General features: G+C 39.8%; 3 protein-coding genes and 1 long non-coding RNA gene across 6 annotated transcripts; 2 read left to right on the top strand and 2 right to left on the bottom strand.

The window, feature by feature from the left end:
- Window positions 1-4,776: 4,776 nt before the first annotated feature.
- On the bottom strand, window positions 4,777-8,195 carry s1pr1 (sphingosine-1-phosphate receptor 1). The gene is made up of 2 exons (XM_040048399.1): window positions 7,898-8,195; window positions 4,777-6,383 (listed from the first exon to the last, which is right to left on the bottom strand). Exon 2 carries the CDS (start codon window positions 6,271-6,273, stop codon window positions 5,143-5,145), a length of 1,131 nt encoding a protein of 376 aa, XP_039904333.1. The 5' UTR covers window positions 6,274-6,383; window positions 7,898-8,195; the 3' UTR covers window positions 4,777-5,142.
- Window positions 8,196-22,026: 13,831 nt separating this feature from the next.
- On the top strand, window positions 22,027-26,222 carry LOC120744200. Its single transcript, XR_005698320.1, has 3 exons — window positions 22,027-22,350; window positions 22,436-22,531; window positions 26,064-26,222. It is a non-coding gene; the product is annotated as an uncharacterized LOC120744200 (long non-coding RNA).
- Window positions 26,223-29,699: 3,477 nt separating this feature from the next.
- On the top strand, window positions 29,700-43,127 carry dph5 (diphthamide biosynthesis 5). The gene is made up of 7 exons (XM_040048398.1): window positions 29,700-29,988; window positions 31,892-32,016; window positions 32,595-32,703; window positions 38,147-38,267; window positions 40,308-40,347; window positions 41,914-42,017; window positions 42,308-43,127. Exons 1-7 carry the CDS (start codon window positions 29,854-29,856, stop codon window positions 42,538-42,540), a joined length of 867 nt encoding a protein of 288 aa, XP_039904332.1. The 5' UTR covers window positions 29,700-29,853; the 3' UTR covers window positions 42,541-43,127.
- A 168-nt stretch (window positions 43,128-43,295) lies between these two features.
- Window positions 43,296-54,828, bottom strand: slc30a7 (solute carrier family 30 member 7). 3 transcript variants are annotated; one of them, XM_040048396.1, is made up of 12 exons: window positions 54,646-54,828; window positions 54,267-54,368; window positions 51,817-51,930; window positions 51,644-51,731; window positions 50,219-50,348; window positions 49,392-49,454; window positions 49,236-49,346; window positions 48,672-48,722; window positions 48,221-48,356; window positions 44,475-44,565; window positions 43,889-44,038; window positions 43,296-43,721 (listed from the first exon to the last, which is right to left on the bottom strand). In XM_040048396.1, the coding sequence occupies exons 1-12, from the start codon at window positions 54,723-54,725 to the stop codon at window positions 43,674-43,676; spliced, it is 1,164 nt and encodes a 387-aa protein (XP_039904330.1). In that variant the 5' UTR covers window positions 54,726-54,828; the 3' UTR covers window positions 43,296-43,673. The 3 variants fall into 3 exon arrangements, with proteins under 3 accessions (XP_039904330.1, XP_039904329.1, XP_039904331.1); XM_040048395.1 differs by having other exon boundaries at window positions 49,236-49,454; window positions 54,646-54,827; XM_040048397.1 differs by having other exon boundaries at window positions 49,236-49,454; window positions 51,817-51,925; window positions 54,646-54,782.
- Window positions 54,829-56,800: the final 1,972 nt, after the last annotated feature.

The following is a 56,800-nucleotide window of genomic DNA, read 5'->3' as shown; positions in this document are numbered from 1 at the left end:
ACAAAATCAAGACATTAGAACAGACGTTTTCGTCACTTAAACTGCATTTCTCATTCATAATATTAATTCAAACTATACTTTGATTATATCTTTTATTAAGAATAGAAATGATTTACCATTAGCAAAAGCACATTTAGATAAACTCTGTTTAGCACTCTGTATCGCTTTAAACATAAAAGGCTGGATGTTAAGTCTTTTTACCTTTTCTCAGATGTAATGAGAGGTAACCCACATAGCAGACAGGTCTGTGCCGATCTGGTGTCAAGCCGGCACTGCTGGCTGACTGCTGGCATGGTAAGTAGTATGTCATCCAGATATGGGTCAGGCCTGCCATAGATGGCAGTGTTTATGTGATGGCATGCCACATCTGGCCCGATTGTGGTTTGGTTTATGTGGCCCAGGCTCACAGAAAACAGGTCTGGCCCGGATCCGGCATCATACTGGCACTTCTCACTGACTGGTGTCATGGCAGGGTGTATGTCAGCCAGATGTGGGCCAGGTGTGGCAATGATGGCATTTATGTTCCTATTCTCCTATTTTAGTTAGAAGACCCAAATACCATGTGAGTGATTTTGTAATGAGGGTTACACTCAGAGAATTACTTACATTTGGATGTAGAAAAGATGAATGAAGTCACAATTTAGAATGAAAGGTTTTTCAGATAGTGGTTGTAATTTTTAATCAGTGTTAGTGTTATAAGGCCTACATCTGCTTTAAATAGTTTTAGACTTATTCTTGAAAGAATTAATGATAGCTTATCACTGAAATAGGTCTGGCTTCAAAAAGGGTTTTTCTGCTTAAGAAATATTAACATGTTTTAGTTTCTGGGCCATTAACCTTTTTAGGTTCAATAATACTGTCAAATTTCTATAGATGTGCTAACATGATGATGAAATGTGATGGTTTGTGGTTCCATGGTGGAGGTAAAACTTCTTTTTTAGAGACTAGCAAAGCACTTCCTCAATATCATTCCAGCCCATAATATACCCTAATCTTAGATGTTTGTGAAACCTTATTTGGCCCATTGATTGAGGTGATTGAGGAAATAAATGCTTTGTAATGTTCTGTGTCATGATTGCTTTTATGAATGAAAAATAACATTAAGTGTTGACCTAACAGACTTCCGATCAGTCTGGATTAGATGCAGGGCATCAGCTGACCATCGACTGGGCCTCATTCGGAGGAAAAGGTTTTAGTTATATTTATCTCTCCCTGTGGGCTCACAGAGACAACCCCCTTCTTAGAAGTCAGGGATCAGCAGCTGGGATAGTCAGTGAATCTCATTAACAATGACACTCTGAAGCAAAAGACAAGCTGAGAACCACACTATACATCAAGTGTAATTGATTTTTATCCGTCTCTCTACCTCCCTTTCTCTCTTTCTCTCTGTCTTTCTAGACAGAGAGAAAGGGATCGAAAATCTATCAATCCATCTTTTGTATATATATATATATGTATATGCATATATATATATATTTATGTATATACATACACACATATATAGCACTTCAGTTACCACTGGCACCCATGTTACCTGTTATCTTCTCGTCTCGAGCTCTTCTCTGAGGCCTTGGTACTTCTCCAGCTTCTCGTCTTCCTTCTTCCTGATGTTGCTGTCATTCGGTATCACTACGTCTACCACTACGGCTATCTTCCTCTGCTTGTCCGCCACTACGTGCATGTAGTAGTAATAGTAGTTGTTGTAGTTCTGCTTTTTCTTAAAGTGATATTACAAGATAAAGGCAGCAAATTTGTGGGATCTGTTTGTTCAGCTGGTTTGGTAAAGTGGTTAATTTATTTATTAGTGGAAGCTTGTTAGGGGCTGTCTGACATTATTATTTATGTGCTTTTTTCTCCTGTTTTGAGGCCACCCAAGGACCTCAGGCGATATATCTTTGGTTTCAATCTTGAGAATAGTGTTTGTGTACTTTCTATTAACAGTTGGAGGGTTTGTGGCCTAGGAGACCCTGGTGTTAATTTGCTTCCCTTTTCTTCTCCTATTCATTTTCATTGTGTAAGTTAATTTTAAATAGTTAATTGTAAAATTGAAAAAGTTTTTTAATAATAATAATAATAATAATAAAATTAAAAAAACTTTTGACACAATGGCTAGTTTGTTTGGAGGCTAAGTCTATGGTTTGGTCTGTTAACACTTACTGTTACTGTGTTACTGACACTGTTTTACACTCCACAGCTCCCCTAGACTTCTCAGGCAAGAGGACTGTAACAATCATGGATAAAACAACAATTCAAAGTTTAATTATAAATGGTTTACATGACTAAAACTGGTGCTTGGACAAAGGGTTGTAACTGTTTGCTAAAATAAGGATAGCTGTTAACTGGGAAAAACTAATTAACAACCTCAAATGAATGGCTCAAGAAAAGTGGAAATGTTGGTGTTTCATGATAAAAAAAGAAACTGATAAGTTAGGAATACCCTTTTCATTCTAAAATGAATGATTCAAAAAAAGAGAGAGCAGTGGCTACACTGACAACACGTGAAATACGTAGTTTAAAGCATAGTACAGCTGTAAGCTATCACTGAACATCTGGTTAAAATTTCAATCACTTTCGTGTAAATAATTCTTCCTTCTCCTTTCTTTCATTGTTCTCATCACATAAACGGTCTTGAATAATCAGGCCCCATCTCATCTGAAAGACCTCATAGTACCATATCACCCCAATTAACCCTCAGACTGCTGGCTTACTTGTGGTTCCCAGGATGTTTAAAAGTAGAATGGGAGTTAAGCTGCTGGGGGGCTTCCCTTGTTGCAGTGAGCATTCCTTCTTCTCTCACCTCTTTTCACTCACTGCATTTAATTATTAGTTATTGATAATCTCTGGCTTTCTTCTACATCATATTTTTGTCCTGTCTTCCTCCCCTAACCCCTAATCTTTGTATTGTCTGTATATGAATTTCTTTTGGAAATTGTAACATCAGTTTGCAGCCTTTCAGATGTTATTTGTGAAGAACAAAAACAGCGTGTTTCTATTTCTGTCTTTATTAATTGCTAAAAAACAAAACAAAACCAAAAAAACCCATCAACCGAACATTTGGGAGTTAAAGAATGCACAGGTCAGCTTGGACTGTGTCAATGTTCTTGATAAAACACAATTTAATTAATTAATTAATTGATCTGCTCCTGATAAAGGATGAGAGAAGTTGAAAGGGACCGTTGATCTTGGTAACAGAGAACAACTGGCATGAACGCCCTTTCCTGTCAATTACTAAAGACAATCATTATGATAAAAATGGCACATTTCTCTGTAAGCATTTCAGCAGCAAATTTAAAAGAAAAATCCTAAAATTGCAAAAATCGTCTCATCACAGAGACCAGTTTGCATCCTACTCATAGCTTTCAATAAGATTATTTGTTCTTTTGAAGATAGTTACCCAAATTAACAAATTTACAGGAAATGTGGAAATTACATTTTTTCCTTTCGGCTTTAAAATAATTAAAATACACTGACATCACTACTAATAACAATGGGAACACTGACGGAAAGCAGAAAATACATTCTGACCCAAACTTTTCTACAACTTTTGCACAGTTAATTCTTGTCACATCAAAAACATTCATGAATTCAGAGTTCAGTTGCTTCTTGGACAAAAAATAGTTTTTTTTATCTTATTTGGGTTTTTTTAATAGATAGTGTTTATTGAAGGGTTTTAGATGAGGCTAGTATTTTGAATATAATTTTTTATATCAATATTTTGTCAAATATTTAATGTTCCAAATGTTTTGTTTGTTTTATACTACAATAAACTCAATAGTCTAAATAACAATATTGGTGATGGTTTAAAGAAACATTTTTTATGATGACCAAGACAAAACAAGACAAAAAAAGTTTAACGTTTCTGTGCTTTGTCTTTATTATTTATTATTATTGTTATTATAGATTGAACAAATTTGGACTTCTGACTCCTTTATTTGATTATTTGTTTATTTAGTTATTTATTTTTCAAGCCATTTTTGGTAAGACTCTATTGTGGTTTTAAGACCATTTCATTTCTCTAAACAATATTAAAATTAAACAAAATTCTAAAAATAGAAACAAAATTCTGACAGAATCGCATCATTTTGGGAAAAGAAAATTTGACAAGATCAAAAATGATCAAAATGTTTTTTAAAAAATAGTAAATAAATACAAAGAGTTGACAAATGAATTATATTTGACCCTTTATCTGAACATTTCCACCTTATTGAGGTTTTTAAAATTTAATTTAAAATACATGGAAGGCAAGTTACTTATGATTAACAGGAAAATACAATTACAGTTTAATTGAAAATTGGGGTTAAAAATAGTTTGTTTAAATAACAAACTGATTTTATTTATAATCATGATTTATGTGATTTTTTTAATAGGTAAGTAAAGTTTGCCTCAATATTATTTTTCTTTTTGAGCAGAGTAGACTTCATATGTAGAACAATAATAAAGCATTGGTAAAAGATTTATTCATGACGATTAAAGAAAAATGAACTGTTGTTTCAAGCAGCTGAGCTCTGCATTCATAAGTGCGTCCCTGTATGGGAAGGTAAAAGGGGATAGAGGACAGTTTTCTTTAATTCATTTTCATATTTTAAACATCTGATAGTAAGTGCTACATGTTCTAGTTGTTCTTAGAGGGTGAGTATAAAGTCTGATTCCTCTATGTGGATCACTTTCTATGTATGTCGTAAGTGTTATTCAGTAAAATTAACCTTGATGCATCAAAACACATCAATAAGTCACTATTTTATCATGCTTTGACTGTCTGGTAAAGTGTATTTTGCAGAGAAATGCTGTGTATCAGCATGTTTGGATATCTGTATAAAATCTGAAGAAGCACTTTATGTTCTGACCAGGTCTTGAATGACGCAGGACCACAATGATCCACATTAAGCAGATGAGATGAAACACAATCCATCCCAGCATACAGGAGTTACAGCCACTGACTCTCCAGTAGGTGCTGCGACATGACGGTTTGGAACTACAAACAGTGTCTGGACCTCTTTTACTTTCCAATCAGTTTGAAAGTCTGTGAGTCCTGGTCAGCTGGAGGTTTCGTGACTTGGCTACATGGCAGAGTTCACATGTATTTTGTGTACAAACACGTACTCCTCATCTGACCCTGTACATCTGCTTGTTTGTCCTGCATGTTTAAGATGATGAGGTGACATTCCCCGAGGACACTACGGTTGTCTCCCTCGGTGAGTACTCCACTTCCTCCTTGTTGGGATGAGAGGAGTTATCAGACTTGCTGCGGCTAAACTCCGCCCCCATTATTGGTCCTGTGAGCTTGGTGCGTGGTCGAATGAAGGCAGTACAGCACAACAGTGTCTTTAGGAATGCACGCCGCATCTCGTTGCTGGTCAGCGTGTAGATGAGTGGGTTCATGGCAGAGTTCAGGACTGCAAGTGCCAGGAACCACTCTGCCTTGTAGAGGATTGGGCAGCTTAGCGTCTCACAGGCCACATCTAGCAGCAGCAGGATAAAGAGTGGTGCCCAGCAGGCAATGAAGCAGCTGAGAACGATGATGACTGTCTTCAGGAGTGCCATTGACTTCTCTGAACTCTTACTGTTTGCACTGGCATTGCTGCGACCATTGGACACTTTGCGGAAGACCAGTTTGCGGCTACGAGTGCGCACCAATGCATAGATCCTGGCATAGAGCACCACAATGGCCATAAGAATGATACTGAAGACAGTGGTGCAGAACAGGATGTAGGCTTTGTGGTAGAGTGGTAGCACGGTGGAGCACTGTGTCATACTCTGGATGCAGTTCCAGCCCATCACCGGCAGACCGCCTAGAACGGCTGCGATCATCCACACAGTGCTGATGAGTAGAAAGACGCGGAAGGTGTTCCCATTGTTGTGCAGCTTCATCTTCAGCATGGTGAGGTGGCGCTCAATGGCAATGGCAAGTAGGCTGAAGACAGAGGCCGCCAGCGCCACAAACATGCTGCCTTCCCTGAAGAACCACTGGGTGGGTGTCAACTTGTAGGTATTGGCACCTGACAGTAGGATGTTGGCAGTGTAGACGACACCAGCCAGAAGATCAGACAGTGCGAGGTTCCCAATGAAGTAATACATGGGCTTGTGGAACTTCTTGGTCCTCCAGATTGTAGTCAGGACCAGGATGTTCTCTAGGATGATGAAGCAGCACACAATGATGAAGATCACAGAATCAGCCTTCAGACCTGAGTCCTGCTCCGTCTTGCGGAACTTGCCGGTGTAATTGTAGTGTTTGGCAATCAGATCAGAGTAGCTGGGCTCAGCCATGGCCTCCATCTGCAGCACTAGTCCAGCAGGGGGCACCGTGTCCTCAGACTTCAGTCCTTCATGTTTGGTAGTAACTGTGAAGAACAGCAGAGAGAGTCCAGCTGAATGGTGACATGGCCCTAGAGAGAGAAACAAAAGAACATTAATAACTGGTCTCACATCAGCATATTAGACAACAAATAGTCTTAAATCAGAGTCTACACTACAAAAATATTCTTCTACAGAACCCTTCTCATGCACTTTGATTATAAACTGTTCGCTGAGAGCCAGAACAAACAAAAAATGTCACTTCAATTTGTGATGAAACAATGATCCAGCAAAAAAGAGACTAATCTTTAGTAAGCAACTTAAATTCAAGTCATTTAAACTGTAAGTCCATACGAATACTCAACTAAAAGTATCCTTTAGAATCATAAGCTAATGAAACCTCAGATGACATTCAAAGCTTGCTTCATCAACCTAGCTGCTCCTAATCAGCTGGTTTGAAAGCAAAGATCAGAAAAAAACTAAACTACTTTTAATCTATATTGTAAGAAAATCTTTCATTTTAGAGTTAAAAAAAATGCAACAAATGAAAACAAAAATGAAAAGCAAATCTCAAGTCTTTCTTCAGCCTGATGTATTAAGAGAAGGATAGAAGCTTTAGAATGCCTAAAACACAGTACAACACAACATTGCAGTATATTTTGTTATATTTACCTTTTAATCATTAAATAAAAAAGAAATGTTGAATTGTGCAGCTGTATAAACTTTGCTTTCTTGAGTCTGGGATTTGATTTAATTTAACCAAAAATATATGGAACACCAAATAAAAGAAACCACCAAATGATTAATCTGTCATTCCTGATGTGTCAAAAGAATCTTTTTTGTTTACAACTTACTTTATAACTAATCCTTTACCTATTTGTCATCACCCCCCCCCCCCAAAATAAGCTTAAAAACAAACAAACAAACAAACAAACAAACAAACAAACAAACAAACAAACAAACAGCAGCATATCACAACATATGACTATATATATATATATATATATATATTATAGGTCACATGTTGTTTAATTATTGGAATTATAAGTGTAACCTAACTAGCATTCTGGTGATTTGAACGCTCTAAATGCACTGAGGCATGGTGATATCTTTTTCCTATTTTTTGTTCAGAATCATAAACTAACTGAGGATTTTTACATTCGTCCGGATTTGTGTTTAGACGGATAATTTATTTGCAAACGGTGATTTTGTTTGCAAACTGAACGCATAGCTTTTATAAAGGAAATGGAAAAAATGTTGGTGTCTTGTAGCTCAAAAGCGAACAAACATCCTTTAAAAAAAACTTTAAAGCCCAGAAATTGATTTGGGTTCAGAAACTCGTCTCTCAGATGTGTTTTATCAGTCTTAAAGAGAAGTCCTCGCATTTCTAACGGTCGCGCCTTACAAGACTACTTATAGAAAAGGTTTCAGATTATTAATGAAATATTTTCTCGGTGATTCCCTGTTCGGTGAAATCGGTTGGTTAGTCCTTGTTCATATTATAAAGTACTTAAGTTACTGCACGACTGCCTTTTGAGGATTTTTATCAAAACTGTCTGCGATTTTTTTTAAATCTCTAAAATTCCATTTATTTGATCAAACTGACCTGAGTTCAGATGAACGCGGAGTTTTCCTCTTCACACCAAATGAACGCAAAACGACTTCACGACGATCCGCTTCGGTTTAATTTCAGCTAAAACAGCTAAACAAAGTTTCTATTGCTTGAAGACAAGGTTCATAACACAGACACTTTTTCCCCTTTTTCTTTTTACATCTTCAGTCAGGGTCCCAAGGAAAACAGCCCGCATCGGAGTGAAAGACACCAGAGACGCACAAACACAATGAAACACACGCACACTCTATCCGAAACACACACTGAAGATGAGGATGGTATGATGACGATACTTCCCTCCTTCGGATCCACGCGTCTTTTTTTGTCGTTTTTCTGCCTTCTTATTATTATTAATCAAACAAATAAATGAATAAAACTCTTATAAAGATTATTATTAACAGAGACCTGAGAGTAAAAAACATTAGAGTGAACACAAAACAAAAATTGACCTGAGATGTAATTTAAGTAAACAAAGTTTAGATTAAATAAAAGAGAAAAAATTAATTAGATGCAGAAACAACATTCTAAAAAATATAATAGCATTTTAGTTATCATACAGTATGTCATTTAGTTTGTTTGTGGGAATCCCTATACCATGCCCCCCCTCAATCCAGACTTGGTTTGCCCCATAATGAGTCTGTAGACTCTGTGACCTACATCATATCTTTCATGTCATGGTGTGTGTGGGGGGTGGGGGGCTGTCATGGATTCATCATGGATTCATACACTTTCAGCTAACTGTCAAATTATTATTAATTATGTTTCCTACATCTAACAATGAAGACACTTTTTTAGCACTTAGCGCTAGCATAGCACTTTTAGGAGTTTTCTTAACATAGTAACGGGTTGTGGGTGTAAGATCTCTTATTGACGCCTTATTTTGATATTGTGCTTGTATTGTGTCATACTTTAAAATTTTTATATAGCAGATACTGTATGACACACTGACACACTTAACTGAGTGAGTAGATTTTATATCTGTCTAACCAATTGTATTAAACATTTTGTTGTTAGATATTTCCTGAGACATTATGTATATCTTGTCTTCTGTCTGTCGCTGGGTTTGTGGAAAGATCTCTCTTCATCATCCTAATTTGTTTTCCTTTTATTTCAAAAATTCTTAGTGTAGTTGTCAAGCAGTTATATGATCACTTGCAAAAGAATGGTTTATTTGAAGAGTTTTAGTCAGGATTTAAAGTGAATCATAGCACATAATACAGAATTACAATAGTCCATCCTAGAAATAATAAATGCATGAACAGGATGTTTCTAGTTTTAGAGATTTGTTTAAAACGATCACCGAACATATCTTGGGGAGATGGGTAATGCCATCTAAAGTAAGCATCTGGTTGGACACTATATTTTTACATTATTTTGTTCCGAGTACAATAATCTCAGTTTGGGAGTAAGAGTAAGACAGCTGGGTCAAGTGACGGCTTCTTACATTTTTTTTCTTCCTATCTTTCTCCATTCAGCCATTTGATCCTTATACAACCGTTGTAAGAGCTTGGTCCGGACTCATTCCTGGTCAGTGTTGGACTCTGCCAGACTTGCCCTTTGTCATTGATTCTGTTCAGTATTTTCATGGACATAATTTCTAGGTGTAGCCAGCTGGCAGAAGTGTCATTGTACTGGGTTCATGGCTCAGTGTTTCTATGTTTCTTATTCTCATGTGGCATTTAGTTTCAGTTTAGTTTCTAGTTCTTAGGCTTTTGTTCATTTTAGTCTGTTCCCATTTCTGCTTCCCTGTGTAGTCTGTCATGTCTATCATGTGTGCCAAGTCTCCATGTTTATTCATCTGTTTCCTAGTTGTGTCTCTCTTGTGTCTTACTGTGTGTTTCATGTTTCCTGTTTTATTTTGAAAATCTCCTGGCCTGTGTGCATTATGTTCAGTTTTGTTTCCCTTTCTTGTTAGTCTGATTGATTCCAGCTGTGTTTCCCTCCTGTTTCCCATCCCTTCGTTTTCCTGGGTGTATTTAGTCCTCTGTCTTCCTCTGCTTGATGTCGTGTCGTCCCATGTTGCTGTGTGTTTCCTTGTGCCCCTCGGTTTCTTTGTTATTTCTAGTCTGTTCTAAGTTTCTAGTTTCAGGTTGTGTTTTTCTGTATCTAGTGTTTCAGTTTTTGCACAGCCAATGAAACACCTTGGTGTTTCCCTGGATAAGCTGGAGATGGCCGAGAGAGAGAGGTCTGGGCTTCTCTGCTTAGGCTGCTGCCCCATGGCCCTGGATAAGCAGGAAGGAAGGAAGGAAGGATGGATGGATGGATGGATGGATGGGTGGTCTGTCTTTTTCCAGTCCCCAATGAGTCACACCAAATGACTTCCCCTTCCTGATCCTGGTTCTATTGGAGGTTTTTTTCTTTTTAAAAGGGATTTTTTCCTTCTCACCATGACTAAGTACTTGGTCATAGGGGGATTATCTGATTGTTCATGTTTCTTGGGACTATAGATATTTTTAAGAAACCTTGATGATTCAGAACACAAAGTTACATCACAAAAGGACACGATGACATCAAAAACATTACCCCTCTTAAGAATAGTGAAGATTTTATCTTTTTTACCAAGAAAGACACTGACAATAGCTCTGAAAGGCGCCATCATTGGGATCATTTCTGTGAGATGCCTGTATGATGACCTTACTTCCTGTCCAGGCACTGCCATTGTTTGAGATCTGCAGGTCAACCGGTTATACAGAAACTGTTGATAAGAATATTGAGATAATGACAAATTATATAAAATGCATGAAACCTTGGGACTCTCCAGTAGGTCTATCTAGTGGCTGTTATGCTGAATGATGCATTTTGCTAGCATGCTTTGGTTCCAGGTGCCCCCTTAAAGGGACAGCAGTGGTACCGTGTTAACTCCAGGTAGACGGCAGGCTGTCTGTCTCCCTGCAGAGAACATCTCTTTTCAGACAGTGTCTAAAATATGTGGTACAGGCAGACTGTGCTCTTGTTTGTGCTGTTATTGGAACGTCAGTCAGCTGTGGGGAAACATAAAGTACTTATGAAGAGCAGACATGAAAAATGAGTGTTAAAAACAATGACCACTGCAGAGATTATCTGTGCTTTTCATGCCATATTTTTTTATTTTTGACATTATATCCCGGTGACCTGCACTGTTGCTTCCCTTGACCAATGCACAGTGTCTTACACATTAAGCAATTTACAGTTAGGATTTTGGAGTACTGCATGGGAGCAGCATGGCTGAAAACCCTCTCCATAGATAAACTCACAAAATCTTGATAGCATACATTTTGTACTAGAATGAAGGAGCACAGCATGTTGAAACAGAATTTAGACTTTATCATATGATAAAGAATTTCTATCTTGAGGCAGTGTGTAGTGCACTTCTCACTGAACTGAAAATGATGTGAATGAAATGGTGTTGCCTTCACAGGTACCAGATCTCGACCCAACTTAGCACTTTTGTAAGATGCTTGATTGATGTCCTAGAAAACTGAGTACATGTAAAGGATGAGCTTCTGAGAATTCACAGTAAATCCAGCATTCTGGCTTTAAAATTAGATTGGACTCCTTTCTAATGACTGTTTTTACAAATTAAATTCCAGTATGGCTTCAGCACATTAAAAAATGTACAGAAAAACCAGAATACAATAATTTGGAAATAATTTAAAGCCTTCATTTCATTTAATACAAAATAGTCCAAAAACATCAAATTGAATGTTGAACCTAAGAAATTATACTACATATCTCATGAAAAGAGAAATGTTACTGCATATATGTTTTTGGACCATACTGGGGCTATAGTGGTGTATTTGGTAAATGCTGCTGCTGGGCATATGACCGAGGTTCGATTTTATTTTGCTGAAGACGAAGCTGACATTAACAGAAAGTGTTCAAGGGTGAGAAAAGGGGAGGACAGAATAGGAGGTAATGGGGGTTGAGGGTAACAAAGGCCTCTTTCCTCAAAGCTGCTAACTGTATTCAGGCTCTGCATAGCTGAGCATCACCATGGCGACAGCTAGAGGGGAACTGAGAAGGAGCACTCTGAAACTGTGGAAGAGAAATCACCAACAAGCCCACAGACAAATTAAAATGAAATACAGTCCAAACAAAATGAATTAATTTCAAATGCAGTGGATCAAAGGGGCTGAACATGAAATGTGAGATTTTACAGCAAATCATGATCCTTTTGTTGGATATGGACATTTTCTTTTAAACGGATTTCAAATTTTTGATGAGTAATGAAAAACTGAGTGCTCTTACCAGTGTGCCGGCCCTGTTAGGGCTCTAACATTCTGCTCCAGTGAAATCTTAACTGGTCTTCATCTACAGCCTGTAATTATGGTTTTGACAGACTGACCTTCTGGTGTGTGTGTGTGTGTGTGTGTGTGTGTGTGTGTGTGTGTGTGTGTGTGTGTGTGTGTGTGTGTGTGTGTGTGCGTGCGTGCATGCGTGTCTGTCTGCCTGCCTGCCTGTTTAACAGAGAGCGTTAGCCAGCTTCTTTCTCTCTGATGGAGAGACCACACTACCTCTTGTAAGGACAATTAGAGCTAGATTGAAGAATTGAGTTAACATTAGGTTAGCCAATTTGGTATCTGTGAGTGGGCTTAGTTCTGAAACATTAACAGCAAAATACTCCTCCTGATTTTGGTTGTGGTCTTGGGCCCCTTTAGGTCCCTTTTACACCTTGTTCTACTGGTTCTCTTGTTTGTGTTTTTCTCTATTTTCTCTATTGTGTAAGCCCTGCACCTTGTCCTTTTTTGTCCCGCTGTTTCTTCAGTACTGCTTGTCCATCTTTTCTTTTCTTTTCTTCGCTATGGTCCAACATGATCTTATTCTGCCTGTTGGTATTTAAGGAATTTTAATAGTCAGTAGTCAGTGTTGCATTTTCTGTAGGTTCTCAGTCCTCCAGGTCATAGTAGTCTAAAAGCCCATTTCCATTTCTGCCTTCTTGGCTGGACTTGGTTTTAGAGTTTTGGGGGTAGTGTGTATGCTGCTTAGCTTGCTGAATTCTGTGGTTTTCTCTGGTCACCTCCCCAAACTGACCAGGAGTGACATGTTTAGCTGCATGTTCACCTTAAATTGCTGGCTGTTTGAGTGGTGTCCAAAAAAAGACTTTGAATGGTACAGAATTCTGTGAAAATGTGAGCATTCTGAGAAAAAAACAGAATTCTGAGAAAAAAGACAGAATTCTGACTTTAATCTCAGAATTCTGAGGGGAAAAGTCAGAATTTTGAGAAAAAAGGCTTCTTTCAAAATGTAAAAGAACCCACCCACCACTTTAATGTTGGGTGGGATCTTTCTCTAGGCCCAGGATCCTCCAGCAGACACCACGACCAGGCTCCAACGGCCACCAACAACTAAAAAGGTTAACTCTTTTACATGTTAATCGGGCTACATACAAAATGCCACCAAAGTCTCTAAGGAGACTGAGAAACCTCTAAATTAAATGTCAGGAGAGCTTTCTAATATCTCCAAACAACAGAAGTTGCTATTGGATATGATGGGACAAATTAAAGAACTGCAAAATGTAAATGAGGAAAAGGACAAAAAAATTGCTCTACTTGAGTCATGAGTGTCAGAGCTAGAGCAGTATATGGACTCTTTGGAGCAACAAATTGTAAATTTCTTCAGTGGCAAGGGAATTACTATTAATAGTAAAGATGTTAAGGCTTGCCATTCTCTGCCTCGAAAAAATAATAATGGAAAACCATCTACAATCATACGCTTTGTGAATAGAAAATCAATGGATGTAGGGCTAAAACCCTTTGAGTATACGGACAGACCCTGGGGCTTGGAAAACGATATAGACCCTGAAAATAATTTTTATACCCATAAACATGATCAAATGAGCAGTTTAATCAAAATATAAAAATGGATAATGTAATATCAATCATACATTTTAATAGTAGAAACCTCAATTGAAATCATTTAAAAATCCTAGGCTATCTAGCACAGCTTTCAAAGAAATTCACTGTCATTGCAGTTTCAGAGACTGGTTAGATGGGGATCAAAAAAAATTGTAAAGCTTGATGGCTATGACACATTTTGCATTAACAGAAATAAAAAAAGGAGGGGTTGACTTGTATACTGACAATAATTAAAAAAGTAGAATCGTCAGTGAACTGTCACTAGCAGAGGATAATATAATGGAGTGCATAACTATTGAAACAGAAGCTGAAAAGTCAAAGAATCTGCAAATCAGCTGCATTTATCGGAGCCCTGGATCATGTATAAAAATGTTCACTGAGGAAATGCTGAAGATGTATAATCCTGTTAACAACAAGAAAATGACATTTATTTGTGGTGATTTCAAAATAGATTTGTTTAACCTAACTGTGACAAAAAAGAAAACATGGCTAACAAGGGGGATGCTGAACGTATGTAAGAAAAAGAATCTGTTGTATATATATGTTTTTAAGAACAGAACACAGAATAAGAATAAATTGATAAGAATTATAAGATCAGAAAAAGAAATTACTACAGTAAACTTTTAGATGACAATAAAAATAATATTTAAAAAAACCACATGGACAATACTAAATAATATTGTAAATTAAGGAACTAAAGGATTGGAATATGCAAATAATTTCCACATACAAAATACAACGATCAGTGACATAAAACAAATTGCAAATAGTTTTAATGATTTTTTTCTCTATGTTGGTCCTGGCTTGGCTGAAGAAATTGTCAAGGCAGGACACGCCGGTGATAAGGAAGTGGACACAAATGCAGGACACGGAGGAAGACAAAACTGTGGTAAACTAAAAGCGAGCCATTTATTGTAGCTGATGAAAAACAGAACATACAACCAGGCAAAATCAACAGTGGCGAGAACTAAAACTAAACCTTAACTGGGCAAGACTAGACTATAGCAACCATGAATTAACTATGCCAAAACTGTGACAACAATGATACCTGACCTGAACATGGTAGTGAGCAGGAGCGTGATAGAAACTGTGAGGAAAAACCAAAACTTAAGACATGAACGTGCCCTGAACACAATCATGTGAAAAATGCTAGAAACACTGACATGACATAGGGGAAGTACAACGGATGACCTGAGGATGACCAAATGGAAACACGCAGAGTAAATTCACACAAGGAGTGATCAGGAGAACTGGAAACACATGAGGGAACAGCTGACTAGAATGAACATAATGAAGCCACAGTGAAAGTGGAACTAAAACAATGAACATGGAACCCCTTCAAAGTAAAACTGGAACCATAATAAGACACAGACATGACATGAGCTAGACAACATGAAACACAAGACAGGCAATGACGTGGACTTAACGTGGTGATCTGACGAGGAGCATGAACACTGCTCAGACACACATACAGAGGGAAAAGGGAAACTGAAAATCAGGCAAGGACATAACTAAGCACCTGAAGGGTGAGGGACACTTAACACAAGGGTGAAAACACAAGGGGAACCTCATCAACAAAAGAACTAACATGGAAACCTAGAATGCACTTTGGACAACTAAATGACAGTGAAACATAAACAAAGAATATCAAAATACCAGAAAACTCAAAAGACTGTGTCACGAGACCCAGGACCCTGAAAGAAATTGTAAAAACTGCACACCCTCCTAAAACTAAAAATATTAATGTAGCAAACTCAGTGTTTATGATGGGAGTAGATGAAGAGGAAAATATTGTTGTAGTTACATCCTTTAACTCCAAAGAATCTACCTACTGTAATGGCATTGATATGGATTTAATTTAAAATATTATTGGATGTGTTGTGAAACCATTTACCTAGATGTGGAATCTGTCATTACAAAATGGTTTAGTCCCTGACAAGATGAAAATTGCAAAGGTAGTTCCAATATATAACACTGGAGATAAACATCTTCCCACAAACTATCTGCCCATCTCTTTACTGCAGTTCTCTAAGATACTGGAAAAAAATTGTTATAAAAGATTGTATGACTTTATCACAAAAAATAATGTACTATATGGACATCAGTATGGATTTAGGCCCAAAAAGAACAACCACACATGGATGTCAAAGTTTTTTTTAGATTTAAAAAAAAAGCATTAAATACAATCAAGCACAACCTTTTACTTAACAAACCATACACATATGGGGTCAGAGGGGTGGAGTTATTACTGGTTAACAGTTACCTTGAAAACCAGAAACAATTTATCAAAATAAATGCCATGAAGTCACAATTGAAACCTGTTGTTTGTGGGGTTCCCCAAGGATCCGTTTTGGGACCAGTGTTTTTCATATTGTACATTAATGACATACGGTATGTGCAATTTCAAGTCTTTGAAAATAATATTATTTGCAGACGATACAAACTTACTGTGCTGTGGAAGTAACTTGGAATAACTTCTGAATGAACCAGAAAATGAATTAAATAAATAGCAAAATAGCAAATTCTCTGTATTGTTCTATTATACTCCCTTACATGATATATTGTGTGGAAGTGTGGGGAAACATGTAGACACACCTATCAATTATACATACTGCAAAAAAAAAAAAAAAAAGCAATAAGGATCATAAATAAAACCACTTCAGGAGAATCCACTTTTTATTAAATTTATCCATCCATTCATGCATCTTCTTCCACTTATCCAGGGCCGGGTCACTGGGGCAGCAGCCTAAGCAGAGAAGCCCAGACCTCCCTCTCCTCAGCCAGCTCCTCCAGCTTGTCAGGGTGAACACCAAGACGATCCCAGGCAAGCTGAGAAATATAATCTCTCTAGCATGTCCTGGCTCTGCCCCGGGCCTCCTCCCCATGGGATATGCCCGGAGCACCTCAATCAGGAGGCGCCCAACAGGCATCCTTATCAGATGCCTGAACTACCTCAACTGGTTCCTTTCGATGTGGAGGAGCAGCGGCTCTACTCTGAGCCCCTCCCAGATGGCGGAACTTTTCCCCCTATCTCTAAGGGAGAGATAAGCCATCCTTCTGACGAAGCTCATTTCTTCCGCTTGAATCCGCGATCTTGTTCTTTCGGTCACTACCCACAGCTCATGACCATAGGTGAGGGTAGAGACGTAGCTTGACCGGTAAATTGAGAGCTTCGCTTTTACACTCAGCTCTCTCTTCACCATGATGGACCGGTACAGCATCCGCATCACTGCAGCGGCAGCACCAATCCGTCTGTCAATCTGATGCTCCCTTCTCCCATCACTAGTGAACAAGACCCCAAGATACTTAAACCCCTCCACTCGTCCCTGACCATGGGTGAGCACTCCACCCTTTTCCAGCTGAGGACCATGGCCTCAGATTTGGAGGTGCTGATTCTCATTCCCACTGCTTCACACTCGGCTCCGAACCATTCCAGTGCAAGCTGGAGGCCATCACCCGATGAATCTAACATAACCACGTCATCTGCGAAAAGCAGAGATGAGATTCTGAGACTACCCAAGTGAAAGCCCTCCGCCACATGGTCATGCCTAGAAATTCTGTCCATAAAGATTACGAACAGAATCTGTGACAAAGGGCAGCTCTGGTGGAGTCTATTACCCACTGAAAATGAGTCTGACTTCTTGCAGGCCAAGCTCATGCGACGGTTGTATATGGATCAAATGGCCTGTAGCAATGGGCTGGACACCCCATACTCCCTATGCACCTCCGACAGGACACGGTTGAATGCCTTCTCCAAGGCCACAAGACACATATAGACCGGTTGGGCAAACTGCCATGCACCCTCAAGTATCCTTGAGAGGATAAAGACCTGGCCCAGTGTTTCACGACCAGGACGAAAACCACATTGTTCCTCCTGTATCCGGGGTTCAAATAACGGATGGACCCTCCTTTCCAGCCTCCCTGGTATAGACTTTCCCAGGGAGGCTGAGGAGTTAATATTCTTAAATTTAAGGATTTGGTTGACCTCAGAACTGCAAATAAATCTTTACCCCACAAGACACAGGCATTCTCACACTCAAACTCACTCTCTCTCTGTGTCTCTCACACACACTATAGGAAGTTGATTTATACATCTGTGTATTTTCTCATTTTTTGCGTTCCAGGTGCGATATGTTTGTTTTGCTTTGTTTTTGTGTTTTTTGTCTCTTACAGATGCAGGACTTGGTGATACATTGTGTATTTCTGTTTGTTTCTATCACCCCATTTCTACCCACCTGCTCTTTTTTTTTCTCTTGTCTGTCTTACCTTAGACATCATCGTGTAATATGATGTCTAAGCAAGCAAGTTATTTCAGATATGACATATAATGTCATATCTGAAATAACACAAAAGAAATTAATAAGTCAACAGATAAAAGATTGACATATACAAGATGAGCCTGTAGAAACTTTACATAGCAGTTGTTGCAAAGCACAATGTGTTCGGCACCACCTTGCATTCAGATCACAATTCTGATTGCAAAAGTTTCCAGGAAGGACAAGATTACAAAAAAGGGACATCTCTTCCTGTGAGAGAAAGGTTTTCTTTAAAACCATTGCAAAGTGCTTGCCCATAGAGTGTTGTATAGTTGTTGCTGTTCTTTCAGACTCCCATGTCCTTCAACACGAAATAAAATCTATGTGGTTGATCTGTGTGATCTTTTCAAAAAATCTTGTGTTCACAACAAACACCACAGAGGAAATGCTCCAAAACCATCTGCCATTCGGGATCTTTTGATCCTATCATCAGTTTCTAATGCTGACAATAAACAGAGTTTGCTTCCATACACACTAATATCCTGCTGTAAAACCATGTCCTGCTTTCATAATAAAGAAATTAAAAACAAAAAAAAACACAGTTTATATGACTAATGATATTAAATCTAACTTTTTTTCCATTGCGTCAGTCATGATTTCATCGTTTAGATATTCATGTAATGACCACAGCAGGGTGATGAGATACAGCTATAAAAAATTAAGACAAAAGGAGTTAATTAAACGCAGTGCTCAAGAGTCAAATAAGTACGTACAAAAAACAGGAAGAAATAACAATAACTGAAAACAGGGAAACAGACACACAAAAAAGATGGGGGTGGGACCAAGACTTAAACAATGAGTGTACATAGATAAGAAATGTAGGGCTATACTCATATGCACACTGTGGAGGAGAATTAAGGAACATGTTGACACCAGGAGGACAGGGTGTGTGGACTAAGACCATCTTTTTCTAACTTCAGCCAAGTAGTTTCTATGCCATGATGTGTTATATGTAACTTCTTGCTGCCAACTGGCCAGTCACTGGTGTTAATTTAATTGATGAATAATAATTACAGCAGCTCCTTCACAAAAGTCTAACACATATTTGAAACCTGGCAACAACCGAAAGAGCTGTACACAAACCAACACCTTGGTCCAACAGTGAGGTGCAGACCCATCACTTTAGCAGCCGGTATACTGTACCATTGCCTTGATGTCATCCATTGTTGTGTTGTTTGTGTGGCATACAAATGATCTCATGGGGCTTTTTAATCAATTTGCCATAATAACCCCAAGCACAATGAGGTGGTACTCAAACCTGAACTCGATACAATGTAAAAATAGATTTCCGAATCTCTCTCTGCAGACATCATTCGTCCATCCTCCTCTCCTCTGGGTGCAGGGTTCTTTTCTGGTTGAGAAGAAGGACGAGTCCCTTCATCCGTGCATTAATTTCAGAGTGTCATTAAACATACATCTTTTGTATAAGCTGCAAATTTTTCAACTATTTCACAGGCTTAGTCAAAACCTCTGCAACCATATCTGCTGTTAGACAATATTCAATGGCTACCTTTTTGTCACTGACAGCAGAGCTTATATAATGATATCTGATGTTGACATGTTTACATGTCTGACAACAACTTCTTTGACAAAGCAATTGCATTTTGCTTGTCTTCAAAGACTGACTGTACATCTCAGTCAGTAACTGTGAAAGATATACATTTTCTCGTGTATTGGCAGCCAATGCCATATACTCTGCTTCATATGTAGATAAAGCTACGGTTGGCTGCTTTTCAAACATCCATGAAATGATAGGACCACTTTCAGTCAGACTAAAACAGTATCCTGTTGTGCTTCAGCTGTCATTTAGGTCTGTGGCCAGATCAGCATCACTATATGCACATTTTTCTTCCCTTTTCTTATGACACAACTCTTGTTTCATATTTCCGTTTAAGTACCTTGGTCCTGATAGGTATTGTGATAGTTTCCTGACAACCCAACTGAAATCAGGTCTTGTACATGTCATTGCATAAATCAAGCTGCCTATCATCTCCCAATATTTCTTTGGGTTAGCAGGTTCTCAATCACCATCACAGTTTGGTATTTGTTCACATGGAGTTGATCTACCCTTGCAGTCAGACATTTCAAACCTCTCCAGTATCTTGGTTCATTCTCACTTCTCGTTCTCTGTCTAAAGTCAATGGCTAGGAAATGTTTAAGTCTTCCAAAGCCTTTCATCTTAAAATTTGCCCTGTAGCTGTGGTCAGCGTATATTGCTGTATCATCCCCACAAGTCACTTTGCACTCATAGTCCTTCAGCTACTGTGGGCTTTTTCGGTCTCTCTGGGGATGGCGTATGCTTTGACAGTTTTCTTCCTGTCCTGCCAGAATGTCACTCACTGGTGTCTCAATTTGAAGCCCTTTTATCTTCCCTGGATTTTCATCAACCTGATCAGTCTTTACCATAAAGGATTCTAATCTTTTCCCATGTGTATCGACATCACATGTTTCCAGATCTATCTTGGTTTGTCATTCAACTACATCTCTTGTAACAAACTGCACTAGTCTGTGTTTAAGGAGTTTGCATGCATAGCAAACTCATCATCAACTCATCAAATTGTTGACTTCAGTCTCAATTGTTTGTTTTTGCACTGTTCTTTTTTTCATCTTCCAGCATTGGAAGGTGAGATTTCTGTTCCATTTGTCTGCCGTTGTCGCAGGATCTGGAGGGTCACCCAGGCAGCCTTTTTATGGATAAAGGAACAAAATAAGCACCTCGCTGACCTTTGTTGTACCTCTGTGCCCTGCTATTACCCTGGCCAGAAGGTCTGGCTGTCCACAAAGCACATTCCTCTCAAGTCAGAACCTAAAAAACTCATCCCCAGCTATATCAGTCTTTTTGAATTCGACTGATATTCAAGTCTCTAGTCCATCTTGTTTCTGTCCAGTTAAAATTAGCAAGCAACATTAGCATCCACTATTCCTTAGTCTTTGTACTGCAACCCTATTTTGCATCTCATAGTTTTGTTTGCCTGTGTTTTGACTCTGTTATGGAAAGGACTGGGACTGTTGTCTTCAGAGAGAGGAGGTGAAGCTGAGATGTCCCGATGCAGAGCGGTACAGGAGCAACTTTGTGATGTAGGTGCTGCATGGGGGAGGGAGGGTGAGGCCTCTGCAGCACCCAGGGGTCCGCTTAGTATTCAGCAAAACACTCATTAGACATGCAAAGCTGCAGAGTTGGCGCTTGAAGCCTGAATGAGTTGCCTTTGTCCTGTAATTGGAGATGGTTCTGTGGGAGCCACAAAGAGAGCAGGGCCTCCTCACCCTCCTCACCCGTTCCACTTTTCTCTGATCCATCCTGTCCTTCCTCCTCACTTTGTTGTGTAACTTGTGGCACAAAGATTCAGTTTCCAGGAAATGATCCAAGTAAAATCTCAAAAGTAGAGAAGCAACCAAGCATCACAGGTCAAGTCTGTGATATTTAAAGTAACTCTGACGTTCTCACCTGTTAACCTGCAGATGGCAGACACCACATCTTTTTAACAGCACAAATGAGCATTCATTTTGAACAAAATTCATTCATTCTGATATTAATTCCTATGCAATGTACATGTATGGACAAACGCTGCTAAGTGGAAGTGAGATTCGTATTGTTATATTTGATAAGATCACCTTTGTCTGAGGATCAAAGCATGAAACTGAAAATATTTTACATATTAATTTCATTAAAAATGTGTCAAATTCTTGAAAACAGTGTGGTTATATACTTAAACTCTGAACTTCTTTATTTGAAGTTCATAGTTTTTGCCGACAGCAGCATAGTAAAAAACAGCAATAAGAGGCTTCAGAGCATATAAGACCACTCTGCTTTATGGATTATTTTTGTGGGTACAAAACCAGAACAAAACACACACCAGGAGGTTTTTGCTGGGCCACAAGCCCATCTATTCCTAGTGCCAAGAAGATCTTTACTAAATCAAACGTAAATCATCAAGATTTCCACACGGAGCTGGTTGGGGCCTAGGTTAACTGGTCAACATGGTTCCAGTGGAAAGTGTGCTACTGCTGGGCAAAGACAAAAGTTTGCAGGCAGTGAGAGAGAAGGAAAGGCAGTGTGTGTAGTGTGGAGGTGGAGTAGTGTAGGGACTTTGAAAGTAGAAACTATGACTGGTAAAGAGAGACAGCTGGTTGATGGAGAGAAAGAAGGTAGGAATATTGTATGTGCAAGAGACAAGATGTAATGAAAGCAGGGCCAGGAGTATTGAATGTTGATTCAAATTATTCTATCATGGTGTAGATAGGAAAAAAATAGATTAGGGGTCATCTTTAAGAAGAGGATGTGAACAGTATTGTGGAGGTAAAGCAAGTGTCAGACAGGATCATGAGTTTGAAGCTGAAAATTGAATATGTGATGAAATGTGGTCAGTGTGTATGCCCCACAGGTTGGATATCCATCAGAAGAGAGAGAGAGGAATTCTGGGGAAACTCGAACCAAGCTCTCACTACAATAGAGACTTGATACCGGGCCCAATCCACAGGTTCGTTTCTAGTTTACCTTTATTTGCACCTGGCCAAATTTTGATTGCGCATCCAGTCTCCTTCATTGCAGCTACACTATTGTTTTTTCCAGTCTTCTTATGTGCTATTGCATCTGCTTTACCAACCACTGGCATTAGATCAAAACTACAACACTATACAAATTTATTATCCATCCAGATACATGGAAAGGCCTTAAGATTTATGTATAGTAATATGTTCCCATCCCATTTTGGTCCAGACACGTGGCTCTCAAAGACTGTTTTATGCAGACAGTCTTTGACATCCACACATTTCTCCCAAACAGCATTCACAAATGGCATGTTTTCAAAATTCCAACAAGTAGTCAGTGGCCAGTGTATTTGCTGATCTGAGTATCTGCTAATGCTTTCGTTCTTTTGGGTCAATGGATGAAAAAAGTTGCAAAAGCAGATAATTTTGCAATAAACACTTTCAGATCAGTTTCTTGCAGAACACCCGTGCTACAGGATTAGGTTTAACTGGGGTCTATATAGCAGTGTATATAACAATGGTGACACAGTGATTAACGCTGTTGTTTCACAGGACGAAGGTCTTCAGTTTGACCCCATCATCTGGCCAGGGCCTTTCTGTTTGCGTGGGTTCTCTCCAGCTACTCTGATTTGAGGGTTATGAGTTGTTTGCACCTTACAGTGAACTTTCTGTATTTACTTTCATGCAGTCTTCTCTTTATGGTAGATTTGGATATGGATACACATACTCCCTGGGGAGTGTTGTTCACTTGGATGGTTGTTGTGACGGGGTTTCTCTTCATCATGAAAATGATTCTGCGATCATCCACCTCTGTAGTTTTCCATGGTCGTCCAGGTCTTTTTGTGTTACTGAGTTCACCAGGGCTTTCTTTGTTTCTCAGGATGTACCAAACTGTAGTTTTTGCCACCTGTAATATTGTAGCAATAGGTAGGTTAGGTTATAACAAAGTTAAAATGGCTAAAAAGCAAGGCCCACTTTGCTTGCAGCGCTCTGTTAGTATGATAATGTACTATGAGACCTTTAAGATTTGATAGTGCCCATTCAAGATTTTATTTGTGCAGAAAAGTTATTTAAATTTAATTCTGGATTTAACAAGGAGCCAATGAAAAGATGTCATTATAGGGGATATGTCTCTTTTTCTAGTCACAGTTAGGTTTGCGGGTTCCCTTCCTTCACCTTAGTCTTTCTATGGCGTTAATAACCTTGTTTTGAATCTTCATCTTCATAATAACGGTACATCTTCAGTTTATTCTCTTTGCCTCAGGAGTCTGCACTTGTGGTTCTTGACACAGTGAAATGATCTAAGGTATGATTGACCTTCACCAAACATTAAACAGCTTTAATCCTGCCCTAAGTCTTTATCTGTTTGAGCCTGTTTCTGTCAAACAGAGACAGTCTGACATCAGATTGCATCGCTGGTAGTTTCTGAAGCTGTGAGCACTTTACAAACATAGAGCACAACTGTCACTTACATTTTTAGAATTGCAACTAAGCTCATGATCTAAGACTAAGATAAATATTATACTAATATAGGTCTAAAGTATTATTAGTAAAACTTAAATGCTCCATCTTCATAATGTGTTTTATGAAAAAAGGTTAAAATATTTTGCACAGGCCACAAGTTTTCCCAATGTTAACGAGAACTTGCAGAAAATCTTCAGACCAAGACATTAAAATAAAATTCAGATTACTTCTTATTTGTCAGCCAATTTAAAAACTGGAAGAAAAAATTGGACTTTATGGATCATTTTGCAAACGTTTTAATACTTTGAGCAGCGCGGAGCTCTATGCCCTATGATAAACAGACTCTCTGGGCCCTCGTTCTTTCTTAATCCATATCTCTTATGTTTTAATTGTTTTTCAACAAATAATTGAGCCATGTACGGTACATTACAATCTAAATAACTAACAAATACTAGAAGCAGAGTAAAGGGAGAAAATAAACAAGAAAACATGAAGACATTTAGTACACAAACAGAAACCTAAATACAAGGTAACAAAAAAAGCTAATTACTCAAATACAGAAACACAGGAATACTAAGAAATATTTCTGATATAGGCCACATACGCTGATAAAAGCTTTCAATATCCCAGGTGAGAGCACCCACCCTGCAGGTGGCAGGTAGAATGGGAGCTGGGAAGGATTGTTCATTATCTGAGGAATACTGGTGGGAAAGTGCTTCTGGCTTGGTATTCTGAGAGCCTGGGTGGCAGGAGAGAGAGAGAGATTAACTTGGATGAAAGACAGAGACCAGCGAGCTTGCTGGAAATTAAGTCCTTTAGCATTTCGGAGATATGGGCAATCGTGGCTCAGGAGTTGGCAGCTCGTCTTGTAATTGGAAGGTTGCCGGTTCGAGCCCTGGCTCTGACAGTCTTGGTCGTTGTTTCCTTGGGTAAGACACTTCACCCGTTGCCTACTGGTGGTGGTCAGAGGGCCCGGTGGCGCCTGTGTCCGGCAGCCTCGCCTCTGTCAGTGCGGCCCCAGGGCAGCTGTGGCTACAATGTAGCTTGCCATCACCAGTGTGTGAATGGGTGGATGACTGAGTGTGTAAAGCGCTTTAGGTTCCTTAGGGACTAGTAAAGCGCTATACAAATACAGGCCATTTACCATAAGTTTGATTTTTTTTAATCTGTCCATATGAGAAGCAGCTCTATGGCTCCCTCCAGCCAGGGATGCCATCATTCCAGGGTTAATTTATAATTTCCAGAAGCTCTCTATCCCCCACGTTATAGTTTTGCTTGGTGGGGGTGAGGTGACATAAATAGAGCTGGCGTTTACCTTGAGGTTCGTATCTGTGGGATAGCACTGCCCCTACTGCTACGTCTGATGCATCAACGTCCACGATGAACTGCTTATTAGTACCTGGGTGAATTAGAATGGGGGCAGAGGCAAATAGCTGCTTTCATTTAGTGAAGACAGTGTGGGCCTCCCAGGGCCAGGTGGATGGTATCTTAGAGGAGGTGAGACGAGTGAAGGGAGCAGCAACTTGACTGTAGTTTCTGATGAAGTGTCTGTAAAAGTTAGCAAACCCAAGGAAGCAGGGGAGTTCCCTTCATGGCTTAGGAACGGGCCATCCCTGCACTGCTTTGACCTTTGCTGGATCTGTCTTCACCTGTCCACCCCATGTTAGAGGACACCTAAATGATTGTCTCACATGATTTCAAGTTCAGCTGATGATTGGCTGTTTGTGGGCAATAGTTAAACAACTCACATGTCTTAACGAAAAGGACATCCCATAGAGTTTCACTCTGTGTTTCTGTCTTGCGCTTTGGTTTACTGTGTTGTTAATGTACCACAGGACATAGTTTGATGTTTTTCTGAGCTTTTATAAACTGCACAAATTAAAATCGAATGGGGCAAAAACACCTGAGCTACTGACTCATAAAATCTACTTTGATCTTTAAAAGAAGGAGATGATAAATGAAATCTGCTAAATTGAATTATGAATCACAGGGCTGGAAATTATTTTAATTGTTTGTAACTGTAAATTTGTTTGCTTTGCCTTTTCCTTTGAGGGGCAGATCCAGATGAGAGTTTGTCAGGATTTGAACCTGAAGAGAAACAGTTAACAGAGACAGAGTGTCAATTCTCTGGATGACTGGACTCCAACAAACCCTAAAACACAGCAACAAAAGACCACAATCTGCCTCTCCAACCACCCTCCTCTTCACCCCATCGCAGAAAAAAAAAAGGATCCCATTATGTAACCCACCAACCATCTCACTCATTAACTGGTTCCCAGTTAAAAGAGTGAAGGGGATGGGAAAGATCACGTGGTGCAGGGGCTTGTTTACCAAAACAAGGGTTGAACGAGGGAGAAACAGACTGTGAAGAAAAAAAGTAAGAAAGGGAGTTAAAAAAGAAGAGGCGAAGCAGCTTTTCCCACCAACTCATTCACAACTCAAATGCTTTCAGTCGCTGTGCTGCTGACCGCCGTCACCATGGAAACGACTGCTCAAGCAAAAGCAGCAAGGGGTGGGAGGGTGAAGGAATGGGAGTGGGAGCAGAAACAGTTTCACATCTGTCCATCTGTTTGTCCACTTCATGAAAACTACACGATTAAAACTCTAAAGACACCTGAACTTCCTTTCTGTGCACGACAGTGTAGCCCGGGGGGGATCTCAGTCCACAAGGGCCGGTGTCCCTGCAGGTTTTAGATCTCACCTTGGGTCAACACACCTGAATCACGTGATTAGTTCGTTACCAGGCCTCTGGAGAACTTCAGGACATGTTGAGGAGCTAATTTAGCCATTTAAATCAGCTGTGTTGGTTCGAGGACACATCTAAAACCTGCAGGGACACCGGCCCTCGTGGACTGAGATTGCCCACCCCTGAAGTAGCCACTGTGTGGATGGAAAGGGGAAATGAAATTCAATTCAGTTCTGTTTAATTTTCTGTAATCTGTTTTATTCTGTTTGCTATTCATAGTCTCTCTTCTCTTGCCTCTCAACTGTGACAGACTTATTTTAGGATAAAGTTCATAGACTTTCTGAATGCTTTCTGTTTTATTTCAATTTTTTGTATGTTTGTTTGGCTTTAATCAGATATGAATGGTAATTATATGCATGCAGTTTTTATGTGACCATTAAAGTTCATTTAAATAGTATGTCTGCTGAGTGGAAAGCCCAAAAAGGATCTTGCTGTTACCATAATATCAAAATATTTCCCATGTGTGGGACTAATAAAGGTTTGTATCTTATTTTTAGTTCATTCAACTGAAGGACAGATGCATTTTTCAGTAGCCAGTCATCTGTTGTCCACCCATCCCTCACACACCATGGTCGTCCAGGTCTTTTTGTATTATTGAGTTCACCAGGGCAGTTCTTTGTTTCTCAGGATGTACCAAACTGTAGTTTTTGGCACTTGTAATATCGTAGCAATAGGTAGGTTAGGTTATAACAAAGTTAAAATGGCTAAAAAGCAAGGCCCACTTTGCTTGCAGCTGGCCCTGCCCAGTCTGCAAGCAAAGTGCTCTGTTAGTATGATAATGTACTATGAGACCTTTAAGATTTGATGGTGCCAATTCAAGATTTTCTTTGTGCAGAAAAGTTATTTAAAATTAAAAAGCAGCAAGGGGTGGGAAGGTGAAGGAATGGGAGTGGGAGCAGAAACAGTTTCACATCTGTCCATCTGTTTGTCCACTTCATGAAAACTACACGATTAAAACTCTAAAGACACCTGAACGTCCTTTCTGTGCACGACAGTGTAGCCCGGGGGGGGATCTCAGTCCACAAGGGCCGGTGTCCCTGCAGGTTTTAGATCTCACCTTGGGTCAACACACCTGAATCACGTGATTAGTTCGTTACCAGGCCTCTGGAGAACTTCAGGACATGTTGAGGAGCTAATTTAGCCATTTAAATCAGCTGTGTTGGTTCGAGGACACATCTAAAACCTGCAGGGACACCAGCCCTCGTGGACTGAGATTGCCCACCCCTGGTGTAGCTACTCTGTGGATGGAAAGGGGAAATGAAATTCAATTCAGTTCTGTGTAATTTTCTGTAATCTGTTTTATTCTGTTTGCTATTCATAGTCTCTCTTCTCTTGCCTCTCAACTGTGACAGACTTATTTTAGGATAAAGTTCATAGACTTTCTGAATGCTTTCTGTTTTATTTCAATTTTTTGTATGTTTGTTTGGCTTTAATCAGATATGAATGGTAATTATATGCATGCAGTTTTTATGTGACCATTAAAGTTCATTTAAATAGTATGTCTGCTGGGTGGAAAGCCCAAAAAGGATCTTGCTGTTACCATAATATCAAAATATTTCCCATGTGTGGGACTAATAAAGGTTTGTATCTTATTTTTTAGTTCATTCAACTGAAGGACAGATGCATTTTTCAGTAGCCAGTCATCTGTTGTCCACCCATCCCTCGCAGTTCGCAGAAAACCTCCAGATTTTAGTGAAATACGACTAATTTGTCTGTTATACAACTCTTTGTTACTCTCCTTGACATCTCGGAGGGGTGGTGGGATTACTGTTCTATATATTTAAAAAAAAGTTTAGTAATAACTCTGTATTTCTGCCTGTATTAGTCCTCACTATATATCATCCTCCTAGACTGAGACATGGCTTCTTGGAAAAATTGGTCAACTTTTTTTTTCAAACTTAGAATAGAATAGCCCTTTATTGTCACTGTACATGTACAACGATAGGTATGCTATAAAACTTCTTTTTTTTAAAGCGACATGGGACATCAATGTCGTAATTCGGACAGCTTGTGATCTAATGATAAATAATGTTTTGTGTTCTTTTACTAAAACTTAGAGACCAGCCGTTCCAAACAGATTCCAGTTTGTAATAATGTAGCTCTCCACTGGAGAAATCCTGCACTCCACCCGAGCTGCACTCACCCCAAGCTACTTAGGAGTTGCTTGGGAGGTAGAGAAGGAGGTACAGCAGGTCATCTACTAATTGGAAGGTCGATGGTTTGATCTCTGGCTGCTTCCAGTCTGCATGCAAACATGTTTGTGGACAAGATACTAACCACAAGTTGTTCTCTGATGTATTCATCAGAGTATGGATGTGAGTGTTGTATAAAAAGAACTTGAATAGAAAAAGTGCTGGTGTGAATGAGGTGCTTTGAGCGCGCAGGGAGATTAGAAAACTGCTATGTTGGACTGTTTTCTCTCGGGTCCCCTCCCCAATCACATCATTTTGTACTGCTGTGTACAAAACGATGTGAGTTTTTACAGATAATTAGGAGATTTTCTGGATCAAAAACAACGGCATCCATCCCACTTTGGATGGATGGAGCAACTGTCATTTGTGGAAATCTGAAAAGCCCCCCCTCCAAACCGGAATAATCATAATAATGCAGTCTTACATGCCTCTCTGCTGCTCTGTCTCCTTGAAGGAGGAAGTTCATTGTCACACTGATACTTTCTACTTTTAGCCATTTCTGCTTCTCCTGACACAAAAATGAAGTTCATTGGGCTGCTTGTAATTCAGAAGTAAGATATACACAAGTTTTACGGTTATTTCCAACAGAAAGACTGCTGCCATGATGGACACATGCAGACCCGCTTGTAAATCAAGCTCTAGTAAAACTACTCAAAGCTCCCGCTTAACGAGAAACTACATATGCGAGCCATGTATCAGGGCTTGCCGTCGGCTGAAGACTTAACCGTATCGCGGCTGTAGCTGTCGCAACTGTAAACAGTTCACGACAAGCCGTATTCCAAGTAGCGCAGCGAGTCCCCACGTGAATACGGGAAAGTTTCACGCCTGGGTGCTTCTTTTTAAGAAGTTTTAGCTCCGTTAAGTGCTGCGGCAGTAACACTGACCCTGTACGGAAGGCGGGACCGGCAGGATGCTGTATCTGATCGGTCTGGGGCTCGGAGACGCCACAGACATTACAGTGAAGGGTTTACAGGCGGTGAAGAGCTGCTCCAGAGTTTACCTGGAGGCCTACACATCCATTCTCACCGTGGGCAAAGAGGCGCTGGTGAGTCCGGAGCATTACGACCCGGAGGATTTGGACCAGAGCTGAAATGAAAGCTCGTCCCAGGAGAGGAGCTGCTTGTTTTGGCTGTAGGACTGATTCAGAACTAGGAAGAAATGTGTTACTTTTTACATAAGAACTGGGTTTCAGTACGTGTTACTCGAAGACATCATATTATTTACAATGAGTAATTATAGTAAATCAAAAGGATGAATCCCGTCGGGTTTTTTTAACTGCATATTCAGACCTGGGTCCTGAATTGGATAATTCAATGAATTAATTTCAACAAATAAATGTAATTTCTTGCTTTCTTCAGACGATCGGTGTACGATTAGAGATTTCTAATGTCTCTCATATTAATTTATCTAGGACTTCCTCACATTTTGATCAAATTAATACCACAAGCTCAATGTCCTCATTCTCACCTGTAAATGCTAACAATCTGGAAGAAATTATTCATCAGTTAAATCTTGCATCTCTTTACTTGATCCCATCCACAACAAATTGTTCAAATCTGTATCTCACTGTTTTACAAATGATGTAGTACGTATTATAAGCAGTTCTCTACAGACTAGCATTTTCATTGTTTCTATTAAATATACTTTAATTACTCCGATTCTCAAGAATAATAACTTAGACCCACTGGTTATTAATATTTATAGACATAATATTTTCTAATCTAAGAAATTATTTGGAAAACTGTGTTTTTTTGCTGGAACATGTCGGTCCTGCTGACTCAGAAAGTCCCTGCTGAATTGTGCTGCAGGAGAGCTGCCAAAAGTGTCCCTACATGATCTGCATGCTGGAGGAAGTGCAGAGTGTAGTCGTGGAGACCAAATTCAGGGTCTGATTCGTCCACGGGGGGGCGGGTCCAAAGATCCGGAGTATGGGCAGACTGGAGATCCCAGCAGAATCTTCTCCACCAGCCTGTGGAAGTGCAGGAAGTGCCTGATCTGTCTGTCTTTGCCGATGAACTTCTATGGATGAGTCTGCATATATAGGTTTAAAATGCTAGAGCGCCAGGCCAGCTTCTTGGCTGACTCCGTGCTGCTGATGTGATGGTAGGACGGGAAGCACCCTGCGCTCCAGCGGACGATCGCGGAGGACTCTAAGAAGTAGGCTCGGCTCTGCTCCAGCACGACCTTCTGACCCCAATGAGTGTGCAGCGTCAGCTCCCAGCTCACATTCAGGTTCCTGAGCACCCACTCATGCTGCCAGGGCAGCACGGTGTATGGGCTGATGTCTCTCTATGCAGATGACACCCAACTTTATCAGTCCTTAAAGCCAGATAACACACACCAGTTAGTTAAGCTGCAGGAATGTCTTCAAGACATAAAGACCTGGATGACCTCTAATTTCCTGTTCTGAATTCAGATAAAGTGATTGTATGCGGCCCTAAAACCTTCGAAATATGTAACCATATGCTTACTCTGGATGTCATTACCTTAGCCTCCAGTAACACTGTGAGGAATCTTGGAGTTGTATTTGACAACGACATGTCCTTCAGAGCACAGCCCAAGGTGCAGTCAGCAGGTTACTGAATTGATCCCCAGCTGCTCCAGTCCACATGTCAAAGTATTCTTGGGCATGATACTAAAGAGCGAGTTGCCCTCCAATTATCATCGGAGTGTGAGTGGGTGCATATGACTAAAAGAAAGTGTTTAGGTATAGACTAAAGTTGAGTATGAATGTGGGCCTGTGTGATTGGGTAAATGAGACTTGTAGAAAGTGATCTGAACGCTTCAATTAGTACTTTGTAATCACCAGTCCATCCATCTTTTGCTTATTCAATGCAGGGTCTCAGGAGAGTGAGAACTAAATAGAAAATGAACATCTACCTGAATAGTACGTGTCTGCTCTGAGTATTCTTGTTAAAATATCCTAACAGTATATTCCTTTGCTTCAGGAGGAGTACTATGGGAAGCAGCTGATCCTGGCAGACAGAGATCTAGTTGAACAAGGAGCTGATCAAATCCTGGAGGATGCAGATGTCACTGATGTGGCATTTCTGGTGGTGGGCGACCCATTTGGGTGAGTCACAGTGTTTCTGGACTGTGTAAGCAACAGCTCCAATTGATCCCACAGATCTGAAGTATGCTCTGTCAGCACATGCACTGTAGTGGGGAGCAGCAGAGGAAGATAAAACCACAGAGTTTGTGTCAGAGCAGAGTTTTTACATTTCAGCAGATTTCTGCCCAAAGCCACAGTATTCCTCTCAGACATAATAACAGAGTGCTGAGCAGCTCGCCTGCTGAATGGAATATACAAGCTCTATAGTCTTGTCCGTGGGAATTTCAGACTCGGTTTTTCATCAAAAAAACACGGGTTCTTTTTTGGCCCACTGAAAACTATAATGAAGCTTTTTTTCATCACACTGAGGTTTGACCTGTCCGTGACCTCAGCATCTATACATTACTCTGTCATTCAGTCTGTCCAACACAACACTGGGGAAAACCTGTTATCTTCATAGGTTAGTTTACTGTAATAATAATGAGGCAACTCATTGTCAGCTAGTTTGCTGTTACATAGGCACCAGGCATATAGCAGCTGAATTGATTTTGTGTATTTTATAAGAAAAGGCTGCCCTTGTTTTCTGTGTCTCTCTGCAGAGCCACCACACACAGTGACCTAGTGCTGAGAGCAGTGAATGCTGGGATACCATACAAAGTCATTCACAATGCCTCCGTCATGAATGCAGTGGGCTGCTGTGGTTTGCAGGTAATTATTTCCTGAACTGAGTCTGTGAAGCAGAACTTCCAAACACAGGCTCAAACACATCCAATTTCTTTTTCTGCATTTTTTTTAAACTTCTTTATATTTTTCCACCTAGTGGCAAGCAACAACAATAATGTAATGATTCCATGGGGGACTAAAGTCCAGAGATGAAACTGGTTTGAAAATGCAGGAAGAAAAGCTGCTGTTTATGTGTGTAGCCTGATGGTTTCTACTCTGTTCACTGCATAGGAGTCAGTGCTGATAATAGAAGGAATAGAGTCACTGTGACTCCAGACTCAAGCACTCAGTGTTGGGAGTCCTCAGTGGCTTTTGGCTGCTTTCGTTTTTTGGGGGGGGGGGGTGCAGAAGTGACCATATTTGGATGCAAGGGTGGAGCGTTGTTAGCTAATGTTTTCACAGTTGTCAATCAAAACACCTTTCCCTAACTTGAAGACATAATGAAAATGAAAAGGCGGGTTTAAAAAATAAATGAACTGTATTCTCTTCACTCTCGCTCCTCTGTGCATGTCCAAACCTTCTTAGCCATGTTGCTCAAACCTTCTGTCTAAACTGCTCAACCAGAGCTGGCCAGAGAGTGCCTGGTGGCCAGGCCTTAGCCTCTGGGGCCCGGCCAGGTAAAGCAACCGAAAAAGACTTTGAGTCTGCTTCAAAGTGATTCTAGCAAACTGTCAGCCCAACTCAGAAAGGGAAGGTGGTGCTCCACTTACATTCTGTTTAGTGGGGGTGGGGTGTAGCTGACTTCAACTGTGGACATAGTATTCTGTATTGGAAGCAGAGTCTGGGAATGAGAGAGATGACCTGGTCATCACTAGCAGCAAGGTTAATGAGACAGTTAAATAGTCCTTGGTGGCAGCTCCCCTGTAGTGGAGGGCCTTCCTGGTCTTTTCCTGTGTGTTATGAATAAATCTTCTTTTTTGGGGGGTACCGGTACTGGTTTTATTTTGTTGTATTTATCCGCGAAACCTTAAAGGCCAGTCCGTGAAAATATTGTCGGGACATAAACCGGTCCGTGGCACAAAAGAGACCTGGTGTGGGTGACCGGTCTGGTAGCTGTGCTGCTCCTGGGTGAGTGCGGGGTGGGCTTGGTGACTTGGAGTTCTGGGGGTGTACCACCTCCATGCTCTGGTTCTGGCTAGGCCTCGGGGGCTTGGATCCTAGCTGGTGTTTTGACGGGGTTTTGGGTTGCTGCATGCACTGGGGCCTGGCCGTGGCCCTTTGGTGCATTGGTGGAACTGGGGCCTCTTTAGCTGGCAGGGAGTGTTTTTGCCATCTTTTTGAAGGTGCTCTCTACTTTTGAGGAGACCACGCTGCAGGCAGAGAGAGAGGGGGGGGAGAATCTACCAGAGGTGCAGGATGGACTCAACCTGGGTGTCTAGATTAGAGATTAGATTAGATGAAACTTTAAAAATCCCTCGGGTGGGTTCCTCCGGGAAATTCAGTTTCCAGTAACACAGCACCGACAGAAGTTGCATGTTACAGATACATTGTCAGCTGTCTTATGTAGTCTGGTGTAGTGTCCGAGCCTGGTAGCTCGGGTGTGTACTGGCTTGCTCCTGGCACCTGCTTGCAGGGCTTGGGCCCCTGGCTCTGTCTGGCCCCCGCTGGGGGGTGGGATGTCCTTGGGTCTCAAGTCTCTGGGCCCAGAGCTCGGTCTGCTCTGGCGTAGCTGGCTGCTTGTGGAGGGTGCGGGCTCATCGTGGCAGCCCCCATGGTGCTTCCCCTGGAGGAGTTGTTCATGATTGACAAGCAAAGCATGGATTTGACTGTAAAGTCAAGAATCTGTCATCCTTTCTAAGCCTACTAATGACCATCATTTCCAAAAGGGATTAAGCCCATTGAGTCACCAGAATAGTGGTTACTGAGGTGACAGATCAGGAGAGCTGGTTTTTATGCAACTGAAGGAGTTGGAAACCACTTCCATTTTTTATGCACAATCTGTGTTTGTATTTGTGTCATGAGTGCAGCTGCAGCTCATGACGAACCTTTTTGTCACAGTAAACACCTCTCAATAATTCCATCTCATCAATAACTGAACTGTCAGAGCAGCCAATCATAGAGCAGAACCCAGCTGCAGCTCCTCCTCCTGCAAACATGCAAAGATTAGCATTAATGTAAAGACAGCATTTCCAGTGGGAGTAGTTAATATGCTAATGAGAAAGGACACATGCAAATGAGCTCTATTCCTTCCTCTAGGTGCTATGCGCTCACACTCACAACTGGAGTCCTTCAGGGCTTTTCTCTATAAAGCAAACAGTACATTAATTTTCTTGATGGTGTTTTATTTATAGATAAAACTAATAATAATCAGCAAAAAACATTTATCCAAGAACAGCTTGTCAGAATTTCACTGTTCAGCACCTTTCAGACATGAGCTCCTTTTTGTTAATTTGCATTCAGTCACATTAGCACATGCACATTAGGACTCTGTCTCTTTTTTGCATCTTGAGTTGCTAGTGGCAGATGGTGCCCCCTGCTGATTGGTTCTGCTGGAGTTCTCTTCTCGATTTAAAAAAAAAAAAAAAAAAAAGAGTTCTTCTTTCCCACCTCTGCCAAGTGCTGTTCATAGGACATCGTTTGACTGTTGGGTATTCTATCTATGTAAAACTGATTAACAACGCCCTCTGTTATTAAGCATTGGCTAGTATCTTGATGTGTGTTCAGTCAGGTCCAGGCACGTTTATAGAAAGGTAAAAAAAGAATTGCAATTTTGCTTCTGTAACCCACCACGGAGGATTGTAAACCAAGTTTTCCAGTCTTTCTAAAGGTCATTCAGAGTGTTTCTTTGGGCATTAGCTGCTTCTTTTTATTATTATTATTATTATTATTATTAATTTTCAGTCCAGTTCTTGTACCTAAACCATTTTCAAATGGGTTTTTTTGTTGTTACGCCACCCAATCATTCAAAAATGTAAAGCACTCATGAGCCAGTGTTATGTCTACACATAAGAAACAACTTCCCAAAGAACCACTTTTTAATTGCATCTTTAGGAACTTTGTTACTAGCAGCATGTCGCAAAAGCACATCATTTGCTCTCATTTCTCGAATCTAGTTGAATCTACAAAGGAAAAAAAAGACTTGACAGAACCAAAAAAAGCACTGTCGTATAGATGTCATATGTAATATCCTTGGAAGGGCTGCCATCTTGATGAGGCTTATTTTCCCAAAAGTCTTGGGGCTCTTCAAGATGTTTTTGGCAAACACAAGCCTTTGTGTGCTTTTTGGTCAGCAGTGGTTTTCTTCTTGGAACTCTCCCATGAATGCCATTCTTGCCCAGTCTCATTCTTATTGTTAAATCATGAACTCTAACCTTAACTGAGAGGAGTGAGGCCTGCAGTTCTTTAGATGTTGTTCTGGGTTTTTTATGAAGGTTTACCACTTTTCTCCATTTGTAGATAATAATTCTCACTTTGGTTCTCTGGAGTCCACAAGCCTTATGAATGGCTTTATAATCCTTTCCATACTGATAGATGTCAATGATTTTATTTGTCCTATTCTTATGTTCCCTTTTGTATGATGTTTTACCTTTTGAGACCATCAAGCCTATTTCACTTTGTTAGACATTTAAATGATTTCCATATTCAACAAGTCTGGCAGTATTTCAGAATGGGTGAAGTTGAGCTCAACTTTCCGAAAAATGTAGCTAATTGCAGTTAATTCATGATTTAACAAAGGGGCCATATAAATGGGAAGTATCTCACATTAAACTTAGTTTGGAGTTCCACACTTAAGAGCCAGTGTTGTGTCTACACATAAGAGACAACTTGGCAAAGAACCACTTTTTAATTGCATCTTTAGGAACTTTGTTACTAGCAGCATGTCGCAAAAGTGCTAGAACCAATTCTATTTACATTTTACATGTAAGGCAGTATTAGAAGAAGGCAGCACAACATGCTTTATCTGTCCATAAAACCAGGTGGCACACAGTAATTAGTTAAACTGCATTAATATCTTAAAGATATAAAGACATGGATGGCTTCCAATTTCCTGCTTCTAAAACCAGACAAATAAGAGGTTATTGTACTCGGCCCTAAAAATCCAAAAACGTGATGTCTAACCAGACACCTGCTCTGGATGGCATTACTTTGGCCTGCATGTAACAATGTGAGGACTCATGGAGTCATTTTTGACCAGCCGGTCATGGCAGATGGGTCCTCTCCCTGAACCTGGAGCTGTTCGAGTCTATCCCAGCTACCATAGGGCGAGAGGCAGGGTACACCCTAGACAGGTTGCCTGTCTGACACAGGGCTATAAATAACTGAATTAAATTTTATTTATTTATCATCAACAATTTTTGAGCAGTGCAGGATTATCTTGACCAAGAATTGAACGAAAAGTCGGCCAACATCCAAAGAACTATGGTGAACTATTGATGAAGACTACTTAACAAAATTAGAAGAAATGTTGTCTAACAGTTCAGTCTGTTGAAGAATAAAGGTGGTCATACCAAATATTGACTTTCAAGCTTGGAGACTTGAAACAAAACGTTAGCGTATATACTATATTTCTACTTATGTTTGCACCTTTGAAGAAACAACTGCACTTGTTTCCCGGTGTCCTAGCACAGTATAAGTGTGTTGAGGATAATTTAATTATAAAGAAATAACTCAAGACTTCGGCGCATGACTGCATAGTGCCCCATTTTTCAGTCTCAAAAGTATTTGGACAAACTAACACAATTTTAAATGGTAAAAATGGTAAATGGCCTGTATTTGTATAGCGCTTTACTTAGTCGTTAAGGACCCCAAAGCGCTTCACACAACCAGTCATCCACCCATTCACGCACACATTCACACACTGGTGATGGCAAGCTACATTGTAGCCACAGCCACCCTGGGGCGCACTGACAGAGGCATCCAGTTTCTTTGGCTCTTGTTACTTTTGCAGTTTACTTTGGTTCATTGTCCATTTGTTATGTGAAGTTCTGTGCAATCAGTTTGTAGTTTTAGTTGTATCCAAGCCGATCGTACAGAAAGTCCTGTACACTTCACAATTCATCCTACCACTTCTAAAACAGTTAACTGGTTCCACTGGTAGCTGTACATGCCCATTAAATAACACTGCCACCTCCATGCTTTTCTGTTCCCGTCCTTCTGGTATGAGTTCATCTTGGTTTCATTTTTTCTGAACTTCACTGTCTCTTTTAGATGTTTTCTGCAAAGTCTAATCTGTTTCTCTGTATTTCCATTCAAGACATTGATATCGCTACCTCCAGGAGTATGTTTATGTTTTTTAACCAGCGAAATACAAAAATGTCAATCAACCATTTTACAGTCTCATATTTGACTATACACTTGCTTACATTATCACATTGTGAGGGCTCGCTTCCTTTTGAGGGACAAGAAACTGTGATTCTCCTGGAAATGGCTGTTGGGAAAAAAGCCCTTTGATGTGATGGAAACATGTGTTTGTCTGTGTGTGTTTCAGTTGTATAATTTTGGAGAAACGGTGTCTGTAGTGTTTTGGACAGAGACGTGGAGACCAGAGAGCTTCTACGACAAAATTTGTAAAAACCGAACAGCTGGACTGCACACACTCTGTCTGCTGGGTGAGGCTTGCACACAAACACAGACAAATCTCCTAAAATAAAATCCACAATATCCAAGAAAAAATTATAATGTAAAACAAAAAAATAGGATAATAGAATACAATTATATATATTTGAAACAAAAACCGATACCACTGAAATTTTCATGTTAAGTGGCCAAAGAGCAAACAATGAAACATTATTTTCTAAACTGAATTGAAATCATTTCATTAACAAAGTAGAAAAATATATATATCCAAGAAAAGTAGTACAATTTAGTAAAAAATAATGATGAAAGAAGGCATTTTAACATAAAAAACGTATTAAAAATGTAAAACATTATTGAAAATATGCAAACAAAAGGTCTGAATCAAAACACAGTCATTGTGAATTAATCTGAAATAATGCTGATGGCCATCTGAGGCTCTTTTATTTTTTTCTGTAATGAATATTTAAAACACACCCACTCACCAGCAGGTCATCCACCTCCCACTGGACTCCTAATTTATGGGCGTTTGGGGCATTTGGGGTCCCTGGGATGATTGATGCTGGTGTCCGTACCTCATCTATTACTTCTCCACACACACATTTACAAAAGAGCACGGCCATGTTTTTTGACTTCACAAACACGGCAGGACACCCAGATGAGCCATTTATTTATTTCAAGAATTCAGTATGATTTTGGACATTTTTAACATAATAGGGAATTATTCATAAGTAAGTAAAACAACAACAGTGATAAAAAAAAAAAAGCTGCGTCATAATTAAAAGAGATTATTTACAGACACTGCACAGCTTAAAATAGAGCATTAAATAAAATATTACGAAAATAACAGCCATACTGTTACATGATCGGTGAGATCTCTCTTTAGCTGACAGAAAATAATAACATTTTGCTGAAATGTTTCACCCTACTTTAGATTTTTAGTTGGTCAGAAGGGCAAGTTTCATGGAAACCCAAGTTTGTGAATGCGATAAATCAAGAATAGGGCGACACAGGAGCTTCAAATTGATACCATAGGTGTATTTATTTAAATAATCAGTGACCTTGACCTCAAGGTCAGAGGTTTTCTTAAAATTGTGTGAGTGAGATAACTCGGGAACTAGGTGACATATTTTAGAAATTTGTACTATGGGTGTGTGAGGGATGGCACTGGCGGTCGACAGTATTTTTTTATATAATGTTTTTTTGTAATGTTATGTGGTTTGTTGTCGAAACCTCAAGAACCTTCAGTCTGCAATATGACAGAAATTGTTTATTTGTAAATTGGTAACTGGGTAGCTGTGGCTCAGGAGGTAGAGCAGTACTACTACTGTCCATGGATGCACTCATTAGAGTGAGAATGTTAGATAGAAAGCACTTAGGCACAGAAAAAGTGCTTGTATGACTCGGTGAATGAGGGTTGTACTTGAAGTGCTCTTAGTGCTCAACCAGAGTATTAAAACACTCTATAAAAACCAGTCCATTTACCAGAATACTTACTTACATTCTTATCCATCCATTCTCTTCTGCTTAATTAATTTCCTGTGCTTGATTCTAGTAAAAATAAAAGCATGGTTTGGAAATGTTTTGTAAATTCTGTACTGTGCTTGCATGGTGCTTTTCTAGTTTGACCACTCAAAGCATTTTTTTTTACCACAAGCCTCATTTACCCAACACACACACAAACACTTTTTTCTGCCTAAGTGCTTCTATCTAACATTAACACACTCACAGTAATGTGTGCATCCGTGGCAACTTGGGTTTGACATGCAAATCGACGAGCTAGGGATTGAACTACCAACTTCCCAACCCACTCTGTTCCCTGAGCCGCATCCATTTTTAACGGGTGAGAATTTTTATTTAAAATAAAACTGACACATTTCTGTGCGATATTTTACATTGGATATTAATTTAAAGGGATATTAGAAAAATACAAACAGTAGATTTTTTTTTTTTTAAATCAAATGGTTTCTTGGGACTGTTGGGATGTAAATGCACGTTTAGTTCTGAGATTAAAAGTAAAAACAGTGTGAGATGTGTTTAATACAGTTTTCTTCTTGTTTTGTTTTTATTGTTAGATATTAAAGTCAAAGAGCAGAGCATCGAGAACATGATGAGGTAAGAATCACATCCAGATCACATCCAGAACCACCTCTGGAGTGTTAGAGATCTCACCATGTGAGGTCTGTTATTTTCTGACTTAACCCTCAGTCAGCGTTTGTCAGAACCAGAAACCCAGACCATGTCCACATGACGTTTTTGCGTGGCTTATCTGCGTAGCAATTTAATTAAAAAGATTATAGATGACATCTTATTTCATAGTGTATTCTTCACGTGCTCTATCAAAAGCACATTCTCTGCTGATTCACCCACTAATTACATTCACAGTATTCACTTACTGTGTCTTTAGGGATTCGCTATCTTAGCTCAGCTCATTACCGACTCGCTAGCAGCATGGCCTCTTCACCGTCCCTCCTGCACTTTCCTGTTCATCATGTTAGATGTTTAGTTACTCCTCAGCCTCCTTTAGTAATAACGATACTTGTAATGATTATAGCCTGTTTGCAGCTCCAGGATCACTGAATGGCAGACCCGGCTTTGCACACTCGGAAAAAACCCGTAGGGCTAACACAGAGACAACTACTTGCCATTTAGATTCACCAATTAACTCAACCCCACTTGGATTCAGGGGACGGACACTATCTCTACTTTTAAAATTAGGTTAAAACGTTCCTTTTTGATTAAGCACATAGTTAGGGCTGGATCAGTGACCCTAAATCCTCCCTTAGTTATGCTGCAACAGGTGTAGGCTGCTGGGGGATTCCCATGATGCATTGAGTATTTCTTCTTCAGTCACCTTTCTGGCTCAGCATGTGTTAATAGACCTCTCTGCATTGAATCATTACTTATCATTAATCTCTGGCTCTCGTTTGTTCCGTCTTCCTCCCCTGAGCTCGGTTCTACTGGAAGTTTCTTCCTGTTAGCTTTTCCTTCCCACTGTTGCCAAAGTGCTTGCTCATGGGGGGGGTCATATGATTGTTGGATCTTTCTTATTATTGTAGGGTCTACCTTAATATATTAAGCGTCTTGAGGCGACTGCGGCTGTGACTTTGGCGCTGTATAAATAAAATTGAATTGAATGACTAATTATTTGTGAACTGATCAATTGGCTTAAATCTGTGACTCTCCACCACTTGGCCTTAGAACTGAAAAAGCTCCTCAGATTAGAGGTGAAGCATCTTCGGGATATTTAAAGAAGTTCAGTGGCTTTTCAAGGTGATCAGGAGACCACATAAAGTTTGGAGATCAGTAGCAACTCTGCAGAAAGTTGGTGACCTCTGCGCAGTATGTATCTCAGTATCCATTACTTTGTTATAATAGCACTAACAGCTGATCGTGTAACATTTAGTAACAAGGAATTTTCACCACTGGACTTGTTGGAAAGGTGCCATCCTATCACGGTACACTCTGGGATTCACAGAGCTCCTGTGACCCAGTCTTTCACAACTGTTTGTAAGTGTTTGATTTTATAAACCTGTGCCCATGAACACCTGAACTCAATGATTTTAGATGTGCGACTGAATACTTTTGGTAATATAGCATAGTTTCAAAGTTTTCTTGCACAGATGTGAATTAAAGGAGAATGACATGTGGTTAAAGTGAATCTTTGGTTACTGATTTTAGAGGGAAGAAGATCTACGAGCCTCCTCGCTTCATGACAGTCAACCAGGCTGCAGATCAGCTAATACAGGTCATCCAAAGGAGGAAGGAGGAGGGCGAGGAGTTGGGTGAGTCATACCTGACATGCGAGTACTTTCTATCAATCCCATATTTGTTCAGATTGAAGTTCTGGTACAGTCATCAGTTAGAAGGAAAACGATAATAAAGTTTACAAAAAATATTGCAGTACTGTGTTTTATCTTTAGGATATTCTGAACCACGACTTAGGAGAACCAGTAGCATGCTAACAGTCTTGAAAGTCATGTGTCTGATTGGACCACCCATCTTTCCTTAAAGAGCCAGTCAGCTGTGTTCGCTGCAGCTCTCAAACTCATGAGTCTTTGCCCCCCTTTTCCAGGCATGACGGAGGACACAGTGTGCGTTGGCGTGGCCCGACTCGGCTCTGACGAACAAAAGATCCGTGTAGGAACATTAAATCAGCTGGTGTCATGTGACCTCGGTGCTCCACTCCATTCGCTGGTCATCACCGGTCGACTCCACCCGTTGGAGGTGGACATGCTGCGAGTAAATGCAGAACCAAACGCACTGGAAAACCTGCACGTGATTGACAGCTCAACCTACACCTCTTGACACACTTGTTCACCTGCTTGTCTACAACTACCATTAGTGACACACTATATAATCCCAGGCCCCAAATGGTAACTTAAACTGCACCCTGAGGCAGACCTTGAGCCTTCCCAATTAACTTTTTTGTTGTTATGTGATGTTTTAGACTGAATTGGAAATTTTGGGGAAGTTGAAGACATGTCATCACCGTGACCTTCCCATGCTCATTTCTTTTTCAATGTTCCAAGTTTCATAGATTTAACTTTTCTTAATTGCCCTTCATAAAAACAGCTATACAAGGCTGAGTCATTAGTCAGGATTCAGTGGCATTAAGCATTTCCCTAATTCCCAAACTCTGAATCTTTTTGGGGCCAAAAATGTTCTCTAACTGTGATGGATTTAAAGTAATCCTCACAAAGAAGTCACAAACACAGATGCAGAAAAAATGAATTAAAGTAATATATTTTAAAAAAAAAACATTTGAAGGAGGCAGGAAATATGTTTGAACTCAGCTCCAACTTGTGATCATTTCATGTTAAACCTGCATGTTTCCACTCGTGCAGAGGCACCGCTGTTTACAATTCTGATATTAAAACCAAGTACAAATATTACTGCACGTGAAGTGAGAGCTTTTCTTTCCATAGGGCTCCAGTCCTCCTGCAGCTGTTTAATTAACTCAGTTCTATAATCAGTACTACAGATGTGATTATGAATAATCATTCTTAGAGAACCAGATTTATTTATTACAGCTGTAATAAATATTTATTTTTTTAAAAGAAAAAAAAAAAAAAAAAAAGAGGCTTAAATCCACTGGTCGGTCACATGGTTTGGCACATACAGAGTGACTTCACACGCACTGTCAACCAATCAAGTCTGAGCAGTGATGTCAGAGGTGCTGGAAGGGGCTCAGATTGTCTCATGACAAAGGCACTTACCCATAATTCTTTGTGGGAGGGGCAGAATTTCCACTGTGAGCAGGATTATTATTTTTATTTTTATTTTTTTTTAAGAAAGTAGGTGGGGCTGTTTTAGTTCATCAGTTCTGAGAGCCCTCCCCCTATTCCAGTCTGTGCTGTGGTGACTGTGGGGGTCAGAAGTCACCTGCAGAAGTAGACTGAATGCGATTGGTCCCAAGTGTAGTGGAATATTAGCAGCTTCTACATGGCAGCTGTGTCGATCTGAACATACAGCTGCCGAACTCCTGCCTGTGGAGACAAAACCATTCATCGTGGCTGAATACTATGTTGACATCCTACTACCATCAATACTGCTACTGAAAGTTTGTAAGAATGGTGCTGCTGACACAACCCTACATCTACAGCTTCAACTGCCACCAGGTACAGTGTACTTGAATGAAGCTGTGTTTAGGTACCTGTGTGAAGATGTGGTGTGTCTGGCTAAGGATCCAGCGGGTGTCAGCGTCAGGGGCGACCAGCAGCTTTAATGTTCCGATATAAACATCAGTACACAGAGTCCAGAAGTGAGGCTCCTGCAGATTATACACTCCCTGTAGTTGCTGCACCTGGCCACAACACAACAAAACAAACATCAGACTTGTCCACTCTACTCAAGGGCTTGAGGTACAATTACCTTCTTAAATTAGTGCTAAAATTGTTACTACTAAAACAAATGATTACTTACTAATGATAGTATCAAGAAATGTACAGTTTATACGCTAAAATACATATTTACAGAATCTATTCAGTGGCACCTTTGGTTTCTATTGTCATGAACTGCCAGAACCTGCAACAAGTAAAGAACTGGTTCTTATTCCACTAACTGTATCCTAAGACGATCTGTGCAAAATCAGACTTCCAGGAAATGCAGCTGCATACACTTTTAAATTATTAATTTGTCAAGTAACTGACAAAGTACACCAAAATCTAACTTTATGCTAAATACTGATGTTTGCTCAGTTCCTACCTCTTCTTTGAACATTGAGTATGGTCACTACTCACCCTCTGGTAGCACTCTGGTAGGGCATGGTCTAGTGAAAATGGAGTTCTCTGCATCAGAATCCCAATAGACTCCTTCAGTAACGGTACCACACTGAGGATCAAATGATAGAAGAGAGAAAGTTTAGACAGAAAGTAGAGAGTCTTGTTTTTTTTTAGTTACATTGTGCCAGTTTCTAACAACAGCCACCTCACGGCACTCTGCATTGTAAGACCCCACAATTTTGGAGAAAAACATTCCAGCAGTCAGACGATCCACTATGAGTAAGCAGTGACAGAATCAAGGAAGAACACAAGGAAAACTCCAGCAGAACCAGGATCAGGAGACAAAAGTCAAAGATATAACATAACAGGAAAACAAGGGAGGACAAAAAAACAAAAAACAAACTTGCAATACTGTTCCACTGCTGTGCAAGAATACACTCATGCAAACATCCATGCCACTAGTCAACTAATTTTGAAATCATAGTCCAAGTCCAAGTTGTGGTGCATGTACCATGAACCACAGTTCAAAATTGTAGAGATTCTTAAGAGGGGTCCGAGTTTAACTCATTTGCAGAATCTGTAGATTTACAACTGAAGTTCAGCTCCATGATGAGTTTGACTTTCCAGCTGCAGAAACCTGATACCTGCAGTTATGTGAAGGCCTCTCAGCTAACCACAGCACCACTCTGCTGACTCTTTAAATTGGCAGCTGTGCTCACTTCCAGCATATCAAACCACATCAGCACACATGAACTCCATTTATCTTGGATTTCTGGGAAATCTGACCACTGCATTCACATTCAGAAGACCAGCGATTCGAGAACAGACTCCAGGACTGTATAAAGGACAATACCAGTGGTTTGGCATGTTGGCGTCCATTAAATACTAATTGGACATTCTTTACATTAGTGGAAACCATTTTCCAAAGAGTCTGTCAGTTTTTGATTGATTTTCTTTCTTCCAGGCAGATGTTGTTTCCAGCTTGTTTTTCTCTGGAATTTGACTTTAGAGCTGAAACCTGATTGATAATCCATAAGCTCTAGTAGTCAATGAGGAGGATCTGTAAGATGTTAAGGAATGTCTGCTATCATCTGAAGGAAATGAGCTTCTCTAACATATGTTTCTGATAAGACAAAGTTACACATCATGAGCACTACTAAAGAATGTAAAATACTCAAGGGATCATTAAAAACCCCAAAAAAAAAAAAAAAAAGGTTCTCACAGTCCTGCAGTGACTTCAGGCCTGAATCTGGGTTTTCATTATTAGAGAGTGGTTCACTTCTTTTTGGCGTACATCACTGTTATGCCACAGACCAGATCCGACCCAAGAACAGTTTATGTTCCAGATAGGAAAATGTGAAGTAATCACCTACTGACCCATCAGCTCCCTTAGATCTTCGGGTGGATACAGTTACTGCCTAAAAGTTTTAAAGACCAAGTATTTGCCTTTAACTGATGGAAATTAAGTAATATAGATTATTGGGTGGTAAGGTGGAACAGTGGTTAGCGTTGCTGTTTCACAGGAAGAAGGTTCCTGGCTTGAATCTTTGCTTAGGCTTTCCTATGAGTAATGTTAGCTTAATTTGTGATTTTAAATTGGTCATGGATATGAGGTCAAGTGCTTATGATATAGAGAATACAATGGTTAATAACTTTAGTTTAAAGCACTCCGAGTGGTCAGCAAGACTAGAAAAGTCCTTTATAAAGGCTCAAAAGCACTATATAGGGAATATTACTTGCTGTTAAATGTTCATAGAAACTGAACATTTAACAGTGTTTCCTGAAAACCCTCTTGTCTTATCACTTCATGATAACATTTAAATTGACAATAAATAATTACACAGCAGTGCGGAGTAGTTTTAGTCACAGTAGATGTCTTTCTGAAAGTGCTGTAACTAAGTTTAAGGATATAATCATCCACAGTGATCTTCTTCAATTCCTTGTACCAACACAGAGCAGAGCAGCTGCACTAACACTACTCCAACAGAGGTCGATTATCTCGTTAATAATTTTACCCCTTCACTACGTATGACTCTGGATGCCGTAGCTCCTGTGAAAAAGACAGCTTGACTAGTATTTGACTCCCTGGTATAACTCTCAAAAGCGCACCTTAAAGTAGATAACTCAAAAGCTGGAGAGAAAATGGCATATCACAAATTTAGAAGATGATCATTTAGCCTGGAGGAATAGTTTGCCACTTTATAAAAAGCCCTCCGTAAAGCTAGAACAGCTTGATTGATTGATTGAAGAAAATAAGAACGACCCTAGGTTTCTCCTCAGCACTGAAGTCAGGCTGACAAAAAGTCAGAGCTCTGTTGAGTCAGCCAGTCCCTTAACGTTGACTAGCAATGACTTCATGAATTTCTTGACAAATAAACTTTACAGTCCATGTACTGATCTTAAAACGGAACACCTACACTGTGCTTCCTGACCCCACATCAAATTTGCACGTAGAATAAAGCTTTTGTTTGATATTTAATCTCAAAACAGCTCTGAGTCTGCAGCAAAGAATCTAAACTGAAATTGTCAGGAGCAGGTTGTGTTCAGAGTTTTAGTTTAAAAATCAGCTGGGAGTGCCACATTTTCACAGTTTCTTTTATTTACGGCAGGTTTTAAGCTTATTATAGATTCTCTGCTAGGGGAATATGTTTTATATGTGCAGCTTCTTAAGCTGTTCCTTTCTAAAATCGTTGGGTGAAGCTCAAACTGTGTGCCGCACTGTTAAAGGAAGGTCTGTTTATTCATTTGGTGAATTTGAAAATGTATAAATGTTGTTATATGTGATTCTAATCTGCTGAAACACAGGACACACATCAAGTTAATCAAATTAAATTGATAAATTGATATGCATCAAACTGAGGGAATTTTCACATCTCTTTTATCAGGCTGGGATACTACTGGGATGATACTGGGACAGTAAGTTTCACAGCTCAAATGTGCAGCCATCATCTTAGAAATCAACAGCACCACTGAGAGTAAACTCCGTGATAAAATAATTAACTAGAATTAAAATGTTTATTTCACTGCACTGTGCACTAAATCATCCGATCATGGGCATGTACACACATGTATTCAGGTGTCTTCTACTGTGCGTATTTTGCCCTGTTACTGTCCCCAAGTGGTCGCAGCAGGTCGCTGCCTCTCCCTGAGTCCATTTCTGCCAGAGGTCTTTCCTGTTAAAAGGGAGCTTATCCTTCTCACTGTCATCTGATTGTTCTGGTTTTCTCTCTACTACTGTAGGGTCTTTACCTTGCAATATAAAGCACTTTGAGGCAACTGTTGTGACACTATGTAAATGAAACTGAATATAAAATACCAGAGTAAAAAAAAAGGCACAGTATTACTGTCCAGACCAATACTGGCTGATCAAATGACTTTACGAATTACTGGCAATTTCTGCTGTAGCGTTAAGTCTAGGCCACAGTTTTTGTATTCTCAGTAACAGAAAAAAATCATCACTTCAGTATAAGAAATAATAATAATAGCATCAATATAAGGACTCACATATGTCAGCAAATCGCTGACCACAATGACGTGAGGGGCATGCACATAGAAGTTGAAAAAAGTCCAGCATTTTATTTGTTTCTATCAGCTGGCAGCATGTGTAAAACACCAGCACGTACTTAACCCATATGCACTAGCACACGCAGAAATGGCAGCAACGACGGCAGCCATTTCTGTAGGTTACATCATAGCTCTACAGAAATTCCCTGGCCAAGGCTAAATCAGACATTAAACAGTAAGAAGTGATAAGGAAGTATCACCTGACTCCAATGAGGATGGCGATCAGCATGGAGCAGATGGGATCGGCAATCATTAGATCATATTTCTGCATCAGCAGAGCAGAGATGATCACACCGACACTGCCCAAAGTGTCTGCAATAATATGCAACAGGACTCCTGGAACACAAAGATACAACACACATCGATACAGTTTTGATACATAGTCATCAGAATACAACAAGTTCAGACTAGTTTATGTAAGACAATGAAAAAGATACTAAAATAGGTTAAAAAAATAAGTGCATAAGAGCACATGTGACCACATAATTTTCTCAGGGATCAGAGGACAAATGTACAGGGTACCAAATGCTAAGATGATGAGGATGCTATGTACTGCATGCTCAGAAGACACAGTGCTTTGGGAGCACTTTGGGAACGCCCCTCCACCCCAGTAGTTTAGTGTAGCACTGTGTGTGTGTGTTCATTTCTCACCCTGCAGGATCTGTTTGCTGGAGCCTTTTCCCGGCAGGTGTTGCAGTTCGTCTAAAAAGCAAAAAATAAATAAATAAATAAATAAATAAATAAATAAAAACACAACAAGTGAGGTTGGAGGAAGTCTGTACCACGCAGGTTTGTTTTACTACTAAATGAAAAACCATGAGATTCTGATGGCAGTTTATTAAATCTACATGAGCATTCAAACATTTTTTTACAATATACCGTATTCACAAATTCACATACCATGCCTGTGCTAGATAGAAAGCTTTCTAACATTCACACACTGATGACGACACTGGGAGCACCTTTGGCATGCAGGCCGAGGCAGCCAGAGATCAAACCAACAATCATGTTCATGTTGTATAAAAATGACATCACGGGACGTGCGGCCACATTGCTATAATGACCCTCACGAGGTGGTCCTCAATTGTAATAGAAAATTAGCTGAGTCGAACTGAGCCAAGCCAATCTAAGTAGGTACTAAGGGAAAAGGGCTAGAAGTGTCTAAATTGTGTTTGTGGCATTCTCATGCAGCATTTTCCTTTGTCAGACTCTCACCATTATAGTGTGGTTCCTCGTGTCCTCCATGACTGTGCCAATCTGCGTGTTTGTCGTGGTGGTGATGTCCTCCATGACTGTGGCAATCTGCATGTTTGTCGTGGTGGTGATGTCCTCCATGACTGTGGCAATCTGCATGTTTGTCCTGGTGGTGATGTCCTCCATGACTGTGACCGTGACTTGTGCTACCATTAAACAGAGAGTGACTGTGTCCGTGGTCTGAGGATGGAGAAGGAGACGTCAGACAAGCAAAGATCTGCAGTGAAGTTGTACAAGGCTGCAGTCGACCTGTGAGGTTCTGCACAGATGTATCAATGTTCTAGTGGCATGCAGCAACGTTTAACTGAGCCTGAGTTTAGTTCACTTGATTTACGGAGGGTCTACAGAGTTGCAGAGTCCCTATAAAAAGCTTCGAACATCTACCAGGTTTACAATATCAAAGTTTTAGAGACCTGCTTTAGTGTTTGGGTCTGCAGAACACATTTTAGAGAGTTGCAACAATAATGTAAAAATGAGACGTGTGGTTACATGTTGTATGGTTGCACTCAGATGCCTGATCTGTACAGGCTCTACTTGATTGAACAAAAGTAGCTATGAGGGTTCCACTCCAATAATGGGATTTATTTATTCCCAACTCCATTACAATGAGGTTTTTAGGTGTAAAGCCCAGGAATCCATGAAAAATGTAGACTATAAAGCTGGGTAGTTGACACTAAAGATGCCATATTCTAATTTGGCTGAGGTATGACTAAAACTTTCTGTGGAAAATGGCTGGTGAAGGTACACCGTAACCGCAAACCTTTCTGACACCCCATGTCGTATCTGCGCTCTAGAAACGTAACTACACACTGGCATCAGTGCAGCCCGCACAGCTATGAATGCTGAAAACAACATCATTTTCACTGGATCCAAACTGCGGAATCGACTCAAAGCACTTCAAGAGCGGCAGAGACACTCTAGGCTAAATCCTTCAGGTGTATTACCTCCCTCTCCATGTGAGTGCCCATGTCCTCCATGCTGGAACACAAAGATCCCGACCAGGTTCACCAGCAGACCGGCTACAGAGACAGGAAGCAGCCGCTCATGGTGAACATCTGGAGGCTCTAGAGCTCTCTGACAAACAGAGACAGATGGTCACATGCTGGCAGGTGTATTTTCACTAAATTTCAGCATGCCCTGTTAAAGCTTAAGGTTATGCAACTACAAGAGTAAAAATGATTTGTTTCTACCCCAACTTTTGCAGTATTAGGAGAACTGATACAGCACACATGATCAGATGCAAAGACCTACACAAGGGACTCATTGTTCTTACCTTGTTTAATCAACTGTGTGATCTACTGTATATACTCTTATTATATACTCAACAAAAGGCAAGTCTGACTGTGCTGTCTGATTTGTTGTTGTTATAATAAATCCATCTATTCTCTTCCACTTATCCAATTCAGCATCACAGGGGGATGAAGCCTCATCTCAGCTGCCACAGAGTGAGACGAAGGGTACACCCTGGCAATTTAGAATCACCAATTAAACTAACCCAACTAATTGCATGTCTTTGGACTATGGTCCTTTTAGTAGAAATGGGTAGAGGATAACGGTTCTTGAGTACTGGTACTGAATATATTATTTGGCTCATCTGATAAAAAGGAGAGATTTCTTCTGCTGAAGACTGACGGATGCGACTTTACTTCAGGTTAACTAAGCTCCATCATCATTCCTGCCATTATGTGTGTAATATGACAAACCGTGTAGTGAAATTTTGTTATTTCATTGATTTGATCAGTTTTTATGGACAGTGACAGGAAATTCTTTTTTCCTTACATGGGTGCTAATAAATTGCACATAAGAATTATTCCTAGACTGAAGTAGTACCTCTCTGACAGTAATGAATCAGGGTGTGCAGATGTTGCAGCCATAGCTGGTCAATGTCATTTAAGCCATTATTTAACCTCGTTTACAGTGAATAAACAGAAAAGATTTGACTCCGAGTCAAAGAAAGATTGTTCGACTGGTTCTCACAGCAACCAATCAAACAATCTCGTCAAATCGAAGGCTTTCTCCCTATAGGCTTCCATCTGCGTGAAACTATTGATGCTGATGTTAAAGCTTTATGATTTTCATATCAGTATACTGATCCCAAGTTGCTCTCTGATGCATTCAATGTAGTGTGAATGTTAGATACAAAGCACTTAGGTGTAGAAAAAAGCATTTGTGTCAGTGGGTGAATGAGGCATGTTGTATAAAGCATTTTGAGTGCTCGAGTACAGAAAAACAAAAGAAGAACCACAAGAACCAGTTCTTTTAATCCATTATGTTGGCCTACTTGTAATGCTATAACAGGCACTGCATAATAAGCAGACACACCTTGTAGATGTGATGGTTAAACTTAGGTAAAGTGGCAAATGTGTTACCTCAACTCCTTCCGAGAAAATGAAGAAAGCAGTGAAGATGAGGAAGAGCCCATTGACAAAGCCTGCCAGAACCTCTGCTCTCACATAGCTGAGACACAGACAGGACACAGACGGATTAAACACACTGACTGTCAGTCAGAGACCAGAACAGAGCTCAGAGTGGATGTTCTCACCCGTAGGAGAAGCTATCGTTGGATCTCCACCTGGAGATGACGGAGGCTGCCAGACCTGCCAGCAGGGCAGTGCAGTCAAAAAACATGTGGAAAGAATCTGAGATCAGACCTAAACTGAACACATGACAAACATGTAAAGAGATTCATTAAGGAACAGGAGCATCTGAAAAGATTTTAATGCTGCCGCAGATAAAACGATGTTTTTAAATGGTTACGACACCCATCACCCTTTTCCTCTTTTTTTCTGTCACACATACACTAAAAGTCAAAAGTTTGGACAAACCTTCTCATTTAATTGTTTTTGTTTATTTTCATGACTTTTAAATAGTAGATTCTCACTGAAGACATCAAAACTATGGATGAACACATTTGGAATTATGTCGCAAACAAAAAAATGTGAAATAACTCTAAACATGTTTTACATTTTAGATTCAAAATAGCCACAGTTTTCTTTGATTACGGCTTTGCACACTCTTGGCATTCCCTCGATGAGTTTCATGAGGTTGTCACCTGAAATGGTTTTCCAACAGTCTTGAAGAAGTTCACAGAGAGGCTGAGATCTCTTCTCCTTGTTGCTTTTCCTTAGTAGTGGTTTCTTAGTAGCTATTTGACTATAAAGCCCTTATTTGCGCAGTCTCCTCTGAACAGTTAATGTGGAGATAGAATAGAATAGAATAGAATAGAATAGAATAATCCTTTAATTCTATGTGTCTGCTACTGGAACTCTGTGTGGCATTTATTTTCGCTCTAATCTGAGGTGCTGTTAACTTGCAATTTCTGAGGCTGGTGACTGGGATGAATTTATCCTCAGCAGCAGAGGTGACTCTTGGTCTTCCTTTTGGCCTCAGGTGAGCCAGTTTCTTCGTAGCGCTTGCTGGTTTTTGCGACTGCACTTGGGGACACATTTGAAGATTTTGCAATTTTCCAGACTGACTGACCTAAAGCTTTTAAAGTAATGATGGACTGTTGTTTCTCTTTACTTAGCTGATTGGTTTGTGCCATAATATGAGTTCTAACAGTTGTCAAATTGGGCTGTCAGCTGTGTACTAACCTGACTTCCTAACTACACAACTGATGGTTCCAACCCGATTAAGAAGGCAAACTCCACACATGAACTGTGACAAGGCACACCTGTGAAGTGAAAACCACTTCAGGTGACTACATCATGAAGCTTATTGAGAGAAGGCCAAGGGTTTGTAGCACTGTCAACAAAGGGTGGCTTCTTGAGAAATCTAAAATAAGACATAATTAGAGTTATTTATCAACTTTTTTCCTTTTCTACATAATTTCATATATCTTGCTTTATATATTTGATGTCTTCAGTATGTATCTACAATGTAGATAGTGTTAAAAATAAAGAAAAAAAACATTAATAGAGAAGGCGTGTCCAAACTTTGACTGGTAGTGTATACTGTTCCAGTGATGGATGCTCATATTAAATTTGGCTGAAGTTTCCAATTTTGATCTCAGTCTATGTATGTATGTAAAATGTTTTTTAACCCTCTGAGCCAAAAGCTAAGCTCTTAACAGTTTCACAGTTTTTTTTCTCCTCTTGGCTTTATATGACCCTATATATCAGTGGATACCCCCTAATATGGTCATTTCTGGCACACAGGTTTGGCTGTGAGCACAGATCCACCCACATGCTACTCAAAACTTCTGTTTGCCAATCAAAAGTTTAAAGGGAGAGCAGCAGGAGGAATGAAGCAGCTTTTTTCAGACAATGGATGAAGTCCCAATGTAAGTCAAACAGGACTATTTTGAAATGTGGCTTTTGTTAAATTCAAGAATCAATCAAATGGAGCTGGAAATGAGCAGAATAGCTCCACTTAAAAAATATATTTAAGACATGCGGAAATATTCTTTGCAAGAACGGGGAGCTCTGTTCCCTGAACATGTCCAAACCATCTGAGCCTTTCCCATGCAGCTGTGCTTCAGCGCTGGAATATTTTGAGTTTGGAAAGGCTGACTGATGATTTAATCCCTTACTTTTTCACTCTATTACTACTTAATATTGTTCATTTTCCATCAGGTCACAGTATTTTCTCTCTGTAAATCCTGAAATAGTCAAAACGAATCATTCTTAGGTATAGACAGACAAATATTTATTCCCCTTGTCTTCTTCTGTTAACAGTAATAACAACAACAACGATGATAATAATAATAATAATAATAATAATAATAATAATAATAATAATGATTTGCTATTCATTTTGGGGGTATTTTTCAGGATGCACTTTTAGAAATATTGGGAAGATTTGGAAAGTTTGTGTAGTGTGGTTTGTGTATCTGCTGGCTAATGGCAACTTCTGCTTTCAGGGTTAAAGACGACCGACACTAACACACTCTGGCTTCCTCCATGCTAACACGAACACATACGTGGCACATCCTGAAAACAGCAGATTACACACACACGTACACTGCCTGATGCTAACGCTATGTTAGCCTACCTGTTACTCCAGATACCATACGTTAACTCCACAAAGGCGAAGGACAGGTTCAGACATAGGAAGAAGAACAGATTTCTGGAAGTTTTATCGGCGAGGATAGACCTACAAAAAGCACACAACAGTATAAAAACCAGCAGCACAGATCATAGCATGAGCCACAGACCGCAGACAAATCCCTGTCATCAACTCCTAGAAATTATATATACGTATAACTGTCGTTCAAGCACAAACCCTGAAGGCTGACAATCTTATAAAAAACATTTAATGCAGAGGAAGCTAACAGTGGCACAGATTCATTTAGGCTAGCCGGCCAGCAATAGGCTAGCAGCTTATCATTAGATGGCTCCCTTTTAGCCGCTATTAGCAGTGCGAAGATTACCTGAACCATCCGGAGAGTTTCAGCAGCAGGTTATACTTGGTCGGCTTATACTCGTCGTCTTTAATAGATAATGGTAACATTTTCACAACTGGAGACACACACTCACACACTCACTTGATAGTTTAGCTACGGAATGCTAACTGTAAATTTCCGGTTTGTGAGATTTCACAATAAGGCGTCATTGCTGTCACAGTTTGTGCTCGCCTGCCATAAGTAATGTTGAAATGATGATGATGATGATGATGAAGATGAAGAGTACTATTATAATTATTGTCATTATGAATAGTAATAATAATAATAATAATATAATAATAATAAATCAACTACACTGCAGTTTTGGAGAGATCACAACAATCACAATGGGATTTCTGTCATTGCTTTGTTGCTTGTTGCTAAAAATAAACAAATTTGGTGATATATAGTTTGGCTAAAACGAGTGGGAGACAATGGATAGTATAGAGCAGTTAATGTGTGAGCAGGTGAGTAGTGAGCAGGGGTGCTATAAAGTGGAGAAAAGTGATTCTAAGGGTTTGGCAACAAAGAATAGCATACAGCCAGGGTCTGACCCCACTTCCCCCTTTCTTATTTTGGTCCAGGTGCACGCGTACTGGTGGCTCAGTTAAAAGGGAAGTCTGGATTTCAAAAAAGAAAAGAGGGACAAGTGGAAATTAAACTCATAGCGAAGTCCATACGAAAGAAATTGCTTAACTTTCCTATTATTATTTAGTTTCATTTCTAATAGAAAACAATGTGTTTGAGTTGTTTTAGCATGTATTTGGTGCAGGCAGACTTTTGTACATATGTATACTAAATGACTTATCTAACAGATCAAACCTTTGGCTCAGGGTTAGCTGTACCACTCCCATCTCCACATATCCACACTACTGACCAATAACCACACAGATATAAGTGAGTTCATTGATGTCAAATTGCAGGTGAAGCAGTAAAAAAATTACCTTTGTAACATTTTATAGATGAGAATTTAAATTTTCTTCCTTCCAAAAATCTATGGCCTCAAATCCCTGGTGATTTTTATGCTAAAACAGAGATGTTACTGCTGTTTATCTAAAATTAACTTACTGAAAAATTAATACACAACTTTTTTCATCCATCTTTAGGATGAATGAAAATTCAAATCAAGAATCAAGAAATTACCTGGAAGGTAATATCATTACAACCAACCAGTCCTTCCTGTTACACACCAGTATGTGTAAACTCACAGTATTTTAAACTGTGAATGGCACCTCACATACTTGAAGCTGTGATGATTTTCCTTTAGAATTCAGTGAGGCATGAATAGGAATTAAATAAGTTAATCAAAAATATTTGTGTTTTCACATGTCTATATTCAAAATCACAGATGTTCAGTCTGTGTATACACGTGTGTGTTGATTATTAGACAAGGCAGACATCACGTATGGAGTTTATATTTTCTTTTTAAATAACTGTCATGTCTGGCAGCTCTTGCAATCAGATTCATCATCTGAATACACTGTTGTGTCAAACATATTTGCTTTTCCAAGATAAGTTTATAGGATCCTATTGTTTGTGATTTTCTTTTCTTTTATGTATTCATTTCCTACTATTTACTAATATGTAATATGACGAAGCCAGAGTTGACGGGCAGGAAGAAGAGTGAAAAGAGAGACAATACATGAAAAGATAAGAATAAGAGGACAGATCACAAGTGGAAAAACACAATCGGTCTTTAATCTGCACCTGTAAGAAAAAAAACACAGAAAAACATACAGCACTTAAAAATAAAGAAAATAAAGAAAAAGGAAAAGAAGAATATGAGCAATGCGCAGCAACCCAGAATACTAAAGGCCTGAGGCCACACACACCCCACAACAGGAGAAGAAGTGAGGCTGCAGGCAGATCACTAACAGCTAAAGGGAAGAGAGGGCAGCACTGCACTGTCATAAAGCTCTTAGCCTTTCAATGAATATTTGAATCCAGCCTTTACATTACTGCCATCTTGTGCTTGCAGTTAGCTATTGTTGCCACTATTATGCATATTTCATTTCACTGAAAAGCGTAGTCGTCTCTGTCTCTGAGGTTGTGTCCAACTATAGTTGACACTGACTGGAGTTGGCCAAGCTGAAGGGCCAGCAGCTATCTTCTGTTGGTTTGTGCATGCGCATTGTAGGTTAAC

This window comes from Simochromis diagramma, unplaced genomic scaffold, assembly GCF_900408965.1.
Source record: "Simochromis diagramma unplaced genomic scaffold, fSimDia1.1 OVJJ01000557.1, whole genome shotgun sequence".
Lineage (NCBI taxonomy): Eukaryota > Metazoa > Chordata > Actinopteri > Cichliformes > Cichlidae > Simochromis > Simochromis diagramma.
This window is presented reverse-complemented; position numbering and strand designations above follow the sequence as displayed.

Bases quoted from the DNA above. Each gene is read 5' to 3' on its own strand.
- s1pr1 (XM_040048399.1), bottom strand. From the start codon at position 6,273: ATGGAGGCCATGGCTGAGCCCAGCTACTCTGATCTGATTGCCAAACAC.
- slc30a7 (XM_040048395.1), bottom strand. From the start codon at position 54,725: ATGTTACCATTATCTATTAAAGACGACGAGTATAAGCCGACCAAGTAT. The intron at 54,369-54,645 runs GTAATCTTCGCA...TGCTTTTTGTAG, and splicing joins AAACTCTCCGGATGGTTCAG to GTCTATCCTCGCCGATAAAA. The intron at 44,566-48,220 runs GTGATACTTCCT...TTTGATCCTCAG, and splicing joins GCCATCCTCATTGGAGTCAG to TGTGGTACCGTTACTGAAGG.
- dph5 (XM_040048398.1), top strand. From the start codon at position 29,854: ATGCTGTATCTGATCGGTCTGGGGCTCGGAGACGCCACAGACATTACA. The intron at 32,017-32,594 runs GTGAGTCACAGT...GTCTCTCTGCAG, and splicing joins GTGGTGGGCGACCCATTTGG to AGCCACCACACACAGTGACC. The intron at 42,018-42,307 runs GTGAGTCATACC...CCCCTTTTCCAG, and splicing joins GGAGGAGGGCGAGGAGTTGG to GCATGACGGAGGACACAGTG.